Source organism: Mercurialis annua, linkage group LG1-X (genome assembly GCF_937616625.2).
Source record: "Mercurialis annua linkage group LG1-X, ddMerAnnu1.2, whole genome shotgun sequence".
NCBI lineage: Eukaryota > Viridiplantae > Streptophyta > Magnoliopsida > Malpighiales > Euphorbiaceae > Mercurialis > Mercurialis annua.
The window spans coordinates 50,617,319-50,678,266 of NC_065570.1; the positions used below are offsets into that span (position 1 = coordinate 50,617,319).

The following is a 60,948-nucleotide window of genomic DNA, read 5'->3' on the forward strand; positions in this document are numbered from 1 at the left end:
AAACTGTAAAAATGAACGAAGTGAACCACAAAATAAACAAATTACCATAGTCCAAGAGTCACTCGAACACAAGTAGACAAGGCGGTACCGACAAAAGAGGAGCGTAAAGAACACATACGGCAAAATAACAACAATAAGAAGGTATAATAGAATTATGAAATCATGATGAGCAAAGTAAGGCATAAATACCCACTCATTGCAAGAACACATGGGGATTAATGCTGGAATAAACACAATCTGGTGGAATAAACATAAACAAATAAAACAAAGCACTAAGCCATAAAAATCTCACATGGATTAGGAAAAGAGGGACACAGAGGGAGCATTTTAAAAAAGAAAGAAGACCCCACGCCCAAAGATACGAAAAAGATCTAAAAACCATACTCCGTTACTCAAATAGACCATTACTAACTAGAGTTTCGGAGCGGATCCGGGGACCCAAACCCGCTATTTCTGATTTTCTTCTTTTTGTTTCCTTTTCAGGACCCGAGACGCACGTCAGACATCCGTATCCATCATCATAAATTATTGTTTGGAAACTTATATCTTAAAATATTTGAATTTCAAAATAATGTTATTTCAAGTGCATGTTATATGTTTCTTAAACTTCGTCTTTATTTCTTAATTGGCTTGAATCTTTATTCCAAATTTTGTTCCTAACTAATTAATTAACTTCAATTTCAAGTATTGATCAAATACGAATTTTCTAAATTATTTAGTTTTATGTGAATGCCTTAATTTATTCTGAAACTGATTATTATTTCCATTGGGATTTAATCTCGGTCAAGGATAAATTAAATTACGGATTATAATTAAATTTTTTGTTTGTCGTATAATCATTTAATTGACGACGAAGCCATAATCCATATTTATATATTTTCATATTTTTCAATTCAAACTTTGTCATCTCAGTTATCATAACTATCACGTTGAAACTTCGACGGATTGCGTGTCACACTTCAAAAACTATGTCATGTCAGTGCGTGGTATCATATATTAACCGCCATAATATCCAGAAAAAAATTATTTTGAAACTGAACTGATGCTACAGTATGAAATAATTTGAAATTTTTACTCCCAAAAGTATTCTAATTCAATATAAATTTGTGATGGCAAAAAGATTCCAATTAATTGGAAACAGTAGAATACTCAACATTAAAGAATGGAAGCTTTTCTTTTTTTAGTATCGAAAAGATTTTTGAATCTGAATCTACTTCCGAAGCCTGGATGTCTAATTGAATCAATGTCATGTTTGATTCATGGAATGGAATAGCATGGAATGGAATAGCTATTTCATAAGGAATGGAATAGCAATTCTTTACTTTTGAGAGTAGTGTTTATTCCACAAAATCATGGAATAGCAATTCCATAGAATATCTATTCCATTAACCAAAGTAAAGAACAATCATTCCATATGGAATAACTATTCTATTCCGCACCTATTCTATGAACTAAACGTGGCCCAAGTTCAACTTAGAATTCAAATTACCAAAAGAATTCTTATTCCATAATTTCATAATGTTGCAAAGCTCCCAAAGTTAAGAAATAAAATCGGCACTAGGAATCCTGTAAGAGATATCAGCCCATGAATTGACAATTAGAGAATAAAAGTCATGATGAATTCATCAAACATCAATATATTTGATAGGATCTCAATCCGCTTTACCTTGCGAGCTGAATAACAAAGGAATATGATCGAGAAAGATTTGTGTAAAGTTCTGAAGAGCAAATTAGACCAAGTAGTTAAAACATTCTAAGATATGGAGAATCTATTAATCATAAATCTAGAAAAACTATTCTGCCATGTGAAAAAGCGACCATGAAGCAAAGATTTTGCTAGATTGTCAGTTATAAAACCTGAAAAAATATTGCATACCAGCCGAGTCGCCTCTACGATTAAGCCTTTCAGAAAAATGCAAAATTTCATTGAAAAATCCCACCAAGATACATAGTATGTCAGTCTGAAGTTTAGGGAAAACCTTGGCCCAAAGAATTAATATTTCAGATGCAACATTACACCCATAAATCAGTATAAAACATATAACAAGAGAAAAAAAAAATCAAAACTTATCCACCTATGAGATTCAGTAATTCTAATAGGAGAATAAGCAAACAATTCCAAATATAAAGCAAGCCTACCGAGGCTTTAGAATATAAAATAAAGCAAAAGTTAAAATCATGTTTAGGTCTTAAACAATTAATTTCAAAATCATTGAAAATTCTTGTTTATATTAGACACCAAAGAACAAATATATCAATGCTTCCTGGAAAGTATTAGACCTCCACATCAATTCGGAAATATAAAGTTAAGTTATCTAGACATAAAGTGATAGGAAAAAACTAGAAAGAATAAGCTTGTCTTGGAATTTTTGAACACCTTCGCAGATTGTTTGAGATAAAAGACTATGAGCAAATTACTCTAAAGTCCTTTACATTTGTCATAATTCACAGTTTGATATTTTTTATTTGAAAATCAAACGATTTGATATCTCAGTTTCAATTATATAAACGATTTGATACCCCACTTTTAATTTTATTAACGATTTGATACCTGATTTTTAAACGATTTGCAAACGATTTGGTATCTCACGTTTCATTTCATTAACGATTTGGTACCTATATTTAACAAAAGGGTCGTATAGTTTATAAAATCAAATCTGAGATACTAAATCATTTGATTTTCAAACAAGATGTATTACACTGTGAATTATAACAAACGTGAGGGGAATTTAAAATAATTTGCTGAAAGACTAATGATGTCCCTTGTTAGGATTATTCCTAGAATTCTAATTAGTTTAGGACTTTAATTTATCCTAATATGTGTTGGATGTTGATTATGTCATTATTAGGTTTGTGTAGGAAAAGGAAGTCTAAATCCTTTTTGGGGCTAATAATCACCCACGGCCCCTGACTTTAGGGGTACCTTACGACAAACCCCCTGATAAAAAAAACGATCAGTAACCCCCCTAATCTTTGTGACGGCGCTCGCTAAACCCCCTAAGACCCAAATATGACAAAAATACCCCTGCCGCCGTCTTTTTCAGTCAACTGTTATTCTTTACAAAAAAAAAACTGACGGCGCCACGTCAGCTGCCACGTCAGCAAAATAACTTAAAAACTTCAAACACCTAAAATACCCCTAATTTAATTTAGAAAAGACAAAAATTAAACAAATCAACCCACTTTAAACCATTTAATTAACCAACCCAACCGCCAACACCACCCAACCACCGCCGCCACCGCAACCACCACCGCCACCGCCGGACCGGAAATTTTTTCGGTCATCTTCTCCGAGATGACCGAAAAATTTTCCGGTCATCGTGGAAGAACATCGGGGCTGTTCTTCCATGAAGAACATACCCATCTGGGTCTGTTCTTCGTGGAAGGACAGACGGCGCTGTTCTTCCACGAAGAACAGACCCATCTGGGTCTGTTCTTCGTGGAAGAACAGACCTGGGTTCTGTTCTTCCACGAAAAACAGACCGGCAGGAAAAAAATCGTCCATGGCGGCGGTCGGTGGTGGTGGCCGGAGAGCGGTGGGGTGGTGGTGGTGGCCGGAGAGCGGTGGGGCGGTGGTGGTGGCCGAAGAGCGGTGGGGTGGTGGTGGCGGTTAGGGTGAAGTGGTTTGGTTGAATGTCATTGGGTTAGATTTGATTGGATTGGGTGTTCTAGGGGTATTTTAGGTGTTTTAATTTTTTAGGATAGTTTGGTGATGTGGCAACTGACGTGGCGCCACTATTTATTTATTTTTTTTTAGAAAAAAGGTCAGTTGACCAAAAAAACGGCGCCAGGGGTATTTTCGTCCAAAAGGGGTTTAGCGAGCGTCGTCACAAAGATTAGGGGGTTTACTGATCGTTTTTTTTATCAGGGGGTTTGTCGTAAGGTACCCCTAAAGTTAGGGGTCGTGGGTGATTATTAGCCCCTTTTTGGATTTGAACTCCTTATTCCTTTGACCTATTTAGAACACTATAAATAGACAAGCTCATGGCTTGTATAATTTAAGAGTGTGAGGCAGATTAATACAACCAAAGCATTATTTGGGTTTATTGTTGGGTTTGGGCATTAGAAAAATCTCTACCGTTCTTTTGTATTCTTCATCTTTTAGTGAATAAAACTCATTCCTTTGCCCGTGGAGTTGTCATTGACGAACCACGTAAATCTTGTGTTTGTTTTTAGTTCGATTCTATATTTTGCCATAAGCTTGATTTCCTAATTTATTTTCTGCTATTCCGCTGCGGCTAATCTCACAACAAGTGGTATCAGAGCGACAGTTCTGATTTGGGATTTATTTGGGAAATTTTCTGATATGGCTATGACAAAATTTGAAATTGAGAAGTTTGATCGCACTAAGAGTTTTGTCTTATGGCAAATCAAGATGCGTGACTGTTTAACACAAGCTGGATTGCGAAAAGCATTACTGGAGAAGGAGAAGCTATTAGAGAAGATGACTGAAGACGAGATTGAAGATTTGGATGAGAGAGCTCTATCTACCATCCGACTATGTTTATCTGATGATATTTTGCGTGAAGTTCTACGCGAAAAATCCGCTTTGGATTTGTGGAAGAAACTTGAAACGCAGTTCTTGAAGAAAAATCTCACCAGTAAACTTGTTGTCAAAAACCGTCTACATATGCTCCATATGGCTGAAGGTACGTCTTTGAAAACACACCTTGGGGAATTCAATTCCATTATAATGGATTTGGAGAGTCTGGATATTAAATATGATGAAGAAGATCTGTCTCTTATGTTGCTTCGTTCATTACCTTCTGATTATAAGCAATTTCGTGAAAATTTAATATTTAATCATGATACGCTTTCTGTTGAGGGAGTTAAATCTGCCCTATTTTCGAAGGAGTTAATGGAAAAGGAGCTAATGGGGAATGCTAGTCAGATGTCTGATACTGCCTTTACAATCAGTACTAGCATGAAGACAGATTACGATAACAAGTGTCCGAAACACAAAAACTCTACTTGTAATTATTGCAGGAAGAAGGGGCATCTAAAGATTGATTGTTGGAAAAATCCAAAAAGCAAAAACTACCGAAAGCCTAACGTTCAAGCCAATATTGTTGAAGATGAATCAGATGAGGACCATGAAGATGTGTTAGCAGTTTGGAGTAGAGATTCAGGTTTTAGGGGGAGCCGGTTCTACAACCGGTTTGACCCAGAGAACCGGCTTGGTCCAAAAATGCAGCATAAATCTATAAGTTCAAAATTTTATGCAGATTCGGGTTGTTCATATCACATTTGTGCCAATTTCAATTGGTTTTCCGACTACAACAGAGTTGATAGTGGAGTTGTAGTTATGGACAATGGTGGAACTTGCAGAATTTTGGGCATTGGTTCAGTCAAGATCAAGATGCATAATGGAAAAGTTAGAACATTCACCGACGTTCGACATGTTCCTGAAATGCGTAAGAATCTTATCTCTCTATCTACTTTAGAAATTTGTGGATATGAGTTTTATGGCGGGAATGAGGTTTTGGATGTTGTGAAAGATGCTGTGGTGTTATTGAAAGCTCATAGAGTTGGTCGTTTGTATGAGATTGATGGATCAGTTACGACTTCGTCTCTTTCGCCAGATTCTACTGATGACATAGCCAAGATCAAGGCCAACAAATTCGCAGCTGCGTGCCAATTGGTTGATAAGTTATTTGATTTATCTATTGTGTCATTTTGCAAGTTCAAGACGTTCTTGGGCTTGTTTGGAATTTCTCAATTGTAGTAACCTGTTATGGTGAAATGGAGAAGGTGGAGTTTGGTTGTCATTCTAATTTATTGAAGATGCAAGAGAATTCTAGTCAAGGGGGAGATTGTTAGGATTATTCCTAGAATTCTAATTAGTTTAGGACTTTAATTTATCCTAATATGTGTTGGATGTTGATTATGTCATTATTAGGTTTGTGTAGGAAAAGGAAGTCTAAATCCTTTTTGGATTTGAACTCCTTATTCCTTTGACCTATTTAGAACACTATAAATAGACAAGCTCATGGCTTGTATAATTTAAGAGTGTGAGGCAGATTAATACGACCAAAGCATTATTTGGGTTTATTGTTGGGTTTGGGCATTAAAAAAATCTCTACCGTTCTTTTGTATTCTTCATCTTTTAGTGAATAAACTCATTTCTTTGCCCGTGGAGTTGTCATTGACGAACCACGTAAATCTTGTGTTTGTTTTTAGTTCGATTCTATATTTTACCATAAGCTTGATTTTCTAATTTATTTTCTGTTATTCCGCTGCGGCTAATCTCACAACATCCCTTTTGTTGTTAGATGAAAAAAGTCTTAACTGTAAACCAACTTCCAGGTTATCTAGATGACCAATGCCGGAGGCGGTGCAATCTACTTTTTACGGTTCCAAATCGATTCATTTGGCAAGCTGCTAACTTCTTGGTACTTTAAAGATGACTAAAGCCAAATCAGAATCTGGATAAGTATGATTGACTAGATAAATTTTCATAATAAGTTGTTATTATATTTCATAATAATAAGATTTTTTATTTATATATTTAAGAACTAATCACCTAAACAATTTACGGATCAGATTTAATCAAAAAGAAATTAATAAAAATAAGGGTTAATTCCTAAAAAAATCACCAACTTTACACGAAGTTTCATTTTAATCATGACCTTTAAAAGTTGTCATTTAAAGACACGAACTTTCATTTTGTTTCAAATCTATAATTTCAGTGTATTTTTATTGACTAAATTCTTCAATAAACCATTAATAAAAGACCCAAATTATAAATCAACGTTAAATCTTATTATCTTTTAGTTATAGTATATAGGATTAGGAATTTTTGGTTCGATAAAATACACCGAATTTTACTTTGGCGATAGATTTGAAACAAAATGAAAGTTCGTGCCTTTAAATGACAACTTTTAAAGTTCATGATTAAAATGAAACTTCGTGTAAAGTTCGTGATTTTTTTAGGAATTAACCGTAAAAATAATAATAATTTTAACATATGATAATGTTTAATTGTGGACAAAATCACGAAACAAAAAAAACCTTTTTAACCGATTCATATATTTGCTTAGAGTTTTATATCATAAAAATATCAAATTGTTTTGGGTGATGTCAATTGTAACTAAAACTTTTAAAAATATCAGTTTTAGTCTATTTTTTAACAAATATACTTAAATTTTAGTCAATTAATTATTTTAAAAAGAAATATAATTTTTTCATAATATTTTTAATTCTAACCGAATATAACTTTTTCTATTTAAAAATAAAAGAGTGGAACATAAATTATAAAATTGTCATAATTGAAACAAATTGTAAAATTTTGATTTTTATTAGAAAATGAATGACCCATAAGTTAAAATTAAAATATATCTATCAAAAATTGATTAAAAATAAGATTTTTAAAACTGGAGAATATTTTCCATATTGTTAAACTTAATAAAAACTTTTTGAAAATTAACACCAGAACTATTAAACTTAACATATAGTTGTGATAGGTTACTTCCTAACATTTAAATTGTATTTTTTTAATTATAAAGCATTATCTAGTTTGTCAGATATGTATCGAAAAGATAATATTTTTTATTCAAGCCAAATTTAATTATTTTTTATTTTAATCAATTTCTAATTATGTTCTACTTTTAATAATTAAATATCAATTTTAGGACTAGTTAGTTAATAATCACTTTTAAATAAATATATAAATTTTTAATTTTTAATAAATTATAAAAAAAGTAGGTAAATTTAATTTCAATTTAAATCAAAGTAAATCCCTTAATTTTTTATTCAACTAGAACTCTAGTTATATTATACTTGTAATAAATTAAATATTTTTTTCATAAATAATTACTTATTGATTATAAAACTTTTAATTAAGTATTAAAAAATAAAAAAATGAATACTTGTTTGGATGTTCCTTTATATGTAAGAGCAAATTATGTTGAATTCTCAGAAGTATATTATAATTAACAGTTTGATACTCCTTATTTTAAAAATCTATTTAACGATCCCTCAGTTTTAATTTCGTTAACTGAGAGATCCTTTTGTTAATTTGAGGGACCAAATCATTTAATGGAATTGAACGTGAGGTAACAAATCGTTTAACAAAATTAAAAGTGAGAGACCAAATCATTCATGAAATTAAAAATGGGGTACCAAATCGTTTGAAAGTAATTAAGAATTAAAATTAATGAACAAACCTAATAGTTAAAAGAAATTAAAATTGAAGGAATATTAAGTAAATTTTTGAAAAAAAAAATATATTTCCTTCATTTCTATCATATACATTTCCTTCATTTCATCATCATTTGAAGGCCTGCTGCTTGGACTCACTATAATTAAATAAATACTTTTCATTCATTTTCTATTATTTTTGCTTTTGGTCGGTTTAAAGCTCCTCTAAGCTTTGTTCATGAACTTTCAATTCGGATCTCTTCTAAGAATTGGTTAGTTGGTCAACGATGGTGTCCTTAGGAAATTATCCAGGTCTGTCTGAGCCTCATTTTTTAATTGCTTTCTTCTGTTTTTTTTATTGTTTATACCATGAGGGTCAATTTATATATAATATACATAAATATATATATATATATATCTAATAGTAGAGCTGTCTTTATTTTACTTTGTTTAAATTAATGTGAAAAGCTTTAACAGCATGAAACCGCCCTATCCCTTCCCTAAAAAAACCCTAATCCTAATATCACCTTTATCCGTCCCTACTAATCATGTGGTCTACTTTGAGAATTTTTCTTGGTCTTGGACTTAGCTAAACCTTCAAATTGCCTTCGAAAAATACAAATTTATTCGGAAGAATTTCACTTGCGAGAAAACTCAATTCGGCTAATCGTTATGTTGGTTTTCTTCGCATCGATGCACAACTGGATATCGATTGGATACTATCAAAATAATATGATATATTGGGAAATATAAATTGAAGGCATTTATTGTTAGGTTTCCTCAATCCATTAAAGAACCTAAACATGTTTCAAAACCACACTTGCTATTATGACCACCATAGAGCCTCCTAAACATCCATCTACTACAACCAGGGACCTTCGAAGTTATGCGAATGTGTTAAGAAATCCTACTACCATGTTAATCTTAAAACTAGCAGCCTTTATTTTAATATATGGTCCAATCAACGCTGCCGATTGGCTATCGCGTTCTGTCGCCGTATCTATGGAATCATATATGTCTACTTTGTCTGAGGGCGAATTTTTAACTAATCTAAACGTTAACTCTGAGAAGTTATCGATTCTGGGAGGTTCGGATATATTGATCACTTTTTACTCTATAAAAGAAGATGATTTTTTTCTCATTAAAACACCAGGCTCTACTGATGGTTTCTTACTAGGTTTTTTGCAAAGTTGTAGACTTTGACAAAATTTTGAGCAGACTCGCTTGGCTAAATATTTCAAGTGTGCCTTTATCGTTATGATCAGAAGAATTCTTTTTTTTTGTCGGGAATTTAGTTGGTGAATCGATTACAGTACATCAAGATGTCATTCTTAATATGACATATTTGATGTTGGAGTTGTACTTGTTTCCCTTAAAGGAAATCAAATAAATCATCATATGAAAATATTATTTTAGAACTAATACTGCTTGATACATGTAAAAGAAATGGATAAAGAGCTCCAGTTTTTTCTCAAAGTTCTAGTGATGACTCGCAGAATTCAAAAACATTTTTGATTTATTTAAATCAACGAACAGATTCTCATGTATTTGCCCTACGATTAACTCTCATGTTCAACACTCTTTCTCTCATTTTTCATCTACTTCTTCGCCCATTTCTGATCCCCTAAACAGGAAGAAAATCCCTTCACCGGGAAGGAATACCCATTCAAAACAGCAAAGAGATTCCTTCAGTAGGAAGGCACACCCTTATTAACAGCAAAAAAATCCTTACTTCTCCTAAGGATAACCTTAAACCTTCAGAGACTTTTGTTCCGTTAGAGGCCAAGTAATTTATGATGCCCTATTATTGTAGATCATTCCATGACCGACAGGAGTAACACTATCGTTCCTGATACTTGTCCTATTGTTTCTAATATGGTTATTCTTAGTGAAATTGCTCATAATATTATGGAAGATGAGGAGACCAACCCTGCTTGTCAAGCAACAACCGATGTTGAAGATTTGGATGATACTCGATCAGTGATTTGTGCTGGCACTCGTCAAAAAAATTCCACTGTTGAGGAAACAGTTGACCGTCAATGCTCATCGAGCTAAAAATAAAGTGAAAATACCTTCTGCTCGTCGTGCAAATGACAGTCTGAAGAAGACTACGACTCGTCGAGCAAGCTTTTCTAGAGAGGATCATGTTAATCATCAAGTAACAATTGGTGATAATAAAAGTATTCCTCATCGTGTAACCTAGATAGGTAAAGCTGTTGACACAAAATGGATTTTTGTTCATGAAAAAAACACAACCAGACCTTTTAAAAAGGTGGATTTATATGGTAATATACATTCCTTATCTAACTCTGTTATTGACATTGACTAAGATATTTCTGATTCGAATTTTCAGTGTATGAATAACCAATTTGTTAAGAATTACTATAACAAAGACAACTTAATTGATATTGAGGTTTAAAAGGCTACTTTGACTTGGAACTTGGACAAATAGATCGGTTTATTTGATGATAAGAATAAACAATCTATTATTTTACAATTGGTTGAGAGCATTTGTAGCAATAAAGAGAATGTTATGAATTGATGTTTGTTGATTCTAGGTATTGGAATTGGTTTTAATGTCTATGCCTCTTAAATTTATTTCTTGGAATTTCAGAGGTGGGCTTTCTACTTCGTGTAAGCAACATGATATCTGTAACTTGGTTTCGAGTAATAAAATTGCTTTTCTGGTATAGTACTGACTAAAAAAGATGTTATCGTTAGTTCAGAAACTTTGGCCTATCTTAGATTTCAGCTTCGCTTTCATCCCTTTTTCGAGTGACTTCGGGGGTTTGTTATTGATTTGGAACACTGTGTTGCTGAATAGTGTTTTAGTTTCTTTCGAAAACCGGTTGTGTATTGATTTCTTATGGTTTGAAATTTCAGTTCATCATGTCCTTATTTATGCAAGCAACTTAGCTGCAGATCGAATTATTTTTTAGAATGAGCTTAAAAATCTTACCACTGTAAATGGCATTGTTAACTTTAATAGGGATTTCAACAACATTGTTATTCCTTCAGAGAGACTAAATTTGACAGGCTTTCACTCCGTCTATGTTGGCTCTTTAAGGCCATTCATTAAGTTGATAAACTCTATCTCTAGATCCTGTATTGATGGATGTTTAATTTATTGTAGTTCAGCTATTGTTTGGCCTTTCCTTTCTTTCAAGGCTCTCCCAAGACACCGCTCTTACCATATCCCAATTCTTTTTCAATCCGCGAATGACGTTTATTGGGGTCCTAAGTCTTTTTGTTTGGTAAATGCGTGGTAGGATAATGTTGATTTTGATGGTTTTATCTCAGATTCATGGTGTTCTTTTTTAGCCCAAGGAGACAACCTTTCCATCATTCATAAGCTTCGTAAACTTCCGTAGCTTATTATATCTTAAAACACCGGCGTTTTTGGCAATCATAATAAAAGAATTTATTAGCTCTCCATTGCCATTAATGAGATGGAAAAATGATTCCCAGGCCTTTATCAATTACTGAAACTGATTAGCTTCTTTGAACGCTAATCTTTGGTCCGCTTAAAAACATTTGGATTCGATTTGGGCTCGGAAATTATGTTTAAAGTGGTACTTGAAGGGGGGGAGAAACATAAAATTTTGTCATAGCACGGCGTCGATTCATTATCGCAACAATTTCATCTCTAAGATTAAAGTTGGTAGCTCTTCTTTCCATGAACCAACAGATATACATAAGCATATCAGAGATTATTTTGAAACTATATTCTTTGAGTCAAAGAAGTTCGCAGCTTTCAATCTTAACTGTCTTAAGTTTAAGAAAGTTTCAAATGACCATGATGCTCTTCTTAGTAGCCAATTCAGTGAAATATAATTTTTTCTGCTCATTCGGCTTGTGGTGAGTCAAAACCTCCAAGTCCTCACGGTTTTAATTTCTACCTTTATCACAAGGCTTGAAATCACTTGAATAATGATATTATGGTTGTTTTTCATGATTTTCACATCTCATCAATTTTACCCACATGTTTAAATACCTCATTTACTGTTCTTATTCCAAAAGTTGCAAGTTCTTCAAACCTTAAAGATTATAGACCCATCAACCTTGTGAATGATATCTACAAACTTCTCTCAAAAACTCTTTCTCTCTGTTTGGCTCCCATCTTGCCTTTTATCATCTCTAAGCATCAAAATGCTTTTATCAAGGGTCGTAGCATTTTAAATCGTTCTTTTATTGCTAATGAGCTGCTTCATTTAGAAAATTAAAGAAATGAAAAGTTATTGCTTCTCAAACTTTACTTCCACAAGGCGTTTGATTCGATTAATTGGAATTATTTGTTGGGTATTTTACGAGCTATAGATCTTCTAAAAAATTGGATTATTTGGATTCATAATTGTCTTTCATTGGGTACTACTTCTATGTTGTTTAATGGTTCTCTTGTTAAGTCATTCAACCTTCAACGTGGAGTTCGTCAAGGTGATATTATCTCACCTTTTCTCTTTATTCTGGCTCTTGAGGGGCTGAATAGCATCCTTAATAAGGCGAGTGGTATTGGACTGATTGATGGTTTCTCTTTTGATGGTAATTTAGAACCGATTTCACAGCTTCAAGTTGTAGATGACACTTAATTGTTTTTTCCGTTCAACATGGATTACATAAACAATATGACTCTAATTCTTAGATGTTTTGAGATTGTTTTGGATATGAAATTAATTCCCACAAGAGCTCTCTAAAGGGAATTAATATGGCTGATCATAATCTTGCTTGGCTGCCAACTTTCTTGGTTGCAAAATTGACTTTTCTCCTGCAAAGTATCTTGGTCTTCCTCTGGTTCATCGTTCTATTACAATGGGCACTTCGAACTCTATTGTTCAGCGATTCAACCACAAATTATCGCTTTGGAAAGGCTCTCCGTTGTCCCCTGCAGGCAGATTAGTTCTCATCAAATCTGTCGTGCATAGTATTCTTGTGTACTGTATGTCGATTTTTAGAATGCAATTACCATTCAAAACAATCTTGAGAGTTTTATGAAAATATTATAATGGAAAGGAGATGCTTTGTGTAGAGCTTTTTATAAAGTCTCTTGGCATTCTATTTGTAACGATCCAAAGATAGAGGTTTACGTATCTTTAAGTTGCGTACGCGTAACAAAAGTTTACTCTTTAAATGTGTTCGGAAAGTGCGATTTAATAACCCGGATTTGCTTAGGAGTAAAGTTGTTCTTGCTAGTTCTCGGATTAAGGATTGTAATTCTCTTAAATCCTTGAGCATTCTAAATCTTTCTTTTATTTGGAAAGGAATTTGTTCGACTTATTGTCTGCACATTTAAATTTAGGATATTTTTATCTCAAACATAAAATTTACTATCAATAAGGTCTTAGCCGTATCTTTTTTGTTTGATCGTTGGCATGCTTGTGGCGTTATACATGACTTATTCCCCCTTTATTTAACCTCTCAAGGCGGAAAGATATTTGTTTCTCTGATTTTATTCGGTTACCTTTGATTTGGAGACGTAGGCTTCGCTTGAGTGAAAAAATTGATCTCGATTCTCTATAGTCTTACCTGAACATTATCGTTTTCTCTTCTATGCCGGATGGTATTGAGTGGGTTAAGGGAATAGAGTGTACTCAGCGGAAAGCTATTGTCGTCTTTCTCGCCATCATTAGAGTTATGTTCAGAGAACCCATGTTGCTGTTTCTATTTCCCAAGCTGCTTTTGTTACCCAAGCCTCTGTTTTTTGACGCCAACTCCACGCAGACAGTTGTTGTGGCAGCGCAAATAGGAGCTATTTCAGCTCAGTTTTCAGCTCTTTGGTCTTCTACATCTCCCTCAAGACTTTTGTTCTTCGTTTGGTTGAGTTTCCATGAAAGGAATTCTTTTCATTTGTGCTTTTAACTAGTAGGAATACAAACCAGGTCTTTTTCTCTTTATGTCTTTTGCCCGAATCTCAAGATCACATCCTTCTTCATTTCGCCACTCCGTTTGAAGTAAAATCCTTAACAAGTTAGGTATTTTTTCCTTTATGCCTAAGGCTATGGTTGGTTTCTTCAATCTTTAAAGATCGTTTGTAAAGTTCGGTGCTTCGAGGAAATTATGGCAATGTCTTTAGGATATTACTATTTGGGACATTTGGAAATCTAAAAATCGGCGTATTTTTTTTAAAATAAGTGTTTTGAGGTTGCAGACATTGTCTTTCTTACTTTCTTATTAACAGGGTTTTATTTTAAATGTAAAATGCCTAAGTTTTCTTATTCGGGGTTAGATTTGTATAGAAATTTCGATTGTATTATGTTTTCGTAACTTTGTTCTTCTTCCTGTTTGTCGCAGCCTCTTGTGTGCTACTCGCGTAGCCTCTTCTTGTGTGTAAGCTTTGAGGTTGGAGTGTTGGCTTTTTAATATACACCTTTATTCATAAAAAAAATAACAATAGAGCTGTCAAATGGATTATAATACTGTATTTTGATTCGTCAAACACGTAAAATTAGTGAATTCTGATTGAGCTTTAATGGATTCGTATGAAAAACATATATTAGATCTATTTGTGACACATCAAATAATCGTGTTATAAATACGCACACACACATTTGTTTACTCCGTTTATAAATTATAGTAAGGACGAATTTCAGCTGCAGAGCAGTAGTTTTTTATAAAACTTTTAATAACTCTTTTTCTTATTATGGAATGACGTTTTTAGAAATTAGATTGCATTACGGATATTATTTAGTTCGCTGTTTTCTGTCTCTTTTGTCTTCCATTATTTTGTGGTTGAGCCTAATATTACTGCCGATCATTTAAAAAAAAATATATAGATATAAAATGGTTATAATTTTATAAAAGTAGAAATAAGTAATTGAATAAAACAAATTAACCTAATTAATCAAATCTTAAAAATTTATAAACTTTATAAATTATGCCAAAGCTAACAGCTAATGATCGATTTGTTAATGCTCTTACTCTTACACGTCTTTATATAAGATTAAAACCCAATGTTTTAAAAAAATGCAATGCATCGGAAGAAGCAAGTCCACTCTAGTTATACCATACGTATTAAAAAAAACATAAGTACTAACAAACAAAATTTTGAAACATTAATTTGAAATCTGCTAACGCGAGGCACGCATACATTAATTTATTAAGCCAATACATATAAATAAGAAAAGTTCTAAAGGAATGTGCAAAATATTTATGAGGGGAAAAAGGTCTAATATTACCCTTAATATTTATCTTGAAGTATTGATAAATCCTTCCAAATATATTTGTCTTAAATTTCCTCAAAATTTTAAAAACAATTCATTTGTGCCAACTCCTTTCAAGTGTCGCTAATTCAAAGTGGCGTTAATACTAGTGAAACTATCATGTAAAATTTTATTACAATTAAATATTAAATAAGAATTTTTAATTTTTTTAATTATTTGAATTATTTGCACAACTAAAAAAGAGGAATTTTATGCTTTTGAGAAAACTTGATTTCAGAGTTTTAAAAATATTCTATTTGAGGCAAATGCTACTTGAATCAAAGCTAATCACAAATGTTTACATTAATTTCACTTAAATACTAATATGAAATGTTAGAATAAAAAATAAATAAAAGTTGTATTTTGAATTAAAAAAAATCAACTAATAATAATAATAAAATATGATATGATATGACTTGTAATCTTAATATAAGTATATATGTAAAGTTAATATATATAGAATTAATATATATATCTACAATCTGCTATGATTTATAATTTTAAAATTAATATATATCTAACATATTCTATGATACATAATTTTAATATATATATACAATAAAATTAGTATTTATGTATCTTGAATTATATGTAAAATTGATAGGGACTGATTGTTCTAATGAAAAAAAAAACTAATTGTCCATAAGAACATCCATAATGTAATGCTAAATTGTCATGCTAATGCTATAATTTAACATTGAGACATAAAATTTAACTTCAATACAATGCCACACTGCATACTAAATTTAGCATATGCTATATTGCATGTTAAATTTATCACTCATTATAGCATATGCTAAAGTTGAACAATCAATCAAAATTCATTTTTAAGTATGATATTTATCCATTTAGCTTTAACACAAGAACTAAGAAACAATTAATGTGTCTTAATTTGTAAACACTTTTACTAAATTGGCCCTACATTAAAATTTGTTTACATTTATAACTATCATTTTTATTTGTTTATTGTAAAATTTTGGATTATCAAATTACGAAACATAATTTTTATTAATTGGATCAATCCATTCAATTGAATGAGTACGAGTAAAGCATCTATGGAAAAAGACAGAAAAAAGTATATTTCTAATCGTAACTAAATCTTCAATTTTTTTGTATAGTTTTTATTTTTTTTATATAGTCGAAATTGAAGTAAATAATGAGGGGCAAACATGAAAAATAGTAATAAATGCTTTCTTGATATTGTAACATAACGAATATTATGGATTAAAAAAATTTCTCAAATGTGACAAATATTATGGACCGGAGGGAGTACTATTCTGACCATTTTTTGTCCACAGACATTCCGGCTAAATAGCACTGCCTTTTTTTTAGAAATTAGAGGATATGTCACAAGATTTATTAATTTCAGAGGATAATAATTAATATGAGTGTCTTCACATTAATGTTTTTAATATTCTAAGAGAAATGTGCACATGTGGATCTGTTCTTCAAACAAACGAAGAACAGACCCATGAGTCACCGCCGCCGCCACTGATTCCCTCTGTCGTTGCTGCTGCTCCTGCTCCGTCGATGGATCGATGACTCATTTTTTTTATATAATTTGTTTGTTTGATTTTGAGTTTAATTTTAATTTTGGATTTTGATTTTAAATTCTTAGTTTGGATGGTTTGTTTATTTGATTTTAACAGTAATGGTGGTGTTTACTGTTTAAGTAGAGTTTAATTGTAGTATTTATTGTTTAATTAGGATTTAATTAGGTTTATCTATATTTAATTAGTCTAATTAGGAAAAAGGGCAGAAAAGGTCACTGTTTTTTATAATTGGATTTTTAATTAATTAGGATTAATTAGAATTATAATTAAAAATTAATTAAGATTAGTTGGAGTTAATTAGATTTACTTATAGTTAATTTTTTAGATTATGTAATCTTATTATCTTTTTTGGTTAAAAGGGTGAAACCGATCCGGCTTTGTCAAGTTCTGGGGTGAGTTGATCCGGTGTTACGAGATTGGGCTTATTTAATATTTCATGTCAAGTTCAGGGGGTAAATTGATCTTTTACTCAAATAGAGAAACACAAACACATGAGATCACTTGGAAAGAAACAAAAGTTTGAAAAAATAATTTAAAATCTGCGAATTTGAAGTATGCATACATTAGTTTAGTAAGACGATAAAAATATAAAAAGTTAAAAAAAATAGTACTTTCTATTTATAAAGCACTTAAGTTATTAAATTTTATAATAATAATATTTTCTATTTATATATGTATATCAAAAATTCAATTTGAAAGATTAATTGGACTTTAATTTTTTTAATTTATTAACAAACACTAAAATTGAATGAAAAAACTAAGTAATTATCAGAGATAAATATGGATGATCGTATTATTTGATTATTTTAAATGACGAAAGTGTGAATTGTATCCTATGTAGGAATGTAGGAAATTCGCGAGTAGTTTCCTCAATAAAATATTACTAAACATTTACGAGTCACATGGTACCTAAAGTAGATCTAGTATATTTTAAAAAATAATAATTAAATAACTGCCTGCAAATTGAAGTATTCCCTTTTCATGCCATTATATATAGTTTAGTATATCTTTCGTTTTACTTCATCATTTCAAAGCCTGCTGCTTATTGTTTTGTTTTTGGTCAGTTTTCAGGTCCTTTCAACTTTCAGTTTTGAAATGTGCTAACTAAATGCTTTCTTAATTAATTTAAAGTGTTATTTAGAATTTTTTTTGATTTTAATGCTTGCAGAACCAATCACAAGAAAATGACAAAGAATTATCCAAAAGTAAGCGATGAGTACGAGAATGCCATTAATAAAGTGAAGAGGAAGCTTAGAGGTTTAATAGCCCAGAAGCAGATGGCTCCGTTTATCCTACGTCTCGCGTATGTATTGTTCGCCCTTTGTGTATTTTTCAAGCAAAATGATTTTAATATAAATGATAAATATTTTTTTCTTAAAAACATTCTGTTTGACAATATAATTTGTGATAAATATATTTAACTTTCAAATTAGATTTATTTTTATGATTTATTTGTAGTTGAAGAATTGTGTTTGATTTCATAAATAGTTATATTATATAATTGATTTATTCTTTCAGTTTAGAAAGGGTTTTATGGATCTAAGATGAAGATTATACGCCTAAATATATTTATCACAAATTATAAAATTAACATATTAAATTGTTACGGTTTTTTCAGAATATTTTTGTTATTTTAGCTAAAAACACAAATAAATAAGAGGCAAAATATTCATATCTACTCACAAAAATATATTTTGTCTAATATATCATATTTTTAAAATCGTGATATATATTACCATATATCGTCTTTTTAAGCTTTTCTAAAGTATAACTTCAATCGATTTGGATCGCTGGTGGGACGTGAGTAGGCCTGTGCATCGGTCGGTTTCGGTCGGTTCGGTGAACCGAACCGAAAAAACAAAACCGAAATTAGGTATACATCGCCAACCGAACCGAAACTGAAGTTAGGTTTAAACCGAAATAAATCGAACCGAAAAATGTCGGTTCGGTTCGATTTAATTCGGTTAAACACCGATTTTTTTAACTTTTTTTTTGTTTTTTTTTATTTTAAATTTTTTTAAATTTATTGATTAGAAGTATTTTGTATGAGTTATTTGTATATTTTATCTATTAGAAAAAAATTATTAACGTATATATTAGCTATAAATAAAGACTAAAAATAAATAAATAAGTATATTAATTTTATTTAAAAAAAAATTATTATTCGGTTTTTTGGTCGGTTCGGTTTTTAGAAAGCCAAAACCGAACCAAAAACCGAATATCAAAGTTTCATATTATTAGAAACCGAACCAAACCGTTTTAACCAACAAACCGAACCAATATTGAAATTTCGGTTCGGTTCGGTTCGGTTTTTCGGTCGGTTCGGTTTTTGCACACCTAGACGAGATGCTACATACATCACGTAAGATTAATTGTATTCACATAGTTGTATAGTCTCACGTCACATCAAATTCAAACTTATTGTGCGTATAAATGGCAAATGGCGAAAAAAAATTAAAAACATAAAATTAGAGGTAGATATGAGTGTTTTATTTATATAAAATTTAGATTGTCTTTTTTACATGACAATTATTTATAGAAAGAAACGGTGTCGTTTTCTGCAGATGGCACTCTGCTGGAACATACGAAGTAGTAACTGATACTGGTGGTCCATTTGGAACTATAAGATTTCAAGCTGAATTGGCACATGCAGCAAATTCAGGGCTTGAAATTGCTGTTGGACTTCTTCAACCTCTTAAGGAGCAGTTTTCTATTCTCACTTATGCTGATTTCTATCAGGTGAATACTAATAACAATATCAATTTTGTTTGATTGTTCGGTATTTTTTAATTTAATTGGTTTTTGATTTAATATAATGATTGTAGCTTGCTGGTGTTGTTGCTGTTGAAATTACCGGTGGACCTGAAATCTCATTCCGTCCCGGAAGAGAGGTCAGTATTAATCTGCTTTTATATTTTTAAATTGATTGTAAGGACTATTTATATATGTATTAGCATTTGAGTACGTGCTCATGTTATACAAAATTAATAACTATTAAATTATTAAATATAATATTTTAATTTTTAAAATATTATTGTTAATAATTTCTTAGAAAACATTAAAAAATCAACCTTTTATATAACGATCGAATTATAATTTTATAGTATGTTTTGGTATAAACCAGAATCTAAAATTTTAAGAAATTTAAAAATAAACTATTAGTAGATAAAATAGTCAAATCTTTTACTATTTTTAAATTAGTTTAATATATTTATTTAAAAGTACAATAGATTTAAATTTTTGTTTAATTTTTTTATAAATTAGTCAAATATATATTATTTACCAAATATAATTCATGCATAATTTATTATCAAAGCCAATTTATATTCATCATTGTTTATTTACTTAATTCACAATTATACATCATTAGAATACTATTAGAAAAAATCAGACCGTTCAGTTGAAGCGATCGTTCGCATATCCGTTTCATAATAAAAAAATTGGAAAATATAATAATATATATAATTTATAGTTCAAAATACCAAACTACAGAAAAATAGTAAAAAGAACTTATTTTACATTATAAAAAAAATTTAAAAATAGAATTGAATTTATTACTTTTTATATAGTCAATCTACAAAGTTTCTAACTTTTATTAGTTCTTATCATCACCTGTACTAATTTCGTGTACTTTCAAAATTTCATGAATATTTACGTTAAAATCTTTTTCATTGTTAATATAACAATAACTACATTATGTATTTTTTGATCTAATTAATTTTATATATAATGACATTAATTATTTTAAAATATAAATGACATTAATTATTTTAAATATAAATGACATTGTACAAAAGTTTCATGTTATTATTTTATGCATGCGGCTTATTATATTGGTGACAATTATTTAAAAATGTTAAAAATCAGGTGTTTATCAAATGTACTACTTGATAAAATTTGTATGCGTTATAACCATTAGTAATTGAGAAAAAAATATTTATTTAATGTAAAATATTCATTAGATGAATATAATACAATTTTAATTTAATTTTTAAAATTTTTTTGATAAATTTTTAATTTTATTATACTTATAAATACAAATGTTGGCCTTTAACTTTGTTTTAATTAGTAGCTTTGACTATTTAATTAGCTATTATAAATTTAAGGATCAAAATAGATTTTTTTATTTATTGATTTAACAGTGTTAGAGACAGAGGTTATAATTCGATTTGTACCGAAAAATATTTTACTGTTTAATATATCCATTAATTGAAAGGTTGAGATTTTTTCAATTTCTTTTTCTAGTTTTTATATAGATTAAATATCTATTCTAGAATGTACAAATTAATGTTAAAATAGGAATTTATAGATCATAAAGATACAAGAGTTTATAAACTTATAAATAAAATTATTGACTACATTTAATCACTATTCAACCGGTTCAATTAATCGGTTTGATCCGATTTTTTTATGGTTGATTTATACTAACAATAACCATGTCATTATCCCAGGACAAGACTAGGGTACCTCCAGAAGGTCGCCTCCCTAACCCTACCCAAGGTTGGTTCATTAGTTCTACAATATTTTAATTGACTAAAAGATAATTTTAGCATATTTATAGTGTTTTAAACACATGAATTGTTTTTTTTTTCAGGAGCCGATCACTTGAGGGAAAAGTTTTACGCGATGGGTCTTAATGACCGTGATATTGTTGCTCTCTCCGGTGGCCATACCTTGGTTGGTTAAAAGCTTTTCAAATTTTCCTTGGTTTAGTTTTAAACAAAAGTAAAATCAAATCGAACTGATTTTTTAAAACACGTACAATAAATAAATCGAAGGGTTATTAGCATAAAACATATTTATTCTTTTATATTTTATATCAAATTGGTCCTTTAATTTTAATTTGTATCTGCTTAAGACTATTTTATTTTTATTCTGGACATCGGATTTGATCAATTTTAGATGACTAAATGTCATGGACCGGCTTTAGCACTTCCAATATTCTTACGCATAGATATTATTTTTAGCATAATTCAAGAATATTCACATAAATCATATGTCGCGTGTCCAAAACTAATTTAAATATCTTGAAACGTACTAAAAGATGTGTCCATATTAGCTTTTGAGTAACCTTAAAAATTAAAAATTTTGGTACCAATTTGAAACGACGTATAAAGATTTGGTGTCGTCTAAGTAATTAACCCTAGACCAAGCATAATATCTGTTTTTTTTTTAATTTGGTTCGGTTTTTACACGCTCTTACTTGTAATTTCTATTTGTTTGTGGAAATGATTGATGCAGGGTAGGTGTCATGAAGAGCGCTCTGGTTTTGAGGGTCCCTGGACTCATAACCCTCTCATCTTCGATAATTCTTATTTCAAGTAACTATAAACATTGTGTTTTCCATAATGTTGCTTGCATTTTATATGGTGATGGGCGAGTATGGTCATTGACGTTGGGCATTTTCTAAATTCTTATAGAGAGCTGTTGATCGGAGAGACCGAAGGACTCTTAAAATTGCCATCAGATTTAACTCTTCTTTCGGACCCTGTTTTTCGCGGGTTTGTCGAAAAATATGCTGCTGTGAGTATAATTACGGGCATCACTCAATTAACAGATTGAACCAAATTGACATTTTAGTTTCATTCAGTTTTCGATTAATTTAGTTTGATTATGATCCATTTTTTTTAATAATTTTGATTATCGTTTTGATTTTTAGCCTGAACGTTTATATTAACTAAACCATAGAATTAACCGACTTATTATATAAAATGTTATATTTGTAATTTTTCTGAAATTTAAAGTCTTATAATTTTCTTTTTATTTAATCAAAGATTAAGGCCAAAAATAACTTTTTTTTTATTATTATTGATATTAATGAAATCTGGTTATTTGATTAACTGAAATAACCAAACAAACCAAATAATCATCTCAAACCTAGCTAGCTATAGATGTCTTTATTTTTTAATCAAGAGATCAGGTGCCAAAATTCAAAAACAAATGTCTGAATATTTCTTATGCATATGGTTTTCATTTATATATTTTGCTATCCAGGATGAAGATGAATTTTTTGATGATTATGCTGAGGCACATGAGAAGCTTTCCGAGTTAGGGTAATTTTCATAACTCATATTTACGTATTTATTTTGATAATTCATGTTTACTTATTTAATTGACTTGTGTAACTTCATTTTTTGGCAATATATCTTTTGTAAATTGATGCTCATTCACCATATTTCATTTGATTTGATTTGCAGATTTCCAGACGACGAGTCTGACGATGAGTCTGACGACTAAGCATATTGGCTATCAAAGAACCCATGGTGTTAGGAATTCCAAAAAGTTCATTTATATTTTAAATGGTCGAAAATAAAAATTCGTATTAAATTATGAAGTACGTTGAAGTTTTTAATTTATTTGAAACACTCTATTTCTCATTGTGCTGGTATGATTAATTAACTTATAAAATAAAAAATCTCATTCAAATGTTTGTGATACTTTTTATTTAGTGAAAAGTCGGATTTTAGAAATCAAGAGTGCACTCGAACATCTCAACTAGATTGACACCCTCTTAGCGCACGAATCACGCTTCCAAAATTCCAAAAGCATCATAAATGATAAAAAAACCAAAAAAGTCATACAAGACGGAAAAAGAGATCACCAAAATCTATAAGAAATCTGCCTACTAAAATATCTTTGAATAAAAGAGTTACAAAAAGTGGGAGCCGAGTCCCACCAAACAAAAGTTCCAACTGAAACTCCATGCTTCATAATCAAATGTAAGAGACTCTGGAAACATATTCCTGATGTGTTGAAGATATTTTAACCCACTTTACATTCATTTTCAAGGACTATCTTTGAATTCTCAGAAAAACAAATTAACATACATTGGATCACATTCAAGCCAAATGGAATGCCAACCTTTTCACCATATGATGTCAATTTCTTTTTTCGATGCTTCTAGTTCAGCCACATACGTAAATTTCGATCCCAATCGAAAGAGCCTCTCATAAAACTTGCTGTTAGCGCAGCAGAAAATAAATAAAAGAAGAGAAAAGAATCACACAAGATTTTTTACGTGGTTCGATCAATGCGATCTACTCCACGGCAGAGAGAGAATTTATTCTATATGTTTGTTGTGAGTTTACAATAGGGTCATCACCTCTATTTAGGCCTAATCACTCAAAAACCCCTCACCTTTAAACTTTTTTTCAATTCTACCCCGACGTTGAAAATTTGTCAATTTTACCCACTTTTGAATTTTCTGTTTTCAATTGTACCCCAATATTTAAATTTTTGTTAATTTTTTTACTTAAATGATGAAATCATTCAATTAATTAAGTCTAAACATGAAATTAAATTCTTTTTTATTCAAAAAAATACAAATAAGTCCTTTATTTTTAAAAACTAACTAAAAAGCATAATCAAATTAACACTAATTTAAATTCTTAATTAATTTAACTAAATTTAAATAAATTTTAAAAATATACAATTAATATATGCGAGACATGTAGAATGTTTTAAACAAATTTCCAAACGCAAAAGACGTTAATTTAATTTTTCAGGGTACAATTGAAACACAAAAATGCAAAATAGGGTAAAATTGACAAATTTGCAACGTCAGGGTATGATTGAAAAGGGGCTAAAAGGTCAGGGGTTTTTAAGACATTAGGCCTCTCTATTTATAGTGAACCCTTAAGACACAATTTAAGTCCTAATCCAATAAGGAACTAGACTATAAATCCTAAAAGGAAAACAATGCTAAATAAAGGATTAAGTATCCTAATCTAAATAGGAACAATATATCCTAATCCAAATAGGAACAATATGAGCCATAACTCAACAATCTCCACCTTGGCGAATACACCCAACAAGATTAATCCTGAAACCTTCTTCAACAAATCACAAGGACACCAAATTGCATCACAGAATAAACTCTCCACCTTGACTTAAAATTACTCCAAGTCAAAGTTAACCAAGACCAACTCTCTCTCTGCCATCCATGCCCCTTAAGGGCCTCATGCAATGCGTACATTAACCAAGTCAGATGCTTCTCTACTCTGCACTGCCTCTTTATACGACTGCGGCTCATCAGAATCAATGATCTCACTTATTGCCAAAGCATAAGCCATAGGATTAGTATCAACCGTATCAACACAATCCACATATCTCATTGGTGTTCTGATTTGCCTTCTTCCTCTCCTTGTTGCTATACTCTCTTCTACCACTTCTTCATTAGGCTCGTTTATAGGATCAGTAGTAATCCTATTTGGAGCTACAAACTCCACCTTCTGGCTAGCACCCAGATCAGTTTTTTCTGCAAGATCACCAAGTTCCTCTTTTTGGCCAAACATAGTAGATTCATCAAAGGTTACGTCTCTACTAATAATCAGTTTTGGAGTTCTATCCATCTCTGTGCACCACAGTCTGTACCCTTTAACTCCAGTCGCATACCCTAGAAATATGCATTTCATTGCCCTCGCCTCAAGTTTACCATCATTAACATGAGCATAGGCAACACAACCGAAAACACGCAAGCCAGAATAATCAGAGGGTTTACCATACCATACCTCTTGAGGTGTCTTCAAATCAATTGCAGTAGATGGCGATCTATTCACCAGATAACAAGCAGTGTTAACTGCTTCAGCCCAGAAACGCTTTGGAAGACCCGCGTTTAACCGCATGCACCGAGCACGCTGTAGTAGTGTTTGGTTCATCCGCTCTGCAACCCCATTCTGTTGTGGCGTGTACCGTACAGTGTGATGCCTCACTATACCTTCCTTTCTACAGAAGTCATCGAATGGTGCATTGCAAAACTCTAACTCGTTGTCCGTCCTGAGTGTCTTGACCTGTTTTCCAGTATGTTTTTCAACCATGGTCTTCCACTCCTTGAACCGCCCAAACACTTCATCCTTCGATTTCAGAAAATACAACCACACCTTTCTCGAGTAGTCATCAATAAAGGTCACAAAATATTTGAGTCCCCTGTGGGATTCAACTTGAGCAGGACCCCATAAATCCGAGTGAATATAATCCAGGATGCCTTTCGAAGTGTGCCTTCCAGAAGTGAATTTCACCCTGCGTTGCTTGCCAAGAATACAAGTTTCACAGAACTTCAGCTTCCCCGTTTCCGCTCCTTCTAACAACCCTTGTTTACTCAATATGGATAGCCCCCTCTCACTCATATGACCTAACCTCTGATGCCACAACTCGGTTTTACCATCATGTACCTCCAAGGACCGAGCAACCGCCACAGTTCCCACTACTGCACTTCCTGTGAGAATATAAATGCCGTGTTGTAGCATACCCTTCATCACAGTCAATGCACCTTTAGAAATTCTGATCTGTCCATCTCCACCTGAGTGGTTGTACCCTTGCTTGTCAAGTGTACCCACAGAAATCAAGTTCTTCCACAATTCAGGAATATACCAAGCATCAAATGTTCTAACCATACCATCATACATCTTGATCTGAACAGAACCACTACCCTTGACAGCAAGCTCCTTATCATTCGCCACCTTTACAGTGCCATTCCACTCCTTGAAAGAATTAAACAATTCCTTTCTAAAAGACATATGATAAGATGCACCAGTATCTAGGACCCAGGTACTATCAGAACTTGATGTACTCACAGTCAAAACATCACCGCTTTCTTCCTCATCAGAACTCTCCTGTACCACAGCTGCATTAGCATTACCGCTTGATTCCTTGTTTTCGCCACCCTTTTTCAGCTTCGGACAATCTCTTCTAAAGTGCCCCTTCTCCTTGCAGTGATAGCATCGTCGTCCATTAGACTTCGATTTGGAACGCGACCTGTTTCCTTTCCCACCATCTCTCTCATGACTCCTGCCCCGACTCACCACAAGACCAGAAACCGATTCCTCCTCATTAGAGTTAGAGACCTTTTTCTTTAGTTCTTTGGATTGCAAAGCATCCTTTACATCACTAACAGAAATCGAATCTCTACCATATAACATTGTATCAACAAAGTTTTCATATGAATTGGGCAAAGAACATAAAAGAATGAGGGCTTGATCCTCTTCTTCAATCGAAACACCAACACCTTGTAAATTTATAACAATTCGATTGAAGTTATTAACATGATCTCTTACCTGAGTATTTTTCGTCATCCTCAATGTATACAAACGTTGTTTCTGATACAACCGGTTTGTAAGAGATTTCTTCTGAAACTTGCTCTCCAACGCTCCCCATAAAGCATCAGCAGTTCCTTCACCGATAACCTCTCTCAACACCTCATCAGAAAGACTCAATAGAATCGTACTATGTGCCTTTGACATAATATCTGCCTTCTCTCCCACAGACAAACCTTCCGGTAAATTGCTTTCTCCTCCTAACGCCTCTACGCATCCTTGTTGAACCAAAACAGCCTTCATCTTGACTTTCCACAAAGTAAAGTCATTCGAACCATTGAATTTCTCAATATCGAATTTATGAAGCGACATCTTCAATCAACAAAATACCTAGAATCTCAGATTTGAAATCTAGGCTCCGATACCACTTGTTAGCGCAGCAGAAAATAAATAAGAGAAGAGAAAAGAATCACACAAGATTTTTTACGTGGTTCGATCAATGCGATCTACTCCACGGCAGAGAGAGAATTTATTCTATATGTTTGTTGTGAGTTTACAATAGGTTCATCACCTCTATTTATAGTGAACCCTTAAGACACAATTTAAGTCCTAATCCAATAAGGAACTAGACTATAAATCCTAAAAGGAAAACAATGCTAAATAAAGGATTAAGTATCCTAATCTAAATAGGAACAATATATCCTAATCCAAATAGGAACAATATGAGCCATAACTCAACACTTGCTTATATTCTAAAAATTTCCTCTCCTCCAGCTACTCCTAGAGAACCTAGAGCTAAGCCATTTGTATTAACCTTGATCCAAGAGCTTAACGAAAGGTGCCTAAAGACTGAAATAATTTTTAGAGCAGCATTTGCAATCCTGGTAATATGCAGCATCTTAAGCACACGCTGATCAGATATCGCAGAGCGAAAGGAATATTAGCTTACTTTTACACTTCTGAAAAATAAGCTTCTCTAATTAAGTTTCAAATCATTCGAAGAGCGAGAGGAATATTACATATAGAATCATATAAAAATCGAAGCATTTCTGAATTCCAGATTATACAAACAACATGTATGATTGTCGAGGTCCATAAAACTGAAATCTCCAAAATGAAAGTGCAGCTGCTAGCATTAGAAATTAGCTCTAAAATTGTACACGCACTTCTGATACTAACTCCGAAGAGATCAGCTATTGCTCTCCAAATCGTAGAGGCAAATTTACATGAAATGAAATTGTGAAATTCAGCATCTTCAAAACACAAAGAGTAGCGCGAGGCAAAACTGAAACTCATCTCCATGAGATTATCATACGTATGAAGGTCATTCATAAGTGCTCTCCAACATGTAAATGACTTTGAAGGCGGGAGAAACTCCTTCCAAATAAATTTAGACCAGGGAGCTTCTATACGAATGGATTAACACAGCTGTTGTACATTTTAAGTGAATGCCATCTTTTACCGAAGTCCAAATACATAGATCATTATCTTTATTAATATATATCCATTCTCATTGGAAAAATAATCATTCTCTTTATAGTAACCATTCTTATCATAATTCTGGGATTGATCAAAATAATGAAAACCTTGATATTGATAATCTGAACTAATAACTTCCCCCACGTGATTAATAAAAATTTGAGGTATGTATCTTGACCTAAAACCTGGTGGATAACCATGCTTTTTGAAGCGTGTATCAACATTATATCCTAAACCACAAAACTACAAATAAGCTTGCCATTATTTGGAGTTGGATAAAACTTATTTTGTCCCCTTTAAGGACAAAACACATTCCTATAAGAACTATTAAAATTGTTCATGAGAGGCATAAACCTTTACTGCTTGGAAAAATATTAAAAGGTTTCTTTTGATAAGATGATAAACCACGAAGTTACGTTATTTCTCCATATTATATGGAAGAAGGTTATTATTTTAGTTGTATTTAAATTTTCATTAACGAATGAAAAGGGCAAGAAAAATTATCAACATAATATTTTATTGTTGTCACCTTAAGAAAAACATTATTTTACTTATTGTTCTCCATTACACTCTAATTGGGACCTATCATAAGACATACAGACTTGTGTAGCAAAAACATAATAATTCATATTTTGAGAAATATAGTCTTACAATTGTCTTTCATGTTGTAAGGCAAGTGAAAAAGCTTTTTTGATCTTAGGCAGATAATCTAATGTCAAAATTTGAGTTCTACCTTAGAATATTTTCTTGATTCATTTAAACCTCTTAAAAATTTTATCACATAATCAACTTCTTGATAATATTTAAATGTTTTCAACGCATCACAATAACATTGAGGAGTACATGTGCATATTAGAAGTATTTTGACATATTCATCTAATAAAATTTTGCCAATTGAGTATAATACTCCATCACACAAACTATCTAGCGACAAAATGTTTTATGCAATAGATGGCGATAAAGACTTCAAGATCCAAGAAAGAACCATAGTGTCACGACCCATTTTCACAAATCATAACCGGCGTTAGGATATGGGTATGGTTCTACCGAAACCTGTAGCTAGCCCCGCGGATAACATACAAACATCAATAATAACCATGTACCTAAATAAAACCACATGCTCGGGGACAACCGAGACTCCAACCTGATCTAGCAGTATATAGAAACAACATATATGCAAAGTATGCTTGGCTCAACTTCGAGACTCCAACAGTATGGCAATACAATAAATTATCCATAAACAAAGTATACATGCCAATAATAAATAAATAAAACAGTCGGACTACTCCAATAAAAGTATAAGTCTAGAACAATAAGACATCTAGTACTACTACGGTCTAAGAGTTTGAAATAGTTTGACCATTTATTTTGAAAATAAAAAAAACCTCCGAAGAATGAAGAAATCTGAGATCAACCAAACGCTCAAAATCATAAACCTGGAAAACGGGGAAAACAACGGATATACTAATATGAGTTCATATAACTATTTACATTTATTAAGTTGAAAAACCTTTAAAACATTTATAAAACATTTATATCATTATGGATAAACATTGAAACCCTAAACCACAATTCTAAATCCATTTGTCGTGCCGGTGAGACGTATCTCCATAACTGATCCCCGACTGCCACTTAAATAAATCACGTGAGTCCCAGGAGATGTATCTTTCACTGACGCCCTCACTAAGGCGAGATGTATCTCTAACCTACCTCAAATACCATATGACCATACTGATGCACACGCAGTCTCGATGATGCCCATCGAGTAGCCCGTTCCAATTCAGATCCATAATGTAAAAAAAACAGTTCGAAAGCTGTTTATACAATATACATACAAAATGTATAGTTTACTTAATAAAGCGGTAAATAGAGATATAAGCTCATTGCTTGCTATCCCCGCGATAATTTGGCAAGCAATCTAATCCTAGTTCGTCTCCAAAGCACGGACGGTCGACGAGTCTAGACAAGGTATAAATAATAATTAAAAACAAACTCTAACTCTAGATAGTACTAGATACCACATAGGACTAGCACAACAAAAGTCAAGGTATAGCATCACAGAGTAAACACAATACTCAAACAACTATCAAGTCACAAACAAGTCAAGTCTATTGAGTTCCCGCTTTAAAATCCGTTTCGAAAAATATTATTTAATTAATAAATAATAAATCAATTTAGTTTCCAATTAGTATGTTAGCCGAGTTACCGATAACTATCAAGTTAACCTCACATGTCGGGTGACCCAAGTCTAACCCGACCCAACCATTTTATCAAAAATATAAATCATAGTTGATAGTTAAGAAGAAGTTGGCGAAGAGTACCAAAAGGCCATTGATAAGGTCAAGAATAAGTTTAGAGGCTTAATAACTGAGAAGCATATTGCTCTGTTTATCCTCCGTCTCGCGTATGTATATCATTTCTTGTGCTTTTGTTCTCGGCAAAACGCATTAGTGTGAGAGAAAACCAGCAATTCAGTATGTAACTGGAAGTTACTAAAGATTATTGATAAGGAGTTAAGAGAATATTCTATACAAGATATAGAATCACAAGAGAGATAAAGGATATTCTATACAAGATATAGAATCATAAGGAACGTGAAAGACGAGTAGTCTGTTTATAGAACAAGAGTTCAGACAGAGAAAGAGGGTAAGGTGATAGATTAAAATATAACCAACATTACCCTAAAGTGATTAAAAGATACGAAAAATTTATAATAACATTAAAAATCTTAGTTATAAAAAGGTACAATAAAATATACAACCAAGAATAAACAGTCAACTAGAAAGTTCAAGGAGTAAAAGGAAAGAATACAAATATGGCTAGTAGCCAACTTCAAGGACGATTTCGAAAATCGAAAAGAGGTTGGATTAAGTTCGTCTCTTCATGGAAGTTGTAGATTGGATGTTAAAATATAAGAATATGAAATAATATTCGGAAAAAAGACTGATTTAAATGCTTGGTTCATTGGCTTCGGCAATAGCCATGACGGCAGTTTTGCAGTCTTTCAAAATGAGCTCGAATAGGCAATTTTGAGGTCGATTTATGATACCTTCGAGAAGGAACCTTAACTCAAAGTCTAAACAGAAGTTGTAGAACGCATTGCCGACTATAAGAATACCAAATTTATTTGGTAAAATGACGCTTCAAAATAAGCGATCCGGGTAGCCGAAGTAGGCTCGAAAGGAGTAACATAAAGGAATAACCTGAGGTTAATGAGTACCAAGATGTCTGATAATAGAAGTCAAGGTTATAGGTTAGGAACCTATAAGTGAAAGTATAGTAAGATGAGATGTAAAGCGATTAAGAGATATGAGTTGCAGTTAGAGAAGAACTGCAAGGTTTAGATAACCAGTGTTCGTATACTAGTAGAGAAAAGTATACGGTCTATAAGGACAAGTAAATTAGAGATGGAAAAGTTGATAGACGCAAGGCAGTTAGTGAGTTGTGCACAGCTATGCCATAGTCGACAGCAATTATGCCACAGACGACGACAATAATGTTTATGTTGTAGAAAGCATAGAACAAGAAATAGAAAAAAAAATATTGTTGGTTGTATTAGTAAAAGAAAACGTGTATGTAAATTCGAGGACGAATTTATATAAGGGGGAGAGAATGTGATACCCCGTATTTTTATAAGCCACGTTTAAAGCTTTTATTAGCCGGGAATACGTAAATTAAATTTAAGCGTAAATTTAATTTATAAATATCCCTAAAAGTATATCGTAATAATAAGAGTTTAAAATTTAAATCAGGGATTTAAATTTAAATAACGGGTATGAATAGGACCCATAGAGTAAAGAATACTCTTTGACTTCGTAAAACAAATATATTGATAATTAATATATCAATATATCACTTTAAGTGGAGAGTTTAATATTTCGGATAAAACCCCAAAATTAAAATGCCGAAACTCGGAAGTCTTGACGAGTTATTAACGAATATAAGTTAATATATATATATATATATATATATATATATATTAAAGGAATAAAAGAGTCTGGAAGCTTTGGCCTGGTTGGCAAAGCTCCTAACACATCCTTCTGAGGTCCTGGGTTCGACCCAGGCCTCAGCAGCCAGTGGGCTGATTTAAAAGAAATTGTATATAATCACAATTAACTCCCGCTAACCCCCCGCTAACAAGTAGAATAGGTCTATCTTTGGCAAAAAAAAAAGGAATAAAAGAAAAAAAAAAGAAGAAGATGTGAGGCGGCGTGGCGTGGAGGCAAAGGAAGGAAAATTGTTTCCTTTAGTCCTTGGATTCTTTACTTTAATTAGTTTTAGTTATTAACTAATTAAATATTATTCGTTAGTCCAAATTAAAATAAAATAATATATAAGTCCCGAGCGGATAATTTTTATGTCATTATTCGCGAAATAATTTGACGAAGCTATCGTCAAAGTTTCATGGAATTTGGACAAAGTAATTTTAGTCAAGTGGGACTGATTTGGACCTAATTTGGACAAAAGGAGAATGAAAAGCGAAAAGAAAAACCCACCTTAACTGTTGTTTTCTTTAAATTATTGATTGAAAATCGTGATGGAAATACAAAATGAAATTGGTCTTGAATGACAAGCCATGGAGGATAGCTGGAGATGAGAAATGTGGGAGAAGAAGATAATGGGAAAAAGTGTCAATTCATCTCTGATTTTTAGCCATATTATCTTTTCATTTTTTATTGTGATATGTCATTATTTAACAGAAATTTGTTAGTTCATGGAGATTGTGACACACTTTCCGTATTCCGTCCATCGAGGGGCGTTCAAATCAGAAAAATCATATTAGAGGGATGAAGAAATGACAAATTAAAGTAGAGGGAGCTCTTGAAAAAAAAAGTGAAAAGTAGAGGGATCCTAGGATGGGTTCGGCCTAAAAAATACAAAATAAGGATTTGAGAAATTGTTTAGGTGTGATGGATTGTGTAGTGTTTAAGGGTGGTATGTTGAATGAAGTCGGATATGGAGGATTTACATGATTCTTGGACAGAGCGATCAGACCTTCAAGGTCTGATCATCACTGCCCGTAGAGCAGTGAACTACTATGAGAGCAACATTATGCCGAGCAAGCTGTTGCTTGCTCGACGAGCAAGTCTGTCTACTCTTCGAGCAGACAACAACCTACTAGAAGAGCAGACCAATGCTGCTCGTTGAGCAGCAAGGTTAGCTTGACGAGTAGAGTTGGATGCTGCCAACATGGGGAGTGCATGGGAAGTCCCCAGCCAGTCCTAAAGGTTGTTTCACGGGCTAAAACGAACCTTAATTTGCTATAAATTTTTCTCGGAGCGAATCGGTATAGCTAGATGGTGTTGCATAGATTAAATTAAGGTAATTTAATCAAGGTTTTGATTGTATATGTTGGTTGTTTGTGAAGTTTGAAAATGAGTGAAAAGTCATAAGTTAAAGGATTAAAACATGGCGAGGAGCTGACTTTGAGAGTGGATTGCAGGCTAACAAAATATCGGAATGAGTTGGTTTTTGTGTCGTTGTGTTCGGTGCGGAGCGACGAACGAAAGTAGTGGGCAGCCGCCACAAAAGCGACTGCCAGGAAGTGGCAGCAGCTGCTACAGAAGCTGCAAATAGCAGCCTATATGGGCTGTTCTGTAACCAGCCCAGGGAAGAAACTTCGGGCTAGTTTCCGACACTTTCAGATGCTATTTTCAGTCCGAGGTCTAAATGAAAGTTATAGGCGACATTCCAAACTTTAAGGATGTCAATTTTATTTAGAACTTGAACTGCTTTAAGTGACAGTTTTAATAGCTTGAAGTTGATTAGTTAACTAGTTTTGGAAAGTTGGTTTCTAGCTAACGAAATGTTAGCTCATTAATTATTCTATTAATCAATTGACGTTTTGAGCTAAGATTAATTATAATTTATGGAAAAATAATTTAATAAATTAATTATCAATTTAGCTCGATAATTAATTTAATTTAGCTAAATTGGATAGCTAATAAATAACATTTGGATTAATGTTATTTGAAGGTTATCGAATCATTTCGAGGCAAATATAATGCGATATAATTTAGTTTATTTACTATGTATTTTGTATCTAGAATGTCTTTGGATTAGGATTTATTTTAATTGCGTTTAGTAATTGTATTTTATCTTGACCTAGCGAGGCAACTAACGATGAGACCCAGAGCTCAAGGAGCGTGAAGCCAATTTGCTTACTTTTGAAGTTTATGGATAATAAGTTGTGAGTTTATATTTTTACTATTGATTGTTAATACGTTGCATTATTTTATAAAATGCTTTATTTAAACGATGTTTTGCATTTTAAATATTTTGAAACCCAATATAGATCCGATTGAACAAGATATCTATTGGACAACAATAGAACTGTGTGTACACTCATAATAAATTCAAATACGTAAGTTATGGGTAATATTAAATAAGATACGAGGTCATATAAGAATCTCCTTTTATTTGTCTGATACGAGGTTAACTTGGTGGAACTATCTCGAGACATGTATCTCTCTAGTTAACTCGGTGGAACTATCCCGAGACTGGACTCAATAACAAAACTTTGCTCTAATACCTAGGAGATACAATAAAGAAACATAATGAACTTAGGGTTTCATTCAATTCAGTATTTAGATGCACATAAAGATGTTTTCTGGTTGTTAATTTTCTACAGTATTTATAAACTCACTCAGCGTCGGCTGGCCCCCCAATAGTTTTTTCTTTCAGGAACATAATATTTTAAAATGAGGACTTCCATTCTTGTTCCTGAAGTCTACAATATTTTGAAGTATGTACTAAAGTGTGATTTACTTCGTAGCGCTGCAGTAGTCAGTAGATATCAGACCATGAGTGATGTTTGTATCAAAGGGTGTTTTGTTGTTGACTCTGATATGATAAAATGCATGTTCATAGTTTTATAACATTGTTCTTTTGATCGGTTTGATTTCTTTGCCAATTGCCTATGTGTGAAAATTGGTTATGTTTATGAATTTGTATGATTTGAAACAGTGCAGTGCCTGATATGTAGTATCGCTTTATAAGACCCTGATTTCTAAGTTGTTTTGCAACGATTTTCAGAAAGTGATTTTGATATCTATAATCGTATTGTGTAAAATAGTTTTCGATTCATATTCACAATCCAAAATCGAGGGCCGCGACCGGCTCTAGGAAACGAGAGTGGTTGCTCCGGAACCTGTAGTAAGCCTAAAAACGAGTATAAATTTTTCACAAACCGAACATATGAAAACTTTACTTCGAACTACTATAAAAATGATTTTAACTCCATCATTGTTTTGTAAGTATATTTAAGAGAAAATTACACATTTGGACTAAACACGGTAACTTATTATAAAAATGCTAAGCTTACATATCTCTTTCATTGCTGCTAACTTTTTGTTTACATCAAATAGCTAATAAAGCCAATTATTTACACCTTGTACCCATTCAATAGTTTAAACACATGTCTTAATAAAAAAGTGACATGTGCTCCTTATCATAATTCCTGCATACGTTAGAATTAGTAGACATGCCTATGATTCATATGGAAATTTAATATATTCAATTTATTATTTTGATAGCACCTAACAATGATAATTGAAAATAAATTAATTTTTTCAATAGTAAAATCTAAACAATAGCTACCACTATTAATAATAAATATTTTCATATAATTTTATCAAAATAAAATATTTAAATAACACATGACATTTCATTTATTTGTTAAAGATAAATAATCACAATAAATTATAATTAAATAAAATTTAAATTAGTAATACATGATTTATAATTCATGATAAATAGTTTTTTTTAACATATATTGAATGATAAATACATTATATATACACATATAAATTTTTAATAGATATTATATATATGTTTTTTAATATAAAATATGCTATCATATATTTTAGAGGCCAAACGACCAAAAAAGGGCAAACTTTTCATGATAGTTTTACAAAAGTCCAAACTTTTTAATTTTATTCAATTTGTCTTGAATACCTGCGTTCCAAGACGATACGGATAAAATTCAAATGTTTTGACTTTTATGAAATTTTCTTAAAGGTTTGAGGAGCAAGATAATGCCGTCGGGAATAGAGATATGGCATTGGGGAGACATGCTGATTTGTGGGTGCCTTAGATTGGCGTTGAGAATGGGGAGGTTACTGAGAATGATTTGGGCTGAGAATGATGATGGATCCTTTTCAGTTTCACATTTCGATGAGGAGATTGGTGGTCGGGTGGAAGAGAGTGACGTGGATGGTGTTATCGATGAACTTGCTGGAGTGAATTTTAGGTGGAACAATTCGAGAATCTCGATGTTTTCTGAAGGGGAAGATGAAGATGATGAAGAGGATTATTTGTTATTTGATAGTGAGGATGAGGGATTTGACGATGAAGATGAAGACTTTTTCTTCTATTAAATTTAAAATGCTCAAGGCATTGAGGCGGTTTGTGGGATTGGTTCGATTTGGTGTAAAACGATTGCATTTGAGATTTATTACTTATGTATTATTTGTGTATTATTTATGTATTTGCACATATATATAACAGATACATGTTTGTAAACATTTAGTTGAAAATAAGTATTTTTGTGAAAAAACCAAAATTTTATCGGCAAATCGACTTCATCTCCAGTTCTTAATTTAATAGCATTAGAGGCTAATTGAGAATTATAAGAGCCGTAGTCAAAGAAAAGGGGGATAATTTTGGAGAGTTTCAATCTGAATTGGCTATAATAAATGTATTATTAAAATTATATTTGATATGTATTATTTATTTCAATAAGTTTCATTAATAGTATGTGACTTTCGAGATACATCTTTTATACATAACGGATACATATATTATACATATCAGATACATGTCAAAAACAACTCAAATACATTTTTTTGAATATATATTAATTGATCAAACGTGTTTGACATGTTTCTTAGATGTATTTATTAGATAAATTTTTAATATATAATTTATACATGATAAATATATTCTTGATATGCGTCGTCTCGTCAATGGTGGTACCTCAAAGCATTCGAGATACATTTTTGATACATCTCGAATACATCATCAATACATATCAAAAACAGTTCAAAGAATATTTAAATATATATTATATAAATATATATGTCTTTTAAATGTATTTTTAGATACATCTTTCATATACAAGTAAAACATAATAAATATATCCTTAATACGTATCATTGATAAATAATTTATATAATTTACAGAGCATACGACGTATTTTTTATTTTAATATATGTTATAGATACATTTCAACTACTCATAAGTTATATGTTCAATGCATTAAATATATAACTCAAATACAAATATTATACATATTCGACACATCTTTTGTACATATCAAAAATAGTTGAGACATATATTTTTTATTTTAATATATGTATTATGTGTGTATTTTGAGATGTAGTATTATCGATAGATCTCTGATACATTATGGATAGTAGTGGTTGTAATTTATTAGGGCTGGCAAATGAAAAGAGTCGTGAAATAAATTGTGTCCGTTTGAATAGTTTTTGAGATACATAAATAATACATATTAATAATATATTTTTGAGACACATAAATAATACATATTAATATATATATATATATATATATATATATATATATATATATATATATATAGTATTTTATCAATGGCGACAAATTTGATGAAGGGGATAAATATTATTATTAGTTCTTTTTTTTGTATATCACATATATATAAAGATGTTTATATTGATAAAAGTTGAATTAAGAAAATCATAACTTATTATTTTTATAAAATCAAAATGTTATTGATATTATTTGATGCGTTAATTTTAATTAAAGCACGTAATACATATATCTTTTAATTTAAAATATATAATACATACACTTTAGAAACACATAAATAATACATATTAATAATATATTTATTTATTTATTTTTGTTTTAGAAATATGAAAAAATAATAATCAGATATGTGCTTGATACATAACCGATACATAAATGATACATGTTTGAATAGTTTGACAAACTGACGCGGGACTGACGCAGAGTTCTGACGCGCGTGTCAGACGCATATCAGACGCGTTTCTGACGTGTTTTGGCCTATTCTGACGCGTTTTGACCCTTTATTATTTGTTTTGTGTGTGTCATGTGTTGCATCCTCATTAGAAAGGTATTAAATGTAAAGTTTCAATAGTTTGAGGTGCTTATATAATATTTCAGCAAATTTAGTATTGTTATTTTTTTCCTCTTTTTGTATAGTTTTATAATTTTATCTATATTTAGTCAATGGATTAAGCATGTATGTTGGCACGAAACATACCTTTTGGCACAAAACAAGCCTTTTGGCACAAAACAAGCCTTTTGGCACAAAACAAGCCTTTTGGCACACTAGAGAAGCCACCTAATTTTGCTCACCATTTTTCATTTCGTGAATTTTCACCAAATTCACTCAAAAGGGAGTTATCAATTTCTTCACAAAAAACATACGTTTTCATTTTTTAATATTTTAATAATTTTTATTTTTTACACCTTTTAGCAATTATACCCATAAATTTATTTGTATTCATATTCCTTCAAACCCTACATATAATATTATTTATTTTAAAAAACAAAACACTATTAATTTTTTTTAATTATAAAATTCTATATTATTGAAACTTAATTTATATTAAATTTATTTAAAATAAATAGTACATTAATTTATTTAAATCAGCGTAATAAAAAATTTAAAATAAACATTACACTAATTTATGTAATATTTTTATGTAATTGTCACGTAAAATTATATATGTAAGCCTTTTATGTTATAGTTTCTTTATATAATATTTTTATATTATTGTCTCATTAAATTATTTATATAATATTTTTATATTAATTTTAATATTTTTATTATGGTAAATAAATGCTTAATATATTTTATTATGTGTAAAATTAATATATAATTTTTTAATAATTAAATAAATAATTAAATATAACCATAAATTATAAGTATCAAATTGTAAATTAATTTTAGGTTAATTCCATAAAAAAATCACGAACTTTACACGAAATTTCATTTTAATCATGATTTTTAAAAGTTATTATATAAAACCATGAACTTTCATTTTTTTTTCCAAATCTATCACCGATTAGTTTTCCGGTGTATTTTTACCTTTCATTTTTTTTTAAATCCGCCGGATTCCAGTGAACACATCAGTAAAAATACACTAGAAATTGATTTGGTGATAGATTTGATAAAAAATGAAAGTTCAGAGTTTTTATGGCAACTTTTAAAAATCATGATTAAAATGAAATGTCGTGTAAAGGTCATGATTTTTTATGGATTAACCCTTAATTTTATTATTATATTAAAAAGAATGAAAAAAATAATTTACCATTTCTGATGAGGGAAGTGAGGTGGAAGTCACCTAAATGTATTTAGACAACTTTTTTGGAGTTGGAGAGTCATCAATTTTTATTGGGTTTTACTATTCGCCGCCCCTTTTTACTTAACACCGATCTACAAAAGACATTTTCGCCCTTCTACCAAAACCAAAACCAAAAAATTATTTAAACTCATTCGAACAAATACGTAAAAAGTTGATTAAAATGACGGACAACGATTATAATTTGTCGGATAATGATTATCGACGTTCGGAAATTAATATTTCCGGCTTTTCCGTAAAAAAACGTTTTTATTTTTTTTATTTTTTAAATACTACGGGGACGTCCCGGAGGGACATCCCTCCACAAGGAGGGACGTCTCATGGAGCGGTGGACAGTAAAAAGGGGCGGTGGATAGTAATCAAGTTTTTATTTTAATAACTTTTCTTGCAGATGGCCTAAATGCATTTCAAGCTGTGTTAAGTCATCTAAATTGGTTTGATTTGGTTTTAAGTTTTATAAAACAAAAAAAGTAACAATATTATTTGTTTTTTTTAATTTAATTTTAATTTTTTTATAAAGTGGTTGTTTTTCTATTTCGGTAAAATCAGAAATCGAATCAAATTAGACCAAATTTAAATTTATTTCTAAAGTTTGGTTTGGTTTTTAGTTTCCTTTAAAAAAACCGGTCGATTTTAATAATTTCACAGAGAACGGTCACACGTGTTCGTATGTTATTGGCTTATGCCTGCTCGCTGCGGCCAGATAAATTGGATGTTGGGGATTGTTTTAAAGGTAACGCCGTTGGAATGTTGGGATTTAGATAATCTAGACAGAACATTAAGGCAAAGGAATTGTGTGACTATGTGGACCAATCAGAACAACAAGTTACGGAAAAGCCTGTAATTTGAGAGGTGGTTTTATTATTATTTCTCATGGAATCTTCTCTTCCTAAACGCGTTCACACATGAAAATTAATGTTCAAAAAGCTTCTGAACATTTCTTTTGGATGTTATGACCAAATTAACCTCGTTCCAGCTTTTGTAAGTAGTTTTTAATTTGTTTTGCTATTTTTTTAATTTAAAAATAATTCCTTATGATATCTTAAGGTAAATAATATTTTGTATAAAAATAATAATAATTTAAGCAATTTATGTATTCTTTATTTGAATTTACTGATACATCTGTTAAAAGAAAAATATATATGTAACTCTTTATTAAATATATACTCTTATATATTAGCAAAAAAAAACAACTTTGTGAAAAAGAAAAAAATATGAATATGAATATATGTTTTATGAATGTCAATTGTTCTTGCATATTTTGACAGAAGAATCGAATTATATATTTATAAAATATTTTATATTTTAATTTCCTTTTGAAAGATAATTATTTTATATTAATAATATTAAATGAAAAAGATTGCTCCCTCTAACTAAAGTGTTTTTTTTTCACTTTTTATCTTGCACATAAATTTAAAAATAATATAATTAATAATGTAAGTTTCTTTTATAAATATTTAAAATTAAAAAAGTAAGTGAAACTATCAATATTATTCGTAATTAATAATGTCTATAAAATTAAATAATTATATTTTTGTCAAAAATATAAACAAGAGTATTTAAAGTAATATAAATGAATTTTATTCTATACTACCCCCTCTATTCAAATAGAGTTGTCCACTTTATTTTTATCAAACAGTTTAAGAAAAACAATTACTTACTTTTCTTGTCATACTCTTATTTAATATAGAATTCACTTACAATTTATTTTCAGTATACTTATTAGTGGATTTTAAATAGGGATAATATAGAAAAATTGAGTGTAAAAGTTAGTAACTTTTTTAAAGTGGACAAGATTTTTTGGGACAAAACAATTTCTCAAAGTGGACAACTCTATTAGAACGGAGGGAATATAATTTAAAATGGAAATAATTTATAAGTATAGAGCTGATGGTGTATATGTTTATTTTCTTAATGTTGCCATCCATTTTCTGAAATTTATTAATCTTTTAATTATATTTGTCGAATTTTCCTTATTAAAATTGTCCAAAATTTCGTTAGAGGAAATAACAAATTAATTACATTATCCTCAAACCACTCAAATTAGGGACAATTTCGTCATTATATCAAAACTTTTTCTCTATACGTGGGTCCAACAACCTTTTTGGTAATCTCAATGCCAAATTTGGTTTGAATTTGTTTTTTCTTTTTTTTTCTTTTCATCACCATTATTCCCTTCACATAATTTCCAATTACCACCACCTACCCACATACAGCCCGTACTACATCTAACAATTTTTGACCCAAATCACAACCGTTAACATCATAGACTTTTTACAACCACACGATAGAAACAAAATCCAACGGTTGTAGAAAAACCACTAGAACATTCACTCCCTATAAACCCTTCCCCTTTATAAATATTCAGTTCTTCATTTCAAGGTCCATTGCTTGTGTTCACCTCGTGCCACTCTCATTCTAGGGTTTCTCAATTATTTTGAATTAGGTTAGTTCCTTTGAAATATTTTTAGATCTGTCGATTGAAATGTGCGAAATGTTTGATTTATTCATGATCGCGAGAAAAAATTAATTAATTTGAGATTTTTATTTTATTTTGCAGGAAAATGACGAAGAATTATCCAAAGGTGAGCGAAGATTACCAGAAGGCCATTGATAAGGCTAAGAGGAAGCTTAGAGGTTTCATCGCCGAGAAGGGCTGTGCTCCGCTTATGCTCCGTCTCGCGTAAGTTTTGTTTTGCTTGTGTAATTTTATATAACCGTGAGCTGTTGATTAAAACGGTGTCGTTTTGGGTGCAGATGGCACTCAGCTGGGACATACGATGTGAAGACGAAGTCTGGTGGACCGTTCGGAACAATCAAGCACGGAGCTGAGTTGGCTCATAATGCTAATAATGGGCTTGACATTGCTGTGAGACTTCTTGAACCTCTTAAGGAGCAGTTCCCTATGATTTCGTACGCTGATTTCTATCAGGTGGGTGTTGAAAATAATTTTGGAGTCAATTTAATTGTTTGGTTTTTGATTTTTGATTTGGTCGGTTTTTGATTTGATTTTAACGACTGTAGCTTGCTGGTGTTGTTGCTGTTGAGATCACTGGTGGACCTGAGATCCCATTCCACCCTGGAAGAGAGGTCAGTATTGCAATGCCTCATTTTTTATTCGTTTAAATTTCATCAATTAGTCACAGCATAGTTTCTAAAAAAATTGAGCAATTTGTTGTTGATATTTATGGGCATAATTTTTAAGTTGTCATGCTTATCTTGTTTGTTTAGTGGAGCTGTTATTGTATTATTTTAGCCCTTATTGTTGTTAGATTAACAAATTTTAGTATCGCCCATTGTTTTTGACTTGGTTGGTTGTCAGGATTATCTATAAGTGTATATGTATAAATGGATAATGGGTCTAACTATGCTTAAAACTTTATGTTTATTTTTAGCTAACTATTGTTTAATTAAGATTGCTAAATGTATCATGTTTACTAAGGTCAATTTTTTAGGATAATACTGTTTGATTGCGTCCAATGTGTTTCTAATTTTATCAATTTGGTATCAAGAAGATGCTTGCAATATCTCAGAGCTCTTCTATTTCAATGTTTTTTTGTTGTGCGGATATTGTTTCTCAGTTGGTTCTAAGCTGCTAACTATAACCATCCCATTATTCCAGGACAAGCCCGAGCCACCTCCAGAAGGTCGTCTTCCTGATGCTACCAAAGGTTGGTTCTCTATTCTATGATAAGTTGATTGACTAGAAGATTTGTATTAGCACATTTGGAGTGTTCTTAACACGAGTTGTTTTTTGTAGGTTCCGATCACTTGAGGGATGTCTTTGGTCGCGCGATGGGTCTTAGTGACCGTGATATTGTTGCTCTCTCTGGTGGCCATACCTTGGTTGGTTTCGAAGCTTTTTGAAATTGGGCTTGTTTTAGTTTGGATAGTGGTTGACTTATCTGACTGTAATTCCTATTTGTTGTCTTGTGGATATGATTACTGCAGGGTAGATGCCATAAGGAGCGCTCTGGTTTTGAAGGTCCTTGGACTACCAACCCTCTCATCTTTGATAATTCCTACTTCACGTGAGTGTAATCTATCTGTTTTTAATGCGGAGTTACACTACTAACATTTTGTATAGACATTGCATTTGTGTTATGCTGCTTGCATTGCAGTATGGTGAATGTGGTTATTTACATTGCGCATTCTTAAATTTTGATAGGGAGCTCTTGAGTGGAGAAAAGGAAGGACTTTTGAAATTGCCAACTGATTTGGCTCTTCTTTCCGACCCTATCTTCCGCCCGCTTGTTGAAAAATATGCTGCTGTAAGTTTCTTCATTTTCTGATCAAATTCAATCGTTTGAAGATTGCCTATATGGAAGTCCGTAATTATTTTGCTATGCAGGATGAAGATGCATTCTTTGCTGATTATAGTGAAGCTCACATGAAACTTTCTGAGTTGGGGTAATGTTCACAAATTCATGTTTTTTATGTGATCGATATGTGTAACTTCATTTATCCGCATCTTGTAAGCTATAGCTAATTCACCACATTTCATTTTGCATTGATGTTGCAGATTTGCAGAGGCCTAAGTCGACATTCAATATTAAAGATTGTGCCAACTACAATGCGTGCTGTTTAGCTAATGCGTATTTCCATTACATAGGAGGAGAAATTGTTTTTAAGGCAAATGTTTTGGCTGTTAATGCAGTGGGTTGCTCTTTTCTAATTTTTGCTGCATATTGAAGTTGGGTAGTAGAATGTTTGGTACCTTTTATGATTAAATAACAAAAACTGCTTAAGATTTTATTTGTGTGCTCTCTTTTGTGTGGCCTATTGCGCGACATCTCACATGGCTAACCTGGTTGAATTTATGCCTCATGTATCAACTCTTAGAATTATTTGGTGGTTGGTGTTGCTATTAACTAAAAGTTATTTTTCCATATGAAATTAGATATTTCATTAACTAGGCACCATTTGACTTGCCAATTTCTAAAATATACCAACTTCATTAAGTTTATAAATTTCAAATTGAATAAATGATCAAAGAGGCTTTCAAAGTTATGTCTTGTAAGTAAATGAGTTAATTTTAACTTTTTGTGTCAAATTAGACTCAAAATTTATAGTTTTGGGATCACATGAGTCATTTGGGCCTTAAAATTTATATATTGGGGTCAAATAAATGTGCATTTGAGGTTTATAATTTTTAAATTACTTGATTTAAATTAAGAGAGTTTTGGGTTTAATTAATTTAAAGAGTAAAAAAAGTATTTGTTTGTTAAAAAAACATAAGTTCTGAGTCTAATTGATCCAATAAATTAAAATGAAATTATTTAGTTTTGCAAAATCAGTTTAAGGCCGTGTTGACTTTTTATTTATTTTAACTCTATCAAATGTTTGATTTAGAATTTTTTTTTATAAATATCAAAGAAGGTAAAATATATTAAAAAATGCTACTTTAAAGTTCTCTTTTTGGAAAATATATTTTGCAAAAATATTGATTTTATTTCAAAATTATTTTTTTTAATCTCAAAAATATGATTTTAGTTAACTATCGGACACCAGTAGACTAAGAGGTTACTAATGGTATATTAAAAAATAATAAATGTTTCAAATGCACAATTATATTAAAAATAAATTAACTATGAGTTTATTAACATTTTACTCACGGTGAACTAAAAATAAATTTATTAAATTTTTTTAAAAGCATAATTTTTTTAAAGTACGCAATTCAAGTTTACTAACGGTTTACTAACGATTTGTTAACCATATATACTCAAAATAAAAATTCTTACAAGTTTACTAACGATTTATTAACCATATATTTAAAATAAAATTTATTACAATTTTAACAGCGGTTAACTCAACATTTACTAACAGTTTACTAAAAATAAAATTATTGGTGTATCAATAGTAAATCATTGGTAAACCAACAACAAACCATTACAAGATGCCCTGTGCATGTACCTACACTTCTCCTCCAAGATTCAACCATCAAAAAATGCCTCTTTTTTTCCGATCATAATTTCGCCGCTGCAATCATCATTTACATTACAATTCCATTATGCCTATAAGTACTCTCATTTATAAATCACACCCGGATAGAAATGGATAGCCGCCGTCAACGAAGTCACCATCATCGCAGATCTCTGCGGTTTCTTGACGTTTTCATCGTCTCCTCCACGACTAGGTCCATTCAGATCCAACCTCAGCGAGTATAAATTAATGGTTTACAAAAACGAAAGCCACTATAAAATTATTTTCCAATAGAATTTCATATGTATAAAGTCATATATTGAAACTATAAATCAATTAATGTTAATATAAGGGTATTTTAATAATTTTATATTTAACTAACACTATTTTTTTCTATTTTTGTGGGACAAAAAAACTACTTTTTCTATCTTTACGGGACGGAGGAAGTATATATTATATATTTAACACCATAGCTTTGATAAATTTAATAATTCTTCCGAGTACTATTTTTTTAACCTAAACTGATATTTAATATATTTATTTTTTATGATTTTGGTTATGAATATCAGGACATGTGACAAAACCAATATTTAAAAATTACGGGATATTGGATATGACTTTTTTTTAGACAGAGATATACAAAGAAACATTTAAAAAGTTATGCTTTTCGAAAAATAATAAAAGATATTAGTTTGGTTTATATGTGTATTTCACCTTTTAGAAAGTTGTAAGTCTCCCTTTACTTTCATTATAAACTGATAAGTTGAACTTTCTTTAAAAAAAATAAATATTTTTTAAATTTGTCCTTAACTAGATCTTTTTAAACTTTTGTTAAACATAAAAAATATTTCAATTTTACTTATTATACATATATTTTACTTTAAAATTATTAGTATTTATAGATTAATTAATAGTTTTGACCAAAAACCTTTATAGATGCATAATCAAACTATAAAATTATTAATTTTTTATTTTAATATCTAAAAACCACTTAAATAGCACTTGAATCATAAGATAAAAATCAACAAATTATACTTAAATTATTTATTAATTTTATATAAAAACATGACGATATCTATCTTTAACAAAATAAAGATAAAGAAAAATATTTATGTATTTAAAAAGTAATATATTTTATTAACATTTAAAATTATACTTTCTAAAATATAAGATTGGAACAAAGGATCAATTCACCCCCTCAACTTGGCACGAAATATCAATGAGTCATTTTGGACGTTTTTGGATCAAATAAACCCGCAACTTGCGTTTTTCGCTCAAATCAGCCCATCTGACACAAAAACACCCCAAAAGAGAGTGAAATTTCTAATTAAACTAATTAATTCTAATTAATAACAATTACAACCTTAATTAAACACAATTAAAATCCTAACTAAACATAAATAGTTTAATTATTTTATTTAAACACCTAAATCTAAACACCCAGAAACCGCCGCCGGAAACCGCCACCCCTATGAAATTTACCTTCGAAAACCGCTCCTCAGGCGAGGAGCTGCTCCTCAGGCGAGGATCTGTGTTGGACTCTTGTCCTTTCAAACTCTTTTGTTTTGACTTTGACAATCAACTATGAGTGATCTAATCTTGTTTATTAGTGTGTAGGAACTCATAGGATCAATCGGAAGTCAATTTGGAGCTCTCTAGCAAAACTCGAGTTTTTGAGTAGAAAGTTGTCCACTAGCATATCTCGCCCGTGATAGATTTCCATCTCGGGGGAGATACACATATCACGGGGGAGATATTCGAGCTGACAAAACCCTAATCGACCGTTGGAACGTATCACGGGCGTGACGAAGGCATCTCAGACGTGATAAATCCGACCGTTGAAGATCCAACAGATACATTTTTGAAGACCCAATGAAGCATTGACATGTGGCACTAGCCGTTGAAGGTTATTGGCATATTCAAATATCTCGCCCGTGATCCATGCATCTCGGGGGAGATATTTTTGCTGAGAGCAAAAATTGTGTTTGTTAGTGCTTTGTTTGGGGATTGTTTTGGGTATAAATGTAAACCCATTTGCAATGTTTCAAGGTTAATGATTTGCACACCTTGAAACAACAATCACACATTTTCAAATTACTTGTTTTGTTGTAGTTTTGGAGTAATCTTGTAAATTCATAATCATTGTAAGTTAGAGTTTATCTTTGAGAAAACTCACCCCTTGTAGGTTTGTGTGTATCCTTGAAAAAGCACATTGTGAGTTTGAGATTATCTCTTAGAAATCTCCTTGTAAAGTTTGTGCTTATCTTCAAAGTACTATCCCATTAAGTGGATTCTAAAATCTCAACATTTGATTGAGTAGTGGAGTAAGATCGAGCTGTGATCCGAACCATTCTAAATTCCTTGTGTCAATCCTCTAAACTCTTAACCTCTTTTAAAATTCCTATTTCCGCTTTATAGAATTTTAATCTTCCGATTCATAACTCAAAATCCAGTTTGCCACACCCCATAGGGTATTTCAATTGATATCAGAGCAAGGTGCTCTTCTTTTTGGCTTAATTGCTAGAGTTTTTGATCAAAATGGCAACCGAAATTTTTTTCTTCACTCTCAAACCTTTTCTTGATGGTTCAAATTACAAAGTTTGGAAATATATGATGGAAAATTATCTTGATATGCAAGGGGTTGATCTATGAAGTCTTTTCCTAAGGTGATGGACACCTCCATGTGATACGAATGGAGTTCTTTTGAAGAGAGTAGAATGGTCTAAAGAGCAAGAGAAGGAAAATGACATGAATAGAAAAGCCATCACTACTCTCCTCTCCTCAATTTCTAGAGAAGAACAAAGTAGAATTCAATACTTGAATTGTGCCAAGCAAATATGGGAGACTCTAGAGAGCTACTATGAAGGTACTCATCAAGTTAAGGATAAGAAGCTTGAGTTGCTTCTTGGAGAGTATGAAGGCTTCAAAGGCTTGCCTAATGAAGATGTCTCTTCTATGACTTCAAGGCTTCTAAAGATTGTTCATAGTCTTGAGCAACTTGGGAAATTCTTCAAACTCAATGAAATCAATGGTAAAATCCTTAGATCCTTTCCTATTCTTCTATGGCAACCTAAGACCACCGCCATCATTGAAACTCATGACTTGTCCACCTTGAGGACGGATGAGTTGATTGGGAAGCTTCTTCTCCATGAGATGTCTTACATCAAGCTCATTGAAGCCGAAATGGCAAGGGAGAAGAATGTTGCTCTCAAGACCTCAATAAGTGCTCTTTTAGAAGAGATCAAGAAGGAAAGCAATGAGCAAGAACTCTTGAGGCTCACAAAGAGAGTGAATGAGCTCAAGATGAAGGGAAATGACAATCATGGTAGATCCTCCTCTTCAAGGAAGAATTCAAATGGGGGGCCCAAAACGTTTTGGGATGATGATTCTCAATTCGATGGTGATAGCCACCATGATGCCAACTTATGCCTCATGTCTTTTGAGGAGGAACCAACACTAGAGGTAAACCCCCAACCTTTTCTATCTTTGAGATGGTATTGGTGTTGAATCTTATGATGCATGCTTAAATGATAAAAATGATATTGTTAATAATAATGCTCATGATGATGATGATGATGTTTATAGCATGCTTGATGAACTAGTAATTAAATGTGGTGATTATAAAGCCAATATGCTATTTTCTAAAAATGAAGTTTTAAAAGCTAAAAATAAAATGCTTGTTTTAACAAAAGAATTTCATGAGCTTAAATTGTCTAATGAAGCTCTCAAGTCATCTTTAGAATCTATCCCTAAGCAAGGTTTGAATGTTGATAACTTGCTTAAGGGAAATGATCAACTAAAGAATGAAATTCTTGAATTAAAGAAGCATTTTCAAGATTTCAAAAAGGGAAGACAACTTTGGATACAATTCTTGTATCTCAAAGATGCCCAACCATAAAATTTGGATTTGGCTATAATCAAAATGCCTCTAGTTCCAATGAGACTAATTTTGTGAAGTCCACTTTGCCTCAAACTTCTTCTATAGAAGTTCCTCCAAAATTGGTCAAACCAATTGAGCAAAGAAGGTGCATGCTCAAACTCCTAGGCCTAAGCCATTCTTGGCTCAAAAGTCTAAAAGCAACAAGGGTACAAGACCCGAGACATGGCTATGCCTCTCAATATAGTCAAAAATGGAACAAGAAGACTAGAAAGAACTCACATGTTCATGCATCTTCAAATGTCAAATCTTGTTCACATGCTTGTGCTTATTCTTATAAGACTTCTAGAGTCAACCCACCTTAAATGCAATCAAATGTGAACCATGGAATTCAATGTTTTTATTGCATGAAATATGGTCACACTAATGTTCATTGCTATGTGAGAAAAGTTCAATTAAGGTTAATCCCTTTGAACTATTCAAGCATTAACTTTCAAGGACCCAAAGTTGTTTGGGTACCTAAGTGATTTGCTTTGTAGGTATATTTAATGTCCACTAAATCAAATTCAATTTCTAATGGTGGATGTTCAAAAGAAGCTTTTGGAAAATGGCAAGATAGGTAACACTTGTATAATTTTTTTTTTGCCATGTTTTCCAAAATTGTTGTTTTGAGGGGGAAAATCAATTTTTCAAATCTTATTCTCCTCAAAAGATTTGATATGCTTAAATTTTTTTTAATGATTGGACTTGTCTTGGTGTAATTCAATTGATGAATTATTGCCTATTTTTGATCATTTAAATCAAATTAGTTCAATCAATTGAGTTTTAGGCTTGATATGCATATCAAATTAGTGCCTTGCGCCTCAATTGAATGATAAACTAAAATCTGTTTTCAAAATCTCCTTCAATTAGCTCCTTTGTCCATATCTTAAACATGCTTTTATTCTTTTTGTGTTTGACAAAGGGGGAGAAGTTTCTATGCTCAAATTGCTAAGTATTTTCAAATATTTATTGCTTATGTTTACATATTGCTTTTATCTTATGTGCATAAAGTGAGGGGGAGCCAAAATCAATTTGTCTCTTACTTAACTTAGCCATTTTAGCATGTTGATTGTCAAACTCAAAAAGGGGGAGATTGTTGGACCATTGTCCTTTCAAACTCCTTTGTTTTGACTTTGACAATCAACTATGAGAGATCTAATCTTGTTTATTAGTGTATAGGAACTCATATAATCAATCGGAAGTCAATTCGGAGCTCTCTAGCAAAAATCGAGTTTTTGAGTAGAAAGCTGTCCAGTAGCATATCTCGCCCGTGATGGATTTCCATCTCGTGGGAGATATATATCTCGGGGGAGATACACATATCACGGGGGAGATATCGAGCTGACAAAACCCTAGTCGACAGTTGGAACGTATCACGGGCGCGACGAAGGCATCTCGAGCGCGATAAATCAGACCGTTGAAGATCCAACAGATACATTTTTGAAGATCCAATGAAGCATTGACATGTGGCACTAGCCGTTGAAAGTTTTTGACATATTCAAATATCTCGCCCGTGATCCATGCATCTCGGGGGAGATATTTTTGCTGAGAGCAAAAATTGTTATGTTTGTTAGTGCTTTGTTTGGGGGTTGCTTTGGGTATAAATATAAACCCATTTGCAATGTTTCAAGGTTAATGATTTGCACACCTTGAAACAACAATCACACATTTTCAAATTACTTGTTTTGTTGTAGTTTTAGAGTAATCTTGTAAACTCATAATCATTGTAAGTTAGAGTTTATCTTTGAGAAAACTCACCCCTTGTAGGTTTGTGTTTATCCTTGAAAAAGCACATTGTGAGTTTGAGATTATCTCTTAGAAATCTCCTTGTAAAGTTTGTGCTTATCTTCAAAGCATTATCCCATTTAGTGGATTTTAAAATCTCAACATTTGATTGAGTAGTGGAGTATGATCGAGCTGTGATCCGAACCAATCCCTTGTGTCAATCCTCTAAACTCTTAACCTCTTTTAAAATTTCTATTTCCGCTTTATAGAATTTTAATCTTCCGATTCATAACTCAAAATCCAGTTTGCCATACCCCATACGGTATTTCAATCTGTTCTTTAGGAGAGGAGCATATTTTTGTTCCTCGTTGGGAGCAGCAGCTCCTTAGAGGAGTTGAGACGAGAAGCTATTGCTCCTCGTCTCAAACGAGGAGCTCTGCTCCTTGCCTAAAAATGCAGATCTGCTGTTCCTCAGGCGAGGAGCAGCAACTCCTCGCTTGAGGAGGTAGACGGTGGATGGAGTTTGACGGCGACGGGTGGAGACTGTGGCGGGTGGAGATGGTTGTCGGAAATTTTAAGAAGAAGAAGGGAAAGAGAAGAAGAAGAAGGTAGGAAGACGAATGGGAAGGATAGAAGAAAGAAAAAAAGGAAAAAGATCCTTTATTTTTTATTAATAAATAAATAAATTATTGGATTTTTGAAATTAATAAAGATACAATTGAAATTAAAAATTATTAAGTATTAATTTAAGAGATCAATAAAACATTGAGGGTTTTTTTAAAACTTTTTCCATTTTTTTTGAGACTGTAACGCACTTTTGACCGAAAAACGCAAGTTGCGGGTCTATTTGATCCAAGAACGTCCAAAATGACTTTTTTGATATTTCGTGCCAAGTTGAGGGGGTGAATTGATTCTTTATTCAATAAAAACGAAACAAACTTACTTTAAACTTTTTGGACATTTAACCTCATGGAAGTTGAATTTTTCGAGAAGTTAATTTCTTAAAAGTTACTAAAAGATAAATCAAGTGAGGCCTATGTATTGTGAAATATAGGAGTCGATGTGATTTATTTTAGGCTTAATTCGTTAAAAAAATCCCACCTTACACTTTTTTTTTGTCTATATCCTGACCTTGTAAAAACACCATTTGTACCCAATTTTGGGTGTTTAAGTTTCATCCCTACCAAAAAAACATAAATTGTACTCCCTCCGTCCCGTTTAAAAAGAGACATATCTCATTTTTAATTGTCCCATCTAAGAAGGCCATATCGCGTTTTATGTGCTAATTTATATTGAACTTCCACTTTTATCCCTTTATTTATTTCAATATGCATTAAATGCAATTCAATTTACAATACATCTATTCTATTATCAGGAGAAACTATACTAATTAATAGGGGTAAACATGACAAAATGACACAAAACTCATTTGTCCCTTCTTAAACGGGACGGATGGAGTACTTTTTTTTATTTGGAAAATAATCTAAAACAATCCTTCATTTTTAACCTATATATTAATTAGATATAAATAGTACAAAAATACCATATTTTTCAAAAACATTAAAAATAATAATAATTTTTTTTAATAATTTTTTTAAATCTTTCCGAAGCCGCCGCCACCGCTTCTTTTCATAAGAGAAGGAGTCCTTCTCCACATTGGAGAAGAAGCGGTGGCCGTACCTTTTCATCGGAGAAGGAGTGGCAGAGAAGGAGCGAGCTGCTCCTACTCTATTTTTTAAAATAGAAAAAAAATATGATATAGACTCTTTTTCGAATGAAAAGAGTATAAATTAATGATTTTCGGTAGGGATGAAATTTAAAAACCAAAAATTGCGCAAATGGTGTTTTTACAAGATTAGGACATAAATGAAAAAAAAAGTGCAAGATGAGGGTCTTTTAAGGAATTAAGCCTTTATTTTATCTTAAAGAGCTATAAGTTAAAGTTATTAAAGTAAATTAATTAGACTTCAAATGAGATAGATCGGGTTTTTGATTTTTGTGTGCCTATAAAGCATTGAAATTTCCGGTTTAGTGTCTTTTTGGAATTTAATTCCAAAATAGTGTCTGGGCCTACGCGTTCCGCATTGTGGAAATGCGGAACACATTAATCAACTGATTAATTACTTAATCAGTTGATTAATTACTCCCTAATGATTGGGGAGTATTTTTGTCTCCCCAGTCATTGATGTACCAATATTATTTACATACAAATTTAATCTAAAAATTATATATTCATTTCGTCTCAATAAAATTTGATCGCTTAAAAAAAATATACTATTGAAAAAATCGATTTGACATTTGTAAGATTTAAAAAATTAGTATGATAATATTAATAAAAAAATTGAAACAACCCAGTTCAATGAGTTAAAAATATCATACTGCGTTTTAATTTTTTTTATCAATATCATACAATTTTTTTAAATTTATAAATGTCAAGTCGATTTTTTTAATAGTATACTGTTTTTAAGTGATCAAACTTTATTAAGACGAAATGGATATATAATTTTTAGATTAAATTTTTATTTAGATAAAATTGGTACACTAGATTTGCTTTGTCATTTGTAATAGATGTTGTATTTTTAATATATTATTTATTTTGAAAATCGTTGTTTAAATAAAATTAATATTATATCGTTTTTTAAAATTATATCATTTGTTAATTTATATCGTTTGTTAATATTAATTTAAAATCGTTTATTAATATTCATCGTTTTTTAAAATTATTAAAGTGCCCAAATACTAAAGTTGCTTAATTAGCTGATTATTGATTTAATCAGCTAATTAATGCGTTTCGCATTGTAGGAATGCGGAACGCCACGTGTTCCGCATTCCCACAATGCGGAACGAGTGGGCACAAGCACTCTTTTGGAATTAAATTTCAAAAAGGCACTAAACCGGAAATTTCAATGCTTTATAGGCACACAAAAATCAAAAACCCAGATAGATCCATAAATTCAAGGACCTGAATGGTCCTTTACTTCAAAATGTGGATTAAAAAATAATAAAAAAGAGCCAAATGATAGAGACGGCCATTGAAAAATTGCAGAAAGCATACCCGTAGATTAAAGGCGGCTTTAATCTAGACCGTAGGATTCAGAGCTCCAGCGCGTTTCTTGCTTATCTCGCGCGTTTTTTAATTTTGGATCTCCTTCCTCGAATCCACAGAGTAACTCTCTCTGCTCAACTTTTTAAAAATAATAATAAAAAAGTCAAACTTCAAGTCTACTTCTTGTTACTTATAAATTTGCAGAAGAATCTAAATTAGCTATATAATTTATATCAGCAGAGAGAAATGGCCGACAATAACGGCGCCGGTATGTATGGAGATTTTCCGGCGATTCAAACTCACGGTGGCCGGTTTGTTCAGTACAATATATTCGGAAATGTTTTCGAAATTACATCGAAATATCGGCCTCCGATTTTGCCGATTGGTCGCGGTGCTTATGGTATTGTCTGGTAATAATGGATCTTTATAAATTAGAGTTTATATATATATTTTGTAATTTGGTTTAATATCTGATATTGTGTGTGTGTTGTTTATTGAAGCTCGGTGTTGAATTCGGAGACGAATGAAATGGTGGCGATTAAAAAGATAGCGAATGCTTTTGACAATCATATGGATGCCAAACGTACTCTCCGTGAAATTAAGCTTCTTCGCCATTTGGATCATGAGAACGTCAGTATCTGATTTTTATATATTTTTGATCATTTACTTTAATAGTTTTGATTCTTAATTTAATTCATCTCCCAATTTATTTGTAAAGTATAGGTTGAATAAATATTAATATTAATATTTTTATTTTTTTAATTTACTTTATATCTTTTAAATAATACTATTAATTACATTTTGGATTTAAAAAAATCAATTTTTTTATTATTGAAAATATACTCTGTATTTTATTTAATATTTTTATTATTTTTTCTAGAATTTGAATTAAATATTAACAATTTTATAACAAATTTAAAAAATTATATTAATTTTTTATTTGTATAATGAATAAATGTAATTTTGTTTTGCTTTTTTTTTTATATACTTATTTTGGTTTTGGTTTTGCTAAACCATTGACAGTTATTTTAACGGTGTGCTTCAATGGTTCAATTCCTTAATTGATCATCATTATTTTGAAAAATAATTATTGTACATGTTTATCTTTTTAGTAAAGCTGCACTATTTGGTGAATTGACGTATGGACCGTTAAAAGTAATCTACACTGTTTGACCCTTAATCCATAAAGATAACTAATTTAACTAACGTTGGTTACAAATGATGAACTAATATTTGATTGTACGTTTGATTTTTTCAATGACCAATTTGTTCTATTTATACAGGATACTATTTGCTTTTAGTATTGAATTTGTACTAGCTTTATAGTTGATCATTCTCTTCTTGACTTTCCATATTTGGAATTGTAGATAACAAATTCTTTTGCATGTAAAACAGGTTATAGCTATTAGAGATGTGATTCCTCCATCTTTAAGACGAGAATTTACCGATGTCTACATGGCCACGGAGCTTATGGACACTGATCTTCATCAGATTATCCGATCCAACCAAGGTTTATCAGAAGAACATTGTCAGGTACTAACCTTAAGCTTTTTTGGTTTAAGTTCAGCTTCTATTAACTCGCATTAGCCTAATTCTTTTTAAGGAGATTGGATTTTGATTATTTGTCACTGTTGTATGCTTAAACAGTACTTCTTGTATCAACTTCTTCGAGGACTGAAGTATATACACTCGGCTAATGTTATTCATAGGGATTTGAAGCCCAGCAATTTGCTATTAAATGCAAATTGTGACTTAAAGATCTGTGATTTTGGTCTAGCTCGGCCTACTTCGGAGAATGAATTTATGACTGAATATGTTGTCACCAGATGGTATCGAGCACCTGAGCTTTTGCTCAACTCTTCCGACTACACAGCTGCGATAGATGTATGGTCTGTAGGCTGCATTTTTATGGAGCTTATGAACAGAAAGCCTTTGTTTCCAGGCAGAGATCATGTACATCAGATGCGCCTTTTAACCGAGGTAATCTTAAACTCAATTCAATAGAACCTGCAATTACATTTTCATATTATTATTTTTGCACATGGTACATCTCTCTATTTAATTAGCGATAATGTTAGTCTTCTGACAAAGAAAAAGATAACATTAGTCTTCAGAAACAACTGTAAAATCCTTAGAAGATCACCGATTCTGGCAAGTCAAATCCGGTCAACGTAAGAGAACAAACCCACACAAAGACCAAAGACCGAGATATAACTAACCCGGCCTAATAGGCGCACATAGTTATCCGAGCTATTCTTAATACGAGTATGAGCTATATTATATCAGCTCATTCACAGCTCGGTTATGAGCATTGCTATGCTCTGTGAGCTTTCAAGAGGCTTATGCTTTATTCTGAACTAAGAATAGCTCGGATGACTATGTGTGCCTATTAGATCGGGTTGATTACATCTTGTTCTTTAGTACTTGTCATTTGTAGGTTTGTTCCCTTGCATTGACCGGATTTGACTTGCCAGACTTGGTAGTCTTCTAGGGATTTTGCAGTTGTTGCTGAGGTGTTACGTTATCGGTTAGGATTATCTAAAGCTGTAGAAGAACACATGTTGATATAAATCATGTAATAGCACAACCTCATAAAAGAGTGGTAAAGTTTTGAAAGTTTCGGGTCTACTTTTGTTTTGGAGTTGTGATTAGGAAACTGGGCATGGTGTTACACTTTTAATAATCTAGGCTTTGAATTATACTGAAATTTTTATTTAAGTTTGTTTCTAGAACAATGCACTTGTTGGATGATTTCTCATGCAGTTCTGCTTTTTCCTCCTCTAGCTTCTTGGCACGCCAACTGATTCAGATCTTGGGTTTGTCAAGAGTGACGATGCCAGAAGATATATCCGGCAACTCAGTCAATTTCCTCGTCAGCCATTAAACCAAGTTTTCCCTCATATTAATTCACTGGCCATTGATCTTATCGACAGAATGTTGACATTTGATCCAGCAAAAAGAATTACTGGTAAGTTCCATATCACTATTCTGAGTTGTTTTACTACTATAAGTTGCATATTCTCTGGATTCATTTTGTTAATCAAAATTGGTAGATCAGTTTAGGCATGTAAATGTTTTATTGCCACGTTACAAAAAATAAGTAAAATCGATTGTCACGTATGCATTTTTGGCCTGAAGTTTAATAACCAAAATGAAACAATTTAAAGTTTAGTCACCAGAATAAAAGAAGGTAGTTGAGGAACTCGAGAATCAATTACCCGCTAGATGCACACATGTAATTGCTACAGCTTTAGAGTTGAAATCTTATGGCATAGAATTTCCAAAATGTAATCTTTCTTCATTCTAAATGTTAACTTTATATTTCTGGCAGTTGAAGAAGCATTAGCGCATCCATACCTCGAAAGGTTACATGACCTAGCCGACGAACCGGTCTGTGCGGAACCATTCTCCTTTGATTTCGAGCAACAACCCTTGGGAGAAGAGCAAATGAAGGAAATGATCTATAGGGAGGCTTTAGCACTCAATCCTGAATATGCATAACACAATTCATCTTCAGTATTCTATTCTTTTAGGCAAAATGATTTCATATATCTATAACTTTGACCATTTTGACAGATTTATTTAAAAAAAATATTTGGACAGTCTGGTCTATGAATTTTACAAACTCAGATAAATATATCCAAAACGTATTTGATCTGACGTAAATTAGTTACATGGATTTACTTGATTGGTCCAAGTAGGAAAGAAAAACTCCAGACTGTCCAATTTATTTTTAAGAATATATCTGTCGAAAGAGTGCAAGTTATGGATATATAAATTCATATTGGCATTCTTTCATTGTCCTTTATGTCTACCCGTTCGAATGTTATTTCCATCGAAAAGATTTGTTTAAAAGATACATCTGCTACCAGTAGAGATGCTAAACAACTTATATAGTGGGGTCACAGATCCTATAAAAAGGCGAAGTCCCTCTATTTCGATGGCGTTTTCTACCGGTGACTCTTTTGGTGGTGGTTCTGTAGATTTTACAACCATTACTGGCGTCAGCTGTGTATTACCTGTATGTGCATTACCTGTAATCTCCAAACAGACTATAAGGTTAGTTTGACAAACCTTCTTGTAACTCAGATTTTTTTCTCATTAGTTTAAAGTTTGTCTTGTAAGATAAGTTGATCTGCGAGTTTTTATTGAATTTGAATTCATTCCTCGTGTTATATGTAATTCCAGATTATTATGTGTGCTATAGATTGTATTCAAACTAAGATTATAAAATTTGAAACATTGAAGTGTTCTTTGTCTTTCAGATTATAATTCATGAATAGTTAATGCTAGATCCCATCAGTCTTGAAGATGGCTATCTGTAGCTACTGTTGCATTTTAGAGCTTGATGAATTGATCTATGCTTTAGATTCCCCACATATAATTATTCTCTTGTTTCTTTTAGTTCCAACTTCCAAACATATTTTCTGTGCTCATCTGCTGTTAGAGATATAAGCCCATGTATAAGCTCTGCAGCACATAAATGAAAATAGAGCAAATTACTGTGAGGCCCTCCACATATATTATAATTTATAATCCGGTACCTCTTATTTGAAAATTAAACAATTTAGTACCTCATTTGTAATTTTGCAAACAATTACAACCTTCTCTTTAAATATGGGTACCAAACTGTTAACGGAATTAAAAGTGAGGTACCAAATCGTTTGAAAATGAGGCACCAAATTGTTAACACAATTGAAAGCGAGGTACCAAATCATTAATGTAAATGAAAGTGAGGTAACAAATCGTTTTAAAGTAAATACCAAATCATTAACGGAACTAACTAAAGCTTCTAATTGTTAATGGAATTGAAAGTGATGTACCAAATCGTTTGATTTTCAAACAAAAGGTATCAATTTGTGAATTATGATATATCATATATGTGAGGGGTTTTAGAGTATTTTGCTCATAAAAATACTAAAATAAAAATAATATTTTATAGGGTTATTTCAAATAAAAGCATTCTTTCACTTTTTTAATCATCCTTTCACTTTTTAGCAAGTTAAACAAAACTTTTAAAAGTCGGTATTTATAGTTTTATTTATTTATAGTTTTAGAATATTTTTGTTCACAAGGTAGAGTTATGAACTGCTAACTTTCAAATGTCATTCATATTCATAGGTTACTAAGAAGTTGAAAGATTTGATTTTTATTTGTAAATAATCTTTTATATATATATATATATACAAACTATAATATAGTAGAACTTTTGAATCTAAATGCATTGGAAATAAAATGTTGGACATATATAATTCAAAAGGCCAAATGGCTGAAAAAGCCAATTTTTTTTATGAAAGTTTTATAAAAATCCATTTTTTTAATTCTATCCAATTTATCTTGAAACACATGATTTCGTCAATTATGTCCGACTACACAATTTTACTTTTGTAACGCTACATGAATAAAATTACATAGTCAATGGTTTGGAAAAATGATTGGATGAAGCCAAAGGACGATGAGCAGACGAGTCACACAACGTTCTATAGTCATACAGAACAACCCTAAGGGCTGGAACCGCAAGAACACCATACAACTTAACATATGGTTGTGAGGTTATGATACCAGTGGAAATAGACATGCCAACTATCCGAGTACAATATTATAATGAGCAGAGAAACGAGAAAAGCATGCAAATCTTGACTTGCTGGAAGAAAGAAGAGAGCAAGCCTTAGCACACATCGAGACTTATAAACAAAGAATGACTAAATATCACAAAAAAAGGGTTAACCCCTGTCACGACCCAAAATCGGAAATCGTAACCAGCGCTAGGGTATGAGTATAGTGGTACTGAAACCCGTAGCTAGCCTAATGGATAACATACAATCAAACAAAACCTGCAAGAAATCAATGATCGGGGGAAACCGAGACTCCAACCTAACACTAGCAATTTATATAAATAATTATAATAACCAAAATGCTCGGCACAAACCCGGGACTCCAACAACATGCCAATAATATAAATGTTTTGAATCCAAAGTAATACATGCCACCATAAGCATAAACAACAGTCAGACCGATCTGACAACAACATAATAAAGACATCACTATTACTACTGCGGTCTAAGAGTTTTAAATAAGTTTGACATCTTTATTTTAAACAACAAATAAACCTCCGAGAAAATCAATAAAGATGGAGGTCACCGACACACTTAAAATGAAATCTTAGAAATGGAGAAAACAACGGGGTCGGAATCAACGAGATTTAAGACAAGGGAACACAAATCACTTATCAATATAAAATATGGGTTTGTAATCGTTAACACGCAAGAATCATATCAAAGCAAAGGCTAGGAATCGACAGAAACAATTTAAAAGGGATACAGTTAAGCACTTTCAAAAAACAACGGTGAAGCGACGACGTGAATAACAGATATGATTACGTATCGAATTTTGATTTCAGACGTTTAGAACTGAAGAGGATTGTGTTAACTACAGAAACGAACAAACGGATCTCGATTCGATGCCAAAATAAAAGAAAACGAGTTGATAAACGAAAGTATCGATATATAAGCATAAACTGGAAATTAAAGAGATAAACTTACTGAATTATTTCAGCAATTGGAGATGAG

General features: G+C 31.7%; 3 protein-coding genes across 3 annotated transcripts; all 3 read left to right on the top strand.

Annotated features, from left to right (window-relative positions):
* Positions 1 to 17,853: 17,853 nt before the first annotated feature.
* On the top strand, positions 17,854 to 23,322 carry LOC126664551 (L-ascorbate peroxidase, cytosolic-like). Its single transcript, XM_050356994.1, has 10 exons — positions 17,854 to 17,944; positions 18,054 to 18,188; positions 19,450 to 19,624; positions 19,711 to 19,776; positions 21,337 to 21,385; positions 21,480 to 21,562; positions 22,127 to 22,206; positions 22,306 to 22,408; positions 22,880 to 22,938; positions 23,083 to 23,322. Exons 2-10 carry the CDS (start codon positions 18,070 to 18,072, stop codon positions 23,120 to 23,122), a joined length of 774 nt encoding a protein of 257 aa, XP_050212951.1. The 5' UTR covers positions 17,854 to 17,944; positions 18,054 to 18,069; the 3' UTR covers positions 23,123 to 23,322.
* Positions 23,323 to 42,103: 18,781 nt separating this feature from the next.
* On the top strand, positions 42,104 to 44,513 carry LOC126660185 (L-ascorbate peroxidase, cytosolic). The gene is made up of 10 exons (XM_050353534.2): positions 42,104 to 42,213; positions 42,328 to 42,450; positions 42,525 to 42,699; positions 42,792 to 42,857; positions 43,390 to 43,438; positions 43,528 to 43,613; positions 43,719 to 43,798; positions 43,936 to 44,038; positions 44,119 to 44,177; positions 44,290 to 44,513. Exons 2-10 carry the CDS (start codon positions 42,332 to 42,334, stop codon positions 44,303 to 44,305), a joined length of 753 nt encoding a protein of 250 aa, XP_050209491.1. The 5' UTR covers positions 42,104 to 42,213; positions 42,328 to 42,331; the 3' UTR covers positions 44,306 to 44,513.
* Positions 44,514 to 54,511: 9,998 nt separating this feature from the next.
* On the top strand, positions 54,512 to 58,548 carry LOC126664569 (mitogen-activated protein kinase 3). Its single transcript, XM_050357019.2, has 6 exons — positions 54,512 to 54,789; positions 54,880 to 55,009; positions 55,775 to 55,912; positions 56,027 to 56,359; positions 57,164 to 57,347; positions 57,711 to 58,548. The coding sequence occupies exons 1-6, from the start codon at positions 54,626 to 54,628 to the stop codon at positions 57,878 to 57,880; spliced, it is 1,119 nt and encodes a 372-aa protein (XP_050212976.1). The 5' UTR covers positions 54,512 to 54,625; the 3' UTR covers positions 57,881 to 58,548.
* The last annotated feature ends 2,400 nt before the right edge of the window (positions 58,549 to 60,948 follow it).

Bases quoted from the DNA above. Each gene is read 5' to 3' on its own strand.
- LOC126664551 (XM_050356994.1), top strand. From the start codon at position 18,070: ATGACAAAGAATTATCCAAAAGTAAGCGATGAGTACGAGAATGCCATT. The intron at 18,189-19,449 runs GTATGTATTGTT...CGTTTTCTGCAG, and splicing joins CCGTTTATCCTACGTCTCGC to ATGGCACTCTGCTGGAACAT. The intron at 21,386-21,479 runs GTTGGTTCATTA...TTTTTTTTTCAG, and splicing joins CCTCCCTAACCCTACCCAAG to GAGCCGATCACTTGAGGGAA.
- LOC126660185 (XM_050353534.2), top strand. From the start codon at position 42,332: ATGACGAAGAATTATCCAAAGGTGAGCGAAGATTACCAGAAGGCCATT. The intron at 42,858-43,389 runs GTCAGTATTGCA...CCATTATTCCAG, and splicing joins CATTCCACCCTGGAAGAGAG to GACAAGCCCGAGCCACCTCC. The intron at 43,614-43,718 runs GTTGGTTTCGAA...TGATTACTGCAG, and splicing joins TCTCTGGTGGCCATACCTTG to GGTAGATGCCATAAGGAGCG.
- LOC126664569 (XM_050357019.2), top strand. From the start codon at position 54,626: ATGGCCGACAATAACGGCGCCGGTATGTATGGAGATTTTCCGGCGATT. The intron at 54,790-54,879 runs GTAATAATGGAT...TGTTTATTGAAG, and splicing joins GGTGCTTATGGTATTGTCTG to CTCGGTGTTGAATTCGGAGA. The intron at 55,010-55,774 runs GTCAGTATCTGA...CATGTAAAACAG, and splicing joins GCCATTTGGATCATGAGAAC to GTTATAGCTATTAGAGATGT.